This window comes from Oculina patagonica, chromosome 8 (assembly GCF_052425735.1).
Source record: "Oculina patagonica isolate OP01 chromosome 8, crgOcupat, whole genome shotgun sequence".
NCBI lineage: Eukaryota > Metazoa > Cnidaria > Anthozoa > Scleractinia > Oculinidae > Oculina > Oculina patagonica.
The window spans coordinates 29,120,384-29,178,177 of NC_135765.1; the positions used below are offsets into that span (position 1 = coordinate 29,120,384).

At 38.7% G+C, this 57,794-nt stretch overlaps 3 protein-coding genes and 1 long non-coding RNA gene across 4 annotated transcripts; 2 read left to right on the forward strand and 2 right to left on the reverse strand.

Moving 5' to 3' along the window:
• The first annotated feature begins 13,923 nt into the window (after positions 1-13,923).
• Positions 13,924-26,674, forward strand: LOC144664065 (NADH-ubiquinone oxidoreductase 49 kDa subunit-like). The gene is made up of 16 exons (XM_078525193.1): positions 13,924-14,557; positions 15,751-15,881; positions 16,968-17,071; positions 17,515-17,595; positions 17,928-18,048; positions 18,874-18,986; positions 19,350-19,424; positions 19,809-19,886; positions 20,602-20,687; positions 21,129-21,248; positions 21,363-21,414; positions 22,585-22,662; positions 23,253-23,348; positions 23,812-23,895; positions 24,973-25,030; positions 25,968-26,674. The coding sequence occupies exons 1-16, from the start codon at positions 14,472-14,474 to the stop codon at positions 26,003-26,005; spliced, it is 1,401 nt and encodes a 466-aa protein (XP_078381319.1). The 5' UTR covers positions 13,924-14,471; the 3' UTR covers positions 26,006-26,674.
• A 3,357-nt stretch (positions 26,675-30,031) lies between these two features.
• Positions 30,032-44,857, forward strand: LOC144664043 (hormone-sensitive lipase-like). Its single transcript, XM_078525165.1, has 7 exons — positions 30,032-30,960; positions 36,313-36,552; positions 37,511-37,690; positions 39,220-39,339; positions 40,133-40,319; positions 42,342-43,327; positions 44,053-44,857. The coding sequence occupies exons 1-7, from the start codon at positions 30,406-30,408 to the stop codon at positions 44,284-44,286; spliced, it is 2,502 nt and encodes an 833-aa protein (XP_078381291.1). The 5' UTR covers positions 30,032-30,405; the 3' UTR covers positions 44,287-44,857.
• Positions 44,858-48,223: 3,366 nt separating this feature from the next.
• On the reverse strand, positions 48,224-55,371 carry LOC144662381 (ATP-dependent RNA helicase DDX51-like). The gene is given in 7 exon segments (XM_078523175.1): positions 48,224-48,625; positions 49,398-49,648; positions 50,260-50,419; positions 51,221-51,438; positions 52,101-52,322; positions 54,049-54,742; positions 54,745-55,371. Coding segments are annotated over 7 exon segments (2,340 nt in total). The 5' UTR covers positions 55,262-55,371; the 3' UTR covers positions 48,224-48,347.
• A 535-nt stretch (positions 55,372-55,906) lies between these two features.
• On the reverse strand, positions 55,907-57,262 carry LOC144662468 (uncharacterized). Its single transcript, XR_013572452.1, has 2 exons — positions 57,068-57,262; positions 55,907-56,114 (listed from the first exon to the last, which is right to left on the reverse strand). It is a non-coding gene; the product is annotated as an uncharacterized LOC144662468 (long non-coding RNA).
• Positions 57,263-57,794: the final 532 nt, after the last annotated feature.

Below are 57,794 nucleotides of genomic sequence, written 5' to 3' on the forward strand. Positions count from 1 at the left end.
TAATGGCGAGAAAGAATATATATAGGCGAAAAGTATTTGTTGTTAAAAAACATTCACATATAGATCACAAATAGTTAAAACTCTCCATAAAATGCTTCCTGCGTTTATTACAAACACAGTCTGGTGTACATGGCGTTTATTTTATTCATGCAGTCTACTTGAGCCAGTTTTTATTAAGCAAGGGTTTTTATTCATTATTTTATGACAAAGATGTATCAGGCTTCTGTACTTACAGCCTATTTTACCTCAAATAAATACTTGAGGGGCCTATTTTCAACTCCACCTTAGAGACCCGACTCTTATTCTGCATCCGGAGTTTTTAATCGAGAAAATACGGTATCCTTAATCTAATTAACCATGCAATGTATTTTGGGGTTTTTCATTGTCACACAACACCTAGCTAGTCCTTTTGCAATAAGTTCAATAACTCGTAAGCGGCAAGAAGCGGGTGTTCTTCAATTAATGGACTGCCGAAAAATTAAGGTACGTGTTAAAGCTTTTTATAATCATCTGCCCGAAAGTGATGAAGTACCGTATTTAAATTGAAGTCGGGAAAATAGATGAAGACGATGTTTGACACATTTTGCGTGATAAACATGCTTAAGAAAATCGTTCTGCCGAAGGATTCCGTTACTCTATTTTTCTTCATAACTCGACAGAATGAAGTGTTTTTAGCATAAATGATCATTCTTTTTTGACCGATGTGAAAAGAAAGCAGGACGGCTACTGCAGTATCAAATGCCTAAACTAATTCTCAAGTCATTGAAGCGTAAATAAACAAACAGATGATACTTCCTGTTTCATGATTAGTTGTGGCTCTTTTCTATAAATTTCTCCATCATATCACGCTCTCACAAGTAAGGATTTTGTACCATGAACATGTTTTATATAAATTGGGTTAGAATATATTTTATTTCATTCTATCTATGAGAAGCGTGATTTGCCTTTAATTTAATTTATACCACGGCGTTTACATCCAGACGGAATGTCGAAACCGAAACGTACATCTTCCTAATTACTAATCCCTCAACGAAAACTATTCTTTCAATGTAGGATTACTACCAAGACAGATGCACAGAATTTTAAAAACTGTTTTAACGTTCTTTCGTGGCATTAATCGGGATCTTTACGGTACAAAAGCCGCTAGGAAGAATTATATTTCGGGACAAAGTCACAATAGTTACAATGAATAGAGAAAGTCAGAACGAAAAACAGCCTTTATGGTTAATTCTCTCAGCGGAACAGTTTTTACGGGCCACCAGTGATATTTTTCATACACAGAGAAGAAAGGTTTAGCTTCAATGTGGTGTTCTTTTTTTACTCTAAAACAATTAACCAGACCGCTTTTGACAATCTTGAAGTTCGCTAATATTCGCCCTGTCGTTTAAGTTCTAGAAATGGGTCGGTTGTCGAAGATCGTACCCTTTCTTTAACGTGATGTTTTCAAACAAAACATATCTGAAAATAAACTTCAAGAGATAACTAAACAGCTGTGTAAAGGGTATACTGAGTAGTTGTTTGGTATGTATACACGAGTGTCGTGAAAACACCTTAAATTTCATCCAAAATGGCCGCCACGGTGGACGTGTCTTTCGAATTTTCAACTTTTTTTTAATTTTGAAAAAAGTTAAAGGAAACCGAACCGTTTAATGTCATTTTCGAAAATAGTTTACTAAAAGGTTTATTTGGGGCAAATAAAAAAAAGTTTGAAATTCCCTTTCTGTCGGCCGATTGTCGAAAAATTCAGAATCTATCTCTTAAGCTTGTTTTCAGTTGGGAGTATTTCATGTTGTAAACAAGTTGCAGAATTCATGATTTGAACAAAATGCCGTAAATGCAGTCTTCTTGGTTCGAAAAGACATAAATCAGAGTAATTAACATTGACCTCGAGCTAAAACTAGCCCTCATTCAACGCTCTTTGCCGAAATATGGCTGAGAACAATAATGTTGTGTCAAAATTCGGAAGACACCTTTTACCAAATCAAGGTAGATTGCTGAATTATTTAGCTATTTTAATCCCTAATTCCTTGAAAATGAAGCGATCGTCGATGTAAAATGCTTTCTGATAGTTCATTTTAGACCATGCATTAATTTAGAAAGCTTCAGTCCATCTCTCGCTTTGGCGCTTTTAAAGTTTGTTTTCGTTTGATGTTATTTCATGTTGTAAACAAGTTAATTAAATTGGTAGAATTCATGATTTGAACAAAATGCCGTAAATGCAGTCTTTTTGGTTCATAAAGAGACATATTAGAGTAACTCACGTTGAACATGAGCTATAACTAGTCGATTCATTCCAAGCTCCTTGCAAAAATATGTCTTTAGAACTAACTTTACAAGGTCTTGTAAAAGTTTATTATGAGCGTAGTGTTACGTTCAACACAAGTTAGCGTCAGAACTTTTAAAGAAATTTAACTAAAGCTGTGTCAGAATCTTTAGACACCTTTTATAAAATCAAGACAGATATACATGTTAATTTTGACAAATATTAGAATTAACTGACTGCCATACTGTCCAAAATTGAGCCGCAGAAAAAGGAAAGCTGTACTATCGTCGCGATACAACGAAGTGACATGAACTGCTTCAACAGTCCTTTCTTAAAAATGCCCGCATGTAGCAAATAATTTTCGAAAGCACGCACGCACGTCCCTCAGCCAAATTGAAAATTACTTTAAGTCTTCAGGTCATTCGGTATCTCGGTCAAATTGAACTGCCTAGCTAGCTACCTACTTGCCTAAGTTGCTGATCGATGGTTAGTTCTTGGCCTGAAGACTCTCGGTCGCTTTTACAGAGCTTTTCTGCCCGGGCTCACTGCTACAAGCCGGAGGAACAAGTTCATTTCTTCGAACTTGTTCAAAAATTGAGTCCAGTAGCGTAATAATAATAACGGCTTTATTGGAAGAGCTTCCACTGAGTGGCTCTTCGTCTTCCAAATAAACTAAATTTACAAAGAGTTATTAAAATATATAAAAGATTATTATTTACAATATTTACAATAAAAAATAGAAACTATTAAATCTGAAACTTCTCATAAAATTATACGAATACTATAAAAATGGATCACTAAAAAGTCATTCGATTTGTAAAAAGAAAAAAAAAAAGGAAAAAAGTGCCGAAGAAAATTACAAAAATGAAAAAAAAAATGAAATAAAAAATCGTATCACGACAGTGGAAAAAGGAAAAAGGAGAGCCGCAAAACCAGAAATAACTAAAAAAAAAAAAAAGAAAAAAAAATTCAAAACGGAATTCCCGGGGAGGAATTACTCGGCACCCCAAGCCTGATCGAGAGTAATTCCTTGGTCTTAGACGCAAATCTCCACCCGGGGAGGTGACTATACGGCCCCCAAGCCCGCTCTAGTATAGCCCCTATAAAGTGTGATTCGAACCCTCGACCCCTGATGACTTCGTTGTCCTCGCTGCGCGCCGCGATTACCACTTGGCCACCTCTGCAACTCCTTGAGAATATTAGCATATTTGGTCGGTGTAGTAAGTTTTTTCATACGGGGATACTGACTGAGAGTGCGTACTCTGCTGGACTAGTTAAAATGGGCTAAGATCAGCAAACTTAGAATCTTATTAGGTGAGAGTAGTGTTTCGCAACAATCTAGACTTGAAAAGATTTCAAATCGAGCGTTTTTCCGCTACCCAAAACTTAGTTCAAACCTGGTAAACTACATATCCCACAAGTCTTGGACGGCGTCGGAGATCAAAACGTGTTTGACTCAATCGTGTGGTCACCGATCCGATGAGCCGTCGGCGAGGCCTAGTAAAGGTTTTGCTGATTTTCCGAGCTCCCAGGCTCGGATTAAGGCTGAAAAAGTTTCTGGGTCATGTAAGTGACCTGAACCAAGATATGAAATTATCAGCTATCACTACACATCGAAATAAAATTACTTGAATAAAGTAGCTTATACCTTATACATGAAATGTTCGCGTCACTTTAATTTCGCGTTTTTTTTGGAATCGCGAAATTAACGTGTCGCGAAAATTTCATGTTATAAGGTAGTCCTTGAGTTTATATCCAGCCCTGAAATCTGTCTTGATTTACTAAAAGGTGGCTATCTGGCTGTAAAGAAAATGAATGGGGTTGAGAATTTTTTTTAAAGGACATGGGAGATTATTTGGCTTACTTTCAATGAAAGTGAAGTAATTTCAATTTTATACTCATGGCTTTTATCCCTTCTTCGTTCCCCACTCCCCCCTCCTTCCATTTACTTCTGCCGGTTAGTTTACCCAGGCTCCAACTCGCCATATCTACCGAACTTTGAATTCTAATGGCGCGCGCTGACTCGTAGAACAGAGGTGATCTAGTTTTCCATTTTGCTGTCTAAAGGAAGTTTGCCGGAGGACATCATTAAGTCCTATGAAGGTGGAAGTCTAACGATTTGCAAGTTTTGCGTCGGCTGTTATTGTACCTGAGAAGAAAGCTTTAACGGGTTGAACTCTTGACTCGGTACGTTTTGCTAGGTACAGATAGCGTTGTGCTTTCTTTAGACGGCAAAGGTCTTCAGCCACATCAATTAGGACTCGGAACTAGACTTTAGGGCTGATTTGAAGGCGGTCATGGCGATATTGGGCTTGAACTGTTCCTTGGCTGGAGACTTAGAAAAATGGTGTTGTAATGTGCGGAGGTATTGGTTGCCGTTTTAACGATTTTTTGCACATCCGGGGTATTACATTGTGAATAAGTTGAGAAGGTTGCAAAGAGCGCCGCTGATGGTCGAAAGGAAATCACTTCAAACCCTTATGTGAGTAGAATTCTCTTCATTTGATGATTATTTTGCCGTTTGGCTGAGCAAGCAATCAGAGTACGTAGATAGAGTTGATAGTGAGCCGGCAATTCGATATGCGGGGTTTTCGGCCGTGAATTGACATGAACTATGACCGAATGATCTCGCCGAGTCATGAGTTATTTAGTTATTTTAATCCCGAATTCCTTGAAAATGAAGCGAACGTCGATGCAAAACGCCTCTTGATAGTTCATTTTAGACTATGCGTGCATTTAGAAAGCTTCAGTTAAGCTCTCGCTCTAGCACTTTTTAAGCTTGTTTTCAGTTGGTGTATTCATCATGTTGTAAACAAGTTAATTAAATTGCAGAATTCATGATTTGAACAAAATGCCGTAAATGCAGTCTTGTTAGTTCGAAAAGACATAAATCAGAGTAATTAACATTCACCTCGAGCTAAAACTGGCCCTCATTCAACGCTCTTCGTGCCGAAATATGGCTGAGAACAATAATGTTGTGTCAAAATTCGGAAGACACCTTTTATCAAATCAAGGTAGATTGCTGAATTAGTTAGCTATTTTAATCCCGAATTCCTTGAAAATGAAGCGATCGTCGATGTAAAATGCTTTCTGATAGTTCATTTTAGACCATGCATAAATTTAGAAAGCTTCAGTCCATCTCTCGCTTTGGCGCTTTTAAAGTTTGTTTCCGTTTGATGTTATTTCATGTTGTAAACAAGTTAATTAAATTGGTAGAATTCATGATTTGAACAAAATGCCGTAAATGCAGTCTTTTTGGTTCATAAAGAGATATATTAGAGTAATTCACGTTGAACATGAGCTATAACTAGTCGATTCATTCGAAGCTCCTTGCAAAATATGTCTTTAGAACTAACTTTACAAGGTCTTGTAAAAGTTTATTATGAGCGTAGTGTTACGTTCAACACAAGTTAGCGTCAGAACTTTTAAAGAAATTTAACTAGAGCTGTGTCACAATCTTTAGACACCTTTTATAAAATCAAGACAGATATACATGTTAATTTTGACAAATATTAGAATTAACTGACTGCCATATACTGTCCAAATTTGAGCCGCAGAAAAAGGAAAGCTGTACTCGCGTCGCGATACAACGAAGTGACATGAACTGCTTCAACAGTCCTTTCTTAAAAATGCCCGCATGTAGCAAATAATTTTCGAAAGCACGCACGCACGTCCCTCAGCCAAATTGAAAATTACTTCAATAAGTCTTCAGGCCATTTCTTCGAACTTGTTCAAAATTGAGTCCAGTAGCGAGCTCAATGATGCTCTAGGACACTGTAAAAATGCCGAAGAAAATTACAAAAATGAATTAAAAAAAATCGTATCACGACAGTGGGAAAAGGAAAAAGGAAAAAATTACAAAAATGAAATTTAAAATTCCCCCCAAAAAATTACAAAAATGAAATGAAAAAATCGTATCACGACAGTGGAAAAAGGAAAAAGGAGAGCCGCAGAACCAGAAATAACTAAAAAAAAAAGAAGAAAAAAAAAATTCAAAACGGAATTCCCGGGGAGGAATTACTCGGCACCCCAAGCCTGATCGAGAGTAATTCCTTGGTCTTAGACGCAAATCTCCACCCGGGGAGGTGACTATACGGCCCCCAAGCCCGCTCTAGTATAGCCCCTATAAAGTGTGATTCGAACCCTCGACCCCTGATGACTTCGTTGTCCTCGCTGCGCGCCGCGATTACCACTTGGCCACCTCTGCAACTCCTTGAGAATATTAGCATATTTGGTCGGTGTAGTAAGTTTTTTAATACGAAGATACTGACTGAGAGTGCGTATTCTGCTGGACTAGTTAAAATGGGCTAAGATCAGCAAACTTAGAATCTTTTTAGGTGAGAGTAGTGTTTCGCAACAATCTAGACTTGAAAAAATTTCACATCGAGCGTTTTTCAGCTACCCAAAACTCTGTTCAAACCTGGTAAACTACATATCCCACAAGTCTTGGACGACGTCGGAGATCAAAACGTGTTTGACTCAATCGTGTGGTCATCGATCGGATGAGCCGTCGGCGAGGCCTAGAAAAGGTTTTGCTGATTTTTCGAGCTCCCAGGCTCGGATTAAGGCTGAAAAAGTTTCTGGGTCATGTAAGTGACCTGAAATTATCAGCTATCACTACACATCGAAATGAAATTACTTGAATAAAAAAGCTTATACCTTATACATGAAATGTTCGCGTCACTTTAATTTCGCGATTTTTTGGAATCGCGAAATTAACGTGTCGCGAAAATTTCATGTTATAAGGTAGTTCTTGAGTTTATAGCCAGCCCTGAAATCTGTCTTGATTTACTAAAAGGTGGCTATCTGGCTGTAAAGAAAATGAATGGGGTTGAGAATTTGTCTTTTTAAAGGACATGGGAGATTATTTGGCTTACTTTCAATGGAAGTGAAGTGATTTCAATTTTATACTCATGGCTTTTATCGTCTTCCTTCCTTCCTTCTCGTCTTCCTTCTCACCCCCCCCGCCCCCCCCCCCCTCCTTCCATTTACTTCTGGTTAGTTGACCCAGGCTCCAACTCGCCATATCTACCGAACTTTGAATTCTAATGGCGCGCGCTGACTCGTAGAACAGAGGTGATCTAGTTTTTCATTTTGCTGTCTAAAGGAAGTTTGCCGGAGGACATCATTAAGTCCTATGAAGGTGGAAGTCTAACGATTTGCAAGTTTTGCATCGGCTGTTATCGTACCTTAGATAAAGCTTTAACGGGTTGAACTCTTGACTCGGTGCTTTTTGCTAGGTACAGATAATGTTGTGCTTTCTTTAGACGGCAAAGGTCTTCAGCCACATCAACTAGGACTCGGAACTAGACTTTAGGGCTGATTTGAAGGCGTTCATGGCGATATTGGGCTTGAACTGTTCCCTTGCTGGAGACTTAGAAAAATGGTGTTGTAATGTGCGGAGGTATTGGTTGCCGTTTTAACGATTTTTTGCACATCCGGGGTATTACATTGTGACTGAGTTGAGAAGGTTGCAAAGAGCGCCGCTGATGGTCGAAAGGAAATCACTTCAAACCCTTATGTGAGTAGAATTCTCTTCATTTGATGATTATTTTGCCGTTTGGCTGAGCAAGCAATCAGAGTACGTAGATAGAGTTGATAGTGAGCCAGCAATTCGATATGCGGGGTTTTCGGCCGTGAATTGACATGAACTATGACCGAATGGTCTCGCCGAGTCATGAGTTATTTAGTTATTTTAATCCCGAATTCCTTGAAAATGAAGCGAACGTCGATGCAAAACGCCTCTTGATAGTTCATTTTAGACTATGCGTGCATTTAGAAAGCTTCAGTTAAGCTCTCGCTCTAGCACTTTTTAAGCTTGTTTTCAGTTCAGGTGTCAGTTGGGAGTATTTCATGTTGTAAACAAGTAAAAATTGCAGAATTCATGATTTGAACAAAATGCCGTAAATGCAGTCTTCTTGGTTCGAAAAGACATAAATCAGAGTAATTAACATTGACCTCGAGCTAAAACTAGCCCTCATTCAACGCTCTTTGCCGAAATATGGCTGAGAACAATAATGTTGTGTCAAAATTCGGAAGACACCTTTTACCAAATCAAGGTAGATTGCTGAATTATTTAGCTATTTTAATCCCTAATTCCTTGAGAATGAAGTGATCGTCGATGTAAAATGCTTTCTGATAGTTCATTTTAGACCATGCATTAATTTAGAAAGCTTCAGTCCATCTCTCGCTTTGGCGCTTTTAAAGTTTGTTTTCGTTTGATGTTTTTATGTTGTAGTTTTTTGGAAAGGAAAGCTGTACACTCGTCGCGATACAACGAAGTGACATGAACTGCTTCAACAGTCCTTTCTTAAAAATGCCCGCATGTAGCAAATAATTCTCGAAACAAGCACGCACGTCCCTCAGCCAAATTGAAAATTACTTTAAGTCTTCAGGCCATTCGGTATCTCGGTCAAATTGAACTGCCTAGCTAGCTACCTACTTGCCTAAGTTGCTAATCGCGATGGTTAGTTCTTGGCCTGTATACTTTCGGTCGCTTTAACAGAGCTTTTCTGCCCGGGCTCACTGCTACAAGCCTGCCCCGAGGAGGAACAACGGTTCATTTCTTCGAACTTGAGAAAAAAAAATTGAGTCCAGTAGCGAGCTTCATGATGCTCTAGGACACCCTGTAAAAGTGCCGAAGAAAATTACAAAAAAAAAAAAAAAAAATGAAATGAAAAAATCGTATCACGACAGTGGGAAAAGGAAAAGGGAAAGCCGCAAAACCAGAAATAACTAAAAAAAAAAAAAAAGAGAGAAAAAAAAATTCAAAACGGAATTCCCGGGTAGGAATTACTCGGCACCCCAAGCCTGATCGAGAGTAATTCCTTGGTCTTAGACGCAAATCTCCACCCGGGGAGGTGACTATACGGCCCCCAAGCCCGCTCTAGTATAGCCCCTATAAAGTGTGATTCGAACCCTCGACCCCTGATGACTTTGTTGTCCTCGCTGCGCGCCGCGATTACCACTTGGCCACCTCTGCAACTCCTTGAGAATATTAGCATATTTGGTCGGTGTAGTAAGTTTTTTCATACGGGGATACTGACTGAGAGTGCGTACTCTGCTGGACTAGTTAAAATGGGCTAAGATCAGCAAACTTAGAATCTTATTAGGTGAGAGTAGTGTTTCGCAACAATCTAGACTTGAAAAGATTTCAAATCGAGCGTTTTTCCGCTACCTAAAACTTTGTTCAAACCTGGTAAACTACATATCCCACAAGTCTTGGACGACGTCGGAGATCAAAACGTGTTTGACTCAATCGTGTGGTCATCGATCCGATCAGCCGTCGGCGAGGCCTAGTAAAGGTTTTGCTGATTTTCCGAGCTCGATCCCAGGCTCGGATTAAGGCTGAAAAAGTTTCTGGGTCATGTAAGTGACCTGAACCAAGATATGAAATTATCAGCTATCACTACACATCGAAATAAAATTACTTCAATAAAGTAGCTTATACCTTATACATGAAATGTTCGCGTCACTTTAATTTCGCGATTTTTTGGAATCGCGAAATTAACGTGTCGCGAAAATTTCATGCTGTCTTCGCTCGCTGCGACTTGCTAATTGATGGTTAGTTGTTGGCCTGAACTCACTGCTACAAGCCTGCCCCGAGGAGGAACAAGTTTATTTCTTCACTTCACATCGAAATAAAATTACTTTTATAAAGTAGGTTATACCTTATACATGAAATTTTTCGTGACACTTAAATTTCGCGATTTTTCGAAAATTGTTTATTTTGAATCATCTTAATTTCGCGTTTTCAAACCCTTATGTGAGTATCACTTCACATTGAAATAAAATTACTTTAATAAAGTAGGTTATACCTTATACATTTTTTTTTTGAGTAACCCTTGGCAATACTATTTAACGTGCCCCTAATTAAATAAAACGACTTTATCAAAAGAGCAATAACGTCGAAATTAACAAAACGCAAGGGCGGGACTAAACCTCGGCAATAGCAACAACGGAGCAGTTCAATTCTCACAATGTGTACATGTAGGTCATACTTGTACGTGCATGGAATATTGTGGAGGGGGACTGGGGGGCGGGAGCCCGGGAGTGAAAGGTACGGGAGGCGGGAGGCTCAGACGCTTCTGTCCCCCCCCCCCCCCCCCACACACACACACATTTATTATCTCCTCCTCTCCTCTCCCTGAACTATATAACATTGAAAATTTGCCAAAGATATACGGTGCCCTTTTATCTTCAGAACAATCATCGTTTCTTCTTGAAATATTTAGTAAATAAACCGTTTCAGGCGGCTGGTATATTGGAGGATAATGCCCGAAGCTGAAAGATTGACGAAAAATGAACAGTTGGCCGAGAAGCGAAGCTTCGAGGGCAACTTTGAAATTTTGAGGACAATCTTTTAGCCAAGGGCATTATCCTCCAATATACCAGCCGCCTGAAACGGTTTATTTACTAAATATTTCAAGAAGAAACGATGATTGTTCTGAAGATAAAAGGGGTATATTCGCTGATACCCGTCGTCCGATTTTGTACCACGTGATGCGTTTTGTCCAGTGAGCGCGCGCAAAATATAATGAGTGGGTTATAAATCAATATTATATACATTGCCGTGGACCAGCATTTTTTGTTGACTCCTTTCTGTTACTGGATGGCCTTGTATTGACTGACTTTGTCTTTCGTTTCAAGCAGACATCTGGGCCGGGTTGTTCAAAAGACGATTAACGCTAACCCAGGATTAAAAGATGATCAAGATTTTACTTTTTCTTGTTTTAAAGGGTTTCCCAAAGCTAATATTTTGTTAAGTTTGAGATTGGTCCATGTTAAAACTCTGGGACAGAAAATATTAACAGAAAACCTCAACGAAATTATATAAAATTGAAATCAAATTTCACGCTAATCCTGGATTAGCTTAATCGTGCTTTGAACAACCGGAACCACTGAAGTGAAAATCAAAACCTTGTTTTTTGTGTCTTACTATTTCAGAGGTAACCGAACCAACTGGAAGAATCTGAAGCCGGCCAGCGGTCGTCCATTTTGTCCTTCTTTGAGTGTACCTGAAGGAGGACTAGGTCTTGACTGATTAAATGAACATGTAAAGAACGCACTTTAATCAATAGTCTGCAATCAGGGGGTGGGGGGCATGATCGCGGGATATATAGACAAGAAATAAAATTGCTTCTAATTCAGTTCATCTTGGTGCTCTGCTTTTCTTTGTCGTGATCGTGATTTCAACTGGATTCTGCTCTTCCACTCTCTCTTCCACAGAGGCTCCAAAGGGTTTAAAATTAAAGGTAGAAATTGAAAGGCAAAAAGGGGGGATCAACTCGCCCTTTATTGTTCCCTCTTTCCAGTCTCTACGGACTGTATCTTGAAATACTGTTTTAAATGAGCTCTTAACCGATAACAGTGTTTACTGATATCGAATAAAAGTTTATCCTACATAGTTCAGGACTAGAAGTCGGATCCTCCATTTAGAACTTTAGCTTGTCGAAGCTTGGAATCTGCTAGCTCACAGATACTCGGCGGCGAATACGTACGCGAGTCGAGATTTCTTTTAAGCAAGTAATTATAAGCAGAAGGCGAGAAAGGTAATTAGCATATGATTCACACTCTGTAACGATTATTATATAACAGTATTATGTAATCTATTTCACATACTGTTTGTAATTAGAGCAGTTTTCAATTGAGTGTCATAAAACCAAAACCAAAGTAATTACTATGGCCAATTACAAAAGACACAGATCGACAATCCAGTGAACCAAGGCAATCAAAACTCGAAGCAGATACATGTAGCTGGCACAAAGTGTGGGAAAACGTGCGCGGGTGAGACACAATTGGTTTTGGTTTTACTTCTGATTGGCGGAAAAAGTGGCGCGAGTTTTTTAAACCAATCACTAAGCGTAGTAATGCAAAACCAATGCAAACGCGTGTGTAGTGTCAAGTACCAAAAGGGAGTATTTATTCGGGGTGGGGAGATTATAACCAAATGTTAGATGGGCCTAAAAACCGCAGAGGCTTATATGAAGCCTTATCATCGCTCAGGATCTTACGGTATATCATTATTACAACTTTTAGACGTACGAAAACTGATGATGGATACGGTATCTGGAACATTGTTGGTTTTCAAAATTTCCTCCAATAAACTATATGGCTACAATGATCAAAATTTGGCCCTATTAACCATGGTTAAATTGATCAACACTTGCCCCAATTAACCATGGTTAAAATGGTAAAACTATGACCCAATTAACCATGGTTAAAATGGTCAAAATTTGCCCCAATTAACCATGGTTAAAATGGTCAAAATTTGCCCCAATTAACCATGGTTAAAATGGTCAAAATTTGCCCCAATTAACCATGGTTAAAATGGTCAAAATTTGCCCCAATTAACCATGGTTAAAATGGTCAAAATTTGCCCCAATTAACCATGGTTAAAATGGTCAAAATTTGCCCCAATTAACCATGGTTAAAATGGTCAAAATTTGCCCCAATTAACCATGGTTAAAATGGTCAAAATTTGCCCCAATTAACCATGGTTAAAATGGTCAAAATTTGCCCCAATTAACCATGGTTAAAATGGTCAAAATTTGCCCCAATTAACCATGGTTAAAATGGTCAAAATTTGCCCCAATTAACCATGGTTAAAATGGTCAAAATTTGCCCCAATTAACCATGGTTAAAATGGTCAAAATTTGCCCCAATTAACCATGGTTAAAATGGTCAAAATTTGCCCCAATTAACCATGGTTAAAATGGTCAAAATTTGCCCCAATTAGCCATGGTTGAAATGGTCAAAATTTGCCCCAATTAGCCATGGTTGAAATGGTCAAAATTTGCCCCAATTAACCATGGTTAAAATGGTCAAAATTTGCCCCAATTAACCATGGTAAAATGGTCAAAATTTGCCCCAATTAACCATGGTTAAGATGGTCAAAATTTGCTCCAATTAACCATGGTTAAAATGGTCAAAATTTGCCCCAATTAACCATGGTTAAAATGGTCAAAATTTGCCCCAATTAACCATGGTAAAATGGTCAAAATTTGCCCCAATTAACCATGGTTAAGATGGTCAAAATTTGCCCCAATTAACCATGGTTAAAATGGTCAAAATTTGCCCCAATTAACCATGGTTAAATGGTCAAAATTTGCTCCAATTAACCATGGTTAAAATGGTCAAAATTTGTCCCAATTAACCATGGTTAAAATGGTCAAAATTTGCCCCAATTAACCATGGTTAAAAATGGTCAAAATTTGCCCAAATTAACCATGGTTAAAATGGTCAAAATTTGCCCCAATTAACCATGGTTAAAATGGTCAAAATTTGCCCCAATTAACCATGGTTAAAATGGTCAAAATTTGCCCCAATTAACCATGGTTAAAATGGTCAAAATTTGCCCCAATTAACCATGGTTAAGATGGTCAAAATTTGCCCCAATTAACCATGGTTAAAATGGTCAAAATTTGCCCCAATTAACCATGGTTAAAATGGTCAAAATTTGCCCCAATTAACCATGGTTAAAATGGTCAAAATTTGCCCCAATTAACCATGGTTAAAAATGGTCAAAATTTGCCCAAATTAACCATGGTTAAAATGGTCAAAATTTGCCCCAATTAACCATGGTTAAAATGGTCAAAATTTGCCCCAATTAACCATGGTTAAAATGGTCAAAATTTTCCCCAATTAACCATGGTTAAAATGGTCAAAATTTGCCCCAATTAACCATGGTTAAAATGGTCAAAATTTGCCCCAATTAACCATGGTTAAAATGGTCAAAATTTGCCCCAATTAACCATGGTTAAAGTGGTCAAAATTTGCTCCAATTAACCATGGTTAAAATGGTCAAAATTTGCCCCAATTAACCATGGTTAAAGTGGTCAAAATTTGCCCCAATTAACCATGGTTAAAGTGGTCAAAATTTGCCCCAATTAACCATGGTTAAAATGGTCAAAATTTGCCCCAATTAACCATGGTTAAAATGGTCAAAATTTGCCCCAATTAACCATGGTTAAAATGGTCAAAATTTGCCCTAATTAACCATGGTTAAACTGTTTTTTTTTCCTGTTCCCCACTACCCCCCGCTCAGGCTAGATTCGTCCAGGTTAGCGCGGAACTGGGACTAGGCGCGAAAAGGTCATGTTCCGCTCGTGCAAGTCTTCACGTTTTCCACAAAAATATTTATTTTCATTTCCGCTTGTGTGAGTTTTCATGTTTTCCTTTCAAATTGTGACGTTAAAGACATTTCAAAATGGCAGCGAGTGTTGTTCGTCAGTTCAGTCGACTTTTTCAAGGCAAAGCGTTTGTTCGTCGAGTGCCTGTTGTTTCGGCTGTACGGTATGTTAGATTCTGTCATTTTAAAAATTTCATTTTTGCAGCTCAATGCAGCTTGCTGGTTTTCATTCACTAGCGACGTATGACACATAAGCTTAAGGCTTTAGCAAAGGCACAATCATTAGTGCGTATAAAGGAGGAACACACTCATTCTTCTTTTGTTTATATCGTCCCACATAAAGAGAGAGCGGCGATGAGATTCAATGCCTGACAAAATGCAGACTGCAGACTTCACTCCGGCTTTGCGGGCTAGCCTCATAACGCTCTAGTTGAAACTCCAGTTAGCCTGTTTGCGGTTCAATAGCTCTCAATATATATAATGGTAATGGTAACACGATACTTTTATATTACCGTAGTCTGTTTCTGTATTTAATACATACTCTGGTGTGATAATGCGCACAAAATAATTTGAGCCCATTGGCTTGTACTGGAAGGGCTGTGAGCAAAAATATTTTCCTTGGTCTGCACAAAATGACTTAGAGCCAAATATTTACCTGTGGGCCCTGACCCTTATTACTCATTTAATAAGTGTTTTGTTATATCACCTGAATATCTTGCCCGATTTTGTAATGTTTAATAAATTATGAGCAGCAGTGTTTTATCAAGTTTAAAACACGAGGCGCAGCCGAGTGTTTTAGACTTGATAAAACACAAACTGCGAATTTATTGAACGGCTTAAAAATCTTCTGTTGTAGATCAACTGGCAGTCTTGATCTGCATCTGGCGCAGCTCCTAGGAGCGTGCTCCTATGGCTGTCCGATCCTAACCGAGCCATGAGCCCCCATATGAAATAATAGGGAAAATGCTCTTGTTCCATTAAGTGTTTGATTTATTTATAGCTTTCCTTACTGTAAGGGGTTAAGTCTGCATTTGAGCCTAGTGGCCCATCAGGCCGGAGCTTATCCCGGTTTCAGTAGCATGAAGTGACTAGGAGTATTTTCACTCCCCCCTGGATGGGATGCTAGTCCATCACAGGGTTACCCCTAGAATTAAATTCGCCAGTACCCATTTATACACCTGGGTGAAGAGAGGCACAATGAGAGTAAAGTGTCTTGCCCAAGAACACAACACAATGACCTCGGCCAAGGCTAGATACCGGGACTGCTCAATCCGGAGTCCAGGGCACCGACCATTAGGCCATGGTGCCTGCCACAGCTTTTCTTATGCCTTTCCTTTTTTCCTCCATCTCTGAGTAGGCACCTGCGGCGACTTCCAGTGAGTGAAGTTCAAGAAGAAATGAAGCCATTGAAGTTACAGCCTGAGTTAGCTTCCTATGCAGGAACTGTGATGTATCCTGATGAGGAGTCTGCTAAATGGGATGTGGACGGTATGTCCTATTGATAGAGTTGAACCCCATGCATAATAAATCTCATATCCAACAAGCGCGAGTGGAATGAAACAATTATTGTTTTATTAAACACCCAAAGCTTTTTAAGCTCCCTGGCTGTTCTCGTAAAAGACATGTATTATTTGTGGTCCATGGTATATGAGCTCATATACCATTGCTTGTTAACCAATCAAGACTCAGGAATTGCAATATAACATTGCTGTTTTTTTTTAGAAATTTACAATCATTGACATAAAGTATATGAAATAATTCATACTATAATTAAAAGATTGAGACTGAACGGACAGTTACTTAAAGTTTCACGCACGAGGCGATCATCAGACTGTGCCGTTAATAGCAGTTGAAAGAAAATTTAAACTACATTCATGGAGGGCGGTTTGAGTGATCCTGCTTTTGATTGGCTGCATAAAACTTGTTTTCGTGCCTGCAATTGGTGATTAATTCAGATCTCTTATTGAGGAGAGTAGACCTGTCAGCGGATAGAATACAGAGCTTCTCTGTCAGACACAAATTGCAGCGAGACGGGTTTCCCCTGTAAGAGCTTGCTCGCATGACAATTGACCACTTGATTGAGAAATCGTTGTTTTTGTCTCTTTGGTCCCAGATGTACTTTGATAGGACAGTGTCGTGGGAATGTTTGCGATTCATATATGTTAACGGAGGATGAGATTTAAAGTGAAGAAATGATCCTTGCAGTGAATTGCAATTAAAAAAATTGCAAAGAAAGAAACTAGAAAAAAATTCTGGCCCATTATTCTACAGTATTCCTTTCACGGGAAAATATGAACTCACAATTGACCTCGCTCCCATGCAAAGCTTCAATAGCTCAGCTGGTAGAGCATCGCACCAGTATCCTGGAGGTCACAGGTTCAAATCCTGTTGAAGTAAGAATTTTTTCTGGTTTCTTTCTTTGCAAATAATTTTCTTTAATTGCAATTCACTGTGAGGATCATTTCTTTGCTGTCCAAATTGGAAATCTCCTTACTAAGCCTATACATTTTTTTTAGTGCTGGGTGGGAGAATATTATGTTGTGTTATATAAACACAATATTTCTTTTGTTGTAGTTCCTATTCAGGAAAAACTGGTAACAAACATGACCATCAACCTTGGTCCACAACATCCCGCAGCTCATGGTGTGTTGCGACTTGTTCTGGAGCTTGACGGAGAGGCAAAGTTCTCTTTGTTTTATTTTCGTTGTAATTTCCTAAACTGAAAAGTTCAAATGTAAATATTTCTAAAAAGTAACATTTAAATGTTAAATGGTACTTATAATAAGAAGTTGTCTATTAAAAACCAATTTGAATGCCAGCTCCCAGTTGGCTTGTCAGCTCAATTGGTTAGAGCACTGTTCACACCGGTATCGCAGAGGTGAGATTTGCTTGTTAGCTCAATTTTTTTACCAGTTGGCTTGTTAGCTCAGTTGGTTAGAGCGCTGCACTGGTATCGCAGAGGTCAGGGTTCGACTCCCGGCAAGCCTGATTTTTTCAGGCTTAATCTTTTCGCAACTGCTTAAGTTGTGTTCATAACTGTGAGGATCTTCTCTTCATTCATTTTAAAAAGTAAAGTTAATTTTGACACTTGTATTGATCATGTTTTGTATAATATTTCCAGGTTGTAAGACGTGCAGATCCTCATATCGGCCTGTTGCATCGTGCTACTGAGAAACTGATAGAGTACAAAACTTACCTACAGGTGAGTAAAGAAATAACTAAATGTTGTGACTCTGGTAGTTAGGAAATATAATTATTCATGAGTGGGTTATAACTATGGTATTTCTTTTCTAATAATATCAGTTTTCTTAAATTTATTGGGAATACAACTAGTGTGTAACAATTGAAATGCAGTCAATGACATTGTCATTTCAGACAACAACACTAAAGAAGGGCTCAGCCTGAAACGTCATTAAATTTTGAATTTTTTGACACTTAGAATATTTTTGTTTGAATTTTGTTAGTGTGTCACAACTCTGCTATACAATTGAAAGTATCTACTAGATTAAATAATTATTCTGACTTGTCTTTCAGGCCTTACCATACTTTGATCGTCTGGATTATGTGTCAATGATGACAAATGAGCAGTGTTTCTCCCTGGCTGTGGAAAGACTTCTAAACATTGACATTCCAAAAAGAGCTAAATGGATCAGAGGTAGGGCTTGCTCTTATACATGCCCATGTAAAAATTAATTAGAAGAAGCAATATTTTACTTTCCTTTTTTACTTTAGGCTACCTGTATTCCTTGTCTAAACCAATGAAAATGATACTGATAAAAAAAAAAATTGTTGGCAAAAATAGAAAACAGGAATTAATAATTTGGGGAGAGGATGGTTCTGAATCTCTAAGCTCCTAATGTTTAGTTTGACCATAATCATATTTTCAAAAGATTGGCTGTCCAGAAAGATTGGGGCTTAGAGATGCCTTTGTCATTGTTTTTTTTTTTTGTTTCCAAAAAAATTTAGAAAACTTTATGCTGGTGGATATAAGTGATCTTAGACTACTAGTTTTTTTTTTCCTGTCTCAGAAGACATTGAAATGATTAATAGCAATTTTCACAGTGCAGGTTATGCAGTTAAGGGCATGTCACAATATTTAAGTCTTTCTTTTTACTTTCAAAGTGAAGGGAAACTTCAAAATAATAGTTTTCTAACATACATGTAGCAAAACAACAATGGAGTAATAAAAACATGAAAATACACAAGGATGGTTTCGACTGATGAAGATAAAGACCGATTACCTAGTATGACAAACTTTAAAATACTTGCCAGTCTTTTCAAAATGCATTGTTCATGACGTAGCTCTTTTAATAAGATACATCAATTAAGAACTCAACAATAAGATTTAGAGGAGGATTGAAGAAGAAAACTTTAAGGTAGATAATTGGCAACCATGTCAACCCACTCTTTTTAAGAAGATTGTTAAGCATTTGGCCTGTGATCACTGCAAACTCATTATTGTCTCCGTCTTGCATTTTAGTGATGTTTGGAGAAATTACCAGAATACTGAACCACCTGATGGCTCTGGGCAGCCATGCACTTGATGTGGGTGCCATGACACCCATGTTTTGGTTTCTTGAAGAGAGAGAGAAGGTGATAATCTTAAAAGTGTTTAATGTGTGATTCTAAGTGAATTATTTAATATTTGTCTTTGCTTAAATATAAGTAAAAGTATTTGTGCTGTTTCACTATGCCAGTAGAGTGTTAAGGTGTAGTTTTTATTTTCTTTAATATGTAGCTCTCCAGGAGGGGGGGGGTTACTTTGAAATTCATTAATAAGCCTATGTGTGTATATTATACACCTAAAGAAAGAGGGCAGATATTGCCCAGAATAATTTGACCTTTTAATGCATTACCTTATAAGTCAACACACTATAAACTATCCCCTGTCATTTTCCTTTTCTCCTAGGTTGAGTTGAGCAAGCTTTTGATATTCGAACTTTTGTCTTTTTGTAGTTGATGGAGTTTTATGAACGTGTATCTGGTGCACGCCTGCACGCTGCTTATGTCAGACCTGGAGGAGTGGCTATAGTAAGATCACATTGAACTGACAATCTAAACTTTACAAATTGTAAGCTTTGTGTATTGGCTGACATTTGCTAACCAATCTTCACCTCGAGTGAAATTTGTGTTGTTCCGTCTGTTTTTTGTTGTCAGTGTTATTGCCGAGTTTGCAACTGAAGATAATTGCTTCTGTAAGAGATATGTGGTTTACTGATTTGAATGTCAATTGACCAGCTGTACTGTGCGAATTTCTATACATTGTACAGTAGCTCTTTGATTAATAACCTTGTAATTCCATTTTGATCCAGCGGATTGTTTTAACTCATGGTACCATGATTTAAATGTTCTGTTGTTGTGAAAAGTAAAAACTAAAGTAACTGTTATTTGTAACGTTTTTGCTTTCTTTATCAGGATTTACCCCTTGGGTTAATGGATGATATTTATGATTGGAGCACCAGGTTTTCTCAAAGGATAGATGATCTTGAAGAGGTATTTCAAATTACAAATTAAAGTTAAAAAGGGATCTGTTCTGCAGTTGAGTTTATCTTTGATGCCAATGGGAAAATTAAAGGAACCCAATAACACAAGTAAAACACATTCATGAAAATTCTGGGAGAAGGGGGGAGGCAACTCAAAACATTTCATATGGACTTTTCCAGCTTCTGAGTTGGATAGATTCAATGCTCTGTGTAGAACTGTTGCATTAACTTAAGACTCATCAGATTTTAAATTTTTTTTTATAGTTACGATTACCAGCTATGTTACATAACAATAAATTATACATTGTAGTCACTATCTCTCTTCTCATTGCCTAAGGGCCTACATTTAACTCTGGGAATCAGTGCAACCAACAGACTATTCACTAATCTGCTACAGTAGGTTGCATGCACAATACATGACTTTCAAGAGCAATGTTAGAGGCAATTGCAAAGGAATTGTTCCAGAAATATTACAAGCCAAAAAGAGTTCAGAGCCAGAAGACAAGATTGAAGAAGGACACAAATGCCAATATCATTTGTTGTTATTTTGTTTACCTGTAAAACAAAATTTAATAAAACAATTTTTAGATTCGGCTTTTGTGATATCCAGAATAATCAAGGCCGAGGTAAGTGGTAAGTGGAAGTGGAAGCCGAAGGCTGAGGCTGATACCACTTTATTCAGGATGTCACAAAAACCTCATCCAATACCTGTTTATAATCTTCAGATGTTGACAAACAACAGAATCTGGAAACAGCGTACAGTCAATATTGCAGTAGTGTCAGCAGAAGATGCTTTGAACTGGGGTTTTAGGTTTGTGATCTTGTGTTTTTTGTTTATAATAATTTATATGTTTTTTTTTTTCATGCATGAATATTGTAGACATTTAAATTGTCATGTTTGTTTTCCCACAAACTGTAAAAATCCCCTCCCATGTGTTGGTTGGTCAAATTGTGTTAGTGGAGTGGAGTTGTGTTGGTGAATATAAGTGTCACTGTATTTTCAGCAAATGGAGATATACATGTAGAACAAGTCATGGAAACAAAAAACTGCACCAAAACTTTACATCCAATTTGGGGACACATTTGGCTGTAACATGTCATGTTTATGGTGGAATAAAAAGTAATTTTTAAATTCTCAGCTAGCTGAACTGGACCAGGTCTCCATACATTTTGTATTTTGACTGTTCCTTTTCATAAGCTAAAGCAACCATGATAATAATATTTATTTTATGGATGTTTTTGTTTTCACCAGTGGGCCCTTGTTACGTGGTTCTGGAATTAAGTGGGATCTTCGTAAAACGCAGCCATATGATGCTTATGATCAGGTGGATTTTGATATCCCTATCGGCAAAAATGGAGATTGTTACGACAGGTGTGTGTGTGTGTACAGCAATACTTATAAGGACGTTTGTGCAAAAATTTTCTGCATAATTCCTTACTATTAGTTTACATGATTTCTTTATTTTATTTCTTTTAAACCTTTCAGATATTTAGTTAGAGTTGAGGAAATGAGGCAGAGTTTGAGAATTATTCATCAGGTTTGCAATGTTGTATTTTTTCTTATCAAATATTTGAGTGGAGCCATGATATAATCGAATCTCTTCTAAAGACATTGACAACACCTATAAAATTTTGATTTGTTTAACTAACTGTATATTAAATACCTTGATGAGGCGGAAATAATTTTATTTAAAATTGTCACTTGAAATAAAAAACGAACAAGTAATATTATAAGTGTTTCATTACCAGTCACAGTATTCAAGGTGTCAGAGTTTCAAAACCCAGGTCAATTTCAGTGCTGGCAGACTTCATGTAAAAGGGTGGGGGTGCTCTTAAAAGAGACTAATCTGGGCATGGCTCAAGCTTAGTTGAACCCTAAAGGATACCACTGTTTCATGCCTGATTGGTGCAGACTAACAACACATTGTGACAGTGTTTTTTAAATTACTTTACATAAAATCCTAAACCAGACCTTGAGGGTATAGAATTTTGGTATTCTGTTCTCAACACCTGAAGTGAGACTAAAATCTGTTCACCCCTAAGTAAGATGACAAGCATGCCTATCACTTTAATATGGGAGTCTCCACTTTCTTTCCCCGACCCCCCTCCCCCATCTACCTCTGCGATTCAATTTACTTGGCATTGCAAGGATTGTGTCACCCCTGCAGTGTGGGGGGACAGGGGGGTCTGAACCTCCCGCCTCCCGTACCTTTTACTCCCGCTTCCTGTACCCTTTACTCCCCCCTCCCGCCCCTTTCCGTAGCTTTTCTCTCCTGTTTGTTCCATGTCTATTGCGAAATATAATGAAATGTTACAAAATTTCACTTGTTTTCTCCCAGTTCCTGCACCTTAAGAATCCCGCTTCCCGGCCTCTCTCCTCCCGCTTCCCGCCCCTTTTCTCCCGGGCTCCCACCCCCCTGTCCCCCTCCACCCTGCAGGATACAGTGACAAGTACCCTTGTACCCGTCCCTGTTTGTAGAATGTTTCTAACATTCTACAATGAGGCGGTAATTTGGCCCTGTAATTAATTTGATTTCCATCGTTACATGTGAAATTATGTACTGTAGTGCACCTTGTTATGCTTGGTCCGGATGTCTTCTCTCTTTACCGTCCAGCTGTCCTGATCAGTTAATAAGCACCTATTATTAACCTCAGGATATTTAGTTTAAACTGTTATTATCTTATTTATGTACTGGTTCTCTCTTCAGTGTCTAAACAGAATGCCTGCTGGTGAAATAAAAGTGGATGATGCGAAGATCTCACCACCAAAGAGATCTGAAATGAAGGTAATGTTTTGCAGACTGCATGTTTAAACAAGAGTTAAGCTAATCCAAGCGTCAACTTCTACTCAGCAGCGCAGCTGAGAATAATGAGTTTCTTAAATTTTTTGGTATGGGAAACGTTATGGTTAGTGTACTGGACTTTGTGTCAAGTAGTGCTTTAGAGCCTTTGTCCATCTACCTGACAGAACAGTGGAGTTACCGTGATATTAGACATTGGAACTGATACTTGATACTTTATCCTGCCCCACCCTACCTAACCTATTTTATTTGTATTTTAGTACTCTACCCTTCCCTACCCTACCCCATCCTACCCCACCTTTGTCTACCCTACCTACCCTACCCTACCCCACCCCACCTTTATACCCTGCCCCACCCTAACCACCCTAACCTTACTACAGTACCCTGACCTTACCCATCCTACCCCCCCCTTCACCACCCAACTCCACCCCACCCTCCGTCTATCCTACCCTACCCTACCTACATTACCCTAATGGTACATACTCTTCTGTATGCTACCTTTTCTTGCATTATTGACTCTGATTTCACCCACAACCTGCTCCATAGCTTACCATTGCTATTATTGACCTCTGCAGGAGTCTATGGAAGCGCTTATCCACCATTTTAAGCTCTTCACGGAAGGCTATCAAGTTCCTCCGGGCGCAACATACACAGCAATTGAAGCTCCTAAGGTATAAACATCGTTTTAAAACATTCATTAATACATCTACATACACTTATTTTTTGCCATTGCACAGCTGTCCCTCAAATACTGTCAGCTATGTATGTTGAAAGGGCATAACAGGGTTGCAACAGGTCAGGAAATGGTCAGGGAAAAGTAAAATTCCTCAAGGTCAGGGAAAAGTCAAAGAATTTTATTTTGACTCAGGGAAAATGACCTCATGAAGAAAAAGTCATGGAAAATTGAAATTATATCACCACTGATGTAATTCCATTAAAGGCTGGAAGAAGTATTTCAGGTCAATGTGATCTCAGCAATGTTTTTCCTTTTGGAAATGGAGGCAAGAGGCTGAAGTTATATCTGACATTTTGCATTCTTTGGTCAGGGAAATTTGTTTTTTTTTATCAGGGAAAAGTCAGGGAATTTTGATAACTGACAAAAATTAATTCTTGTTTTTTTGTTAATGTTTTCAGGGAGAGTTTGGTGTTTATCTTGTGTCAGATGGTACCAACAAACCTTACCGCTGTAAAATTAAAGCTCCCGGATTTGCTCACATGGTAAGGGCTTTTCTTTACGGGAGTTCAAATTTGATCTTAAAGTTTTTGAAGGCATTTGGCTAGAAAAACTGCTTGACTAAGCAATAGTTTTAACTTGGCAACAAGCAAGTTTTTGTAAGGTTAGCGAAGTGAACAACCACATGATTGTGGCTTGTTCACTACATAAGAAGTAAAAGATTTCACAAATTTGAGATAAAACTCCGTATTGACTCTTGAACGAAACTGAACTGAACTGAACTGAAACTTTATTTACCCTTGATATTATGAGGCGTGTTAGGCTCTAGCAAGTAATGCTAATGAAACCGAGCATTCAACAGCGGCGCAAAGACCAGGCCACAACCCCCGGGGGGGGGGGGTACTCCCAAAAATTTCGGATAGGGATGTGCCGCCAAGGTTCTTAAACCCTGACCCTATTTAAGGATAAAGAAAGCGAAAATTGATACCCTTTTTAAGGCCCAAAACCGAAAAATGCCACCCTATTCAAGGGGAGGAGAAGCGTTCCATGACGACCCAAATAACGGCTAACCGCGCGCGGCAAGACACAAATCTCTATAAAATCGCTTTACTAATACCTGAACAGAAAATTCAGTTTTAAGATACCTTTTTTGGTTTAGCTGGGCGTTTATTTTAGCTTGTAGAATTTAGGTACCCTATCTAAGGATCACACCGGGAACTCATTGCCAAAAGGAGCAAAAATGATACCCTATTTAAGGACCGAGAACCTCAAAAACCACACCCTATCGGGCGGCATATACCTATATAGGCCACATATGGGAGTACCTCCCCGGGGCCACAACACCGGGAACTCCCTGCCCTACTCATAACGATGTGTGTGGATTTTTTTAACGTCCCCTGCTGGCCATACACACTGAAGATGCAGGAGACGGGACCTACGGTTTATCGTCCTTATCCGAGAAGACTAGAATGTCTAACCATTTGCAGATGTTATTGCAAAGGTAGCATATTCTCCTCAGTTATTTTAAGACCCTGAGTGTTGGTCCACTGTTTGGTTCTGAACGTAATGTGTATAACGTCAGGTCGAACCTTAATGATAACGTAACTCTGTTTTCTCACCAGGCTGGCATGAATTTGTTGGCTACTGGTCACATGTTGGCTGATGTTGTAGCAATCATGGGTATGTTTTCTGGTTACCAACATTTTTTTCGCTGTTTTGGTAGGAGCATAACTACGAAAAGTCATAAGCGAAGACATTTACATCACCGTCTCGGCTTGAAACCTTAACATAACGGTCTTATTTTGTTAAAAAGTACGAATGCCTTATTATAGGAAATTAACGCTTCATGAAATTAACGCGAATTTCAAAAATTCGCGTTATTTTAAGTCGCGCTAATTTTTGTTAACGTTAATTTCCGTGCCGTTTATTTAGTGGAACGTTAATTTCCACCACCTTAATTTCCATTATTTTGGCCCCAATTTTTTGATACAGTCCAGACGTTCTTATTTCCTAGGAAAAGGCATTATTTCTTCATCGCTCGGAGTGGTCAGATTCCTTCGCTTAACCGATACGTTTGTGTTTAGTATCACGAACATTGTTTCCGTCTCGGATTATACGCCTAGTGTTGAAATGAACTTGTTTCTGTTGTCTCAACAAGTGTTTTTCTTTGTGTACGTCGCGTTTATTTCCTTCATTTTGAAATGTTACCCTCTCTTTCGCGTTAATTTCCTTTATTGGGAAGTAATATTTCCTTCGATTCGTGTTAATTTAAGTCGCGTTAATTTCAAATACCTTAATTTACACAAGCGTTAATTTCCTATAATAAGGTATTAATGCACTGAAGGGAGTTCTCAAAGGTTCGTATCATAAGTTTTTGTTGAAAAAAAGTGGGGCAGACTTTTCAAATTCTTGCCTTGTGTCGCAAAAACTAATTACACTTTGCTCTCCCTTCCTCTCGGTAAATTCTAGGCGTGTAAGTGAAGGTACTCGTAATTTTAGCAACTTGAAGCAGCAAAATCTTTGCGATAAGCCACTTTTTGCATTTAGTTTAACGATTGATCATGTCTAGGAGCGCATGCCCTTATATATCTCTGTATTTTTGTTTCTTTCTCTTCAGGTACCCTCGATGTTGTGTTTGGAGAAATCGATCGCTAAGTTTTGAACCGTTCAAGAGAATAAGAATTAATATGTAATGGAAGGTTTAGTTTTAGGAATTTATCATTCTGTACATACAAGATAAAGCAAACAAAAAAGCGATCGATATTTGAGAGAGAAGTTATATTCATACGTAGCTCTCTTCAGACTGATTTGAAACCCGTTTTAAGATTTTTTATATTATTTTAATTTTGTGGCATACTTGCTGGTGCGTGCACGGGACGTTATTCCCGTGGGGGGGGGGGGGGGCACCCTGTATATTTTTGGGTGGGGTGTGCCGCTGGGAATTTGAAGGCCTTACCCTATACTAGACCATTTTCAGCTGATTTTTGCAACCCTATACTAGACTAGACACCGAAAATCCCTACCCTATCCCAGACTTGCATTTTTTTAGAACTGTATCACTATCAGTGTTTTAATGGAAAACCATCTGTCAACAACGATGCTGCGATGTTTTTATTAACGTTTAGGAAATCCTCTCTCTCTTCTGAGTTTCTATTCCTATTCTGGACTTATTTTGTCATACCACCGATCAGTTTCCCGGAAAATGCTACCCTTTTCCAGACCAAAACTCTCTGATTTCTATACCCTATCCCAGACTAAACTGCTTGAAAACCATACCCTTCACAGCGGCACATACCTATATAGCTCATGTATGGGAGTGCCCCCCCCCCCGGACTTTATTCGAGAAGTTTGTTGGACAAAACGTTATCGCAGCTAAGTGTACGGACCACAGTAACGTATACGTATCCTTATAATATTGTTTAGTGGTTGTTAGGGACGGACCATTATTTTCTTGGAGGGGGGGGGGATGAAAAATTTTCCTCTGCAAACTTTTTTTTTTAGTTTATGCACCTCTGCAAACATTTTTTTCGAAATTCTAACTATTTTTTGTTATACATATCGTGTTTGCAAACAATTTATTTTGTCTTTCTAGGCCCTGAAAACAATTTTTTTCAATATTTTTCATTCCCCCCCCCCCTCCTCCAAAAAAATAATGGTCCGTCCCTTATGTATTATGCAGATTATTCAGCCAGATCCGTGCTGATTAAAAGTATTCCGTGCTGAAATATAACTTCTGGCATGGTCCTTCGTGGCGGGTCGTCGCGCAACGTTATTCTCAGTAGAATTGTTGCGTGACCATCAAAACGCACGCTAAACGTGACGTGAACGATGAAGATTACTCTTGTGAAGGTATCATTTTGTAATGTAGGCTAAATTTGAAATTGACAAGATTTTAAATATATACTAGATTGAAATTGATTTAAATTTAAAATGTACTGTATATAATAGACTATATTAAATAAACAATCTGTAGCGTTTGTTTCTCGTGTACAGAATTAATTTTAGTAGAATTCCTCTCGTCGTTGTCACGAGTCAAATGCTTCTTGTCTCAAGAGAAATCTTGAGGAACAAACCCTGACGGGTTACCTTAGCCGCGCTAGGCATCGGTTATTACATGTTTTCCCGCGCCAGGCACCGGTGTTTGTTTTCCCCGCGCTAAGCATCGGTTAAATTCTTTCCCAGCTTCACCGGTTTACGGTTACGAAATATAAAACATGAATGGGAATTTGCAGTGGCACTTCCACAGGGTGGCTCTTCGTCCACTGTTACCGATCGAATTGGAATTAAGTAGTGTTGATTTTTGCGGGAGGAAAAACCGGAGAACCCGGAGAAAAACCCTCGGAGCAAGGACGAGAACCAACATTAAACTCAACCCACAAATGACGCCAGGTCCGGGAATCGAACCCGGGCCACATTGGTGGGAGGCGAGCGCCCTCGCCACTGCAGCGCCATCCCTTCTCCCCAAATCGGTCGCATGTTTTCCCTTGCTGTGCACCAGTTGCATTCGTGCGCCTAACAGCGGTTGCATGTTTCTGCTTTGGATTATGACTGGCTCATTGCGTGCGCGCACTTGGGTAAAAACTAGCAATGGTATATTGCAATTCCTGCGTTTTGATTGGTTAACAGGCAATGGATATGAGCTCGTATACCATTGACCACAAATATGGTAGCCGAAACGCGTCAACGAAAACTTCTGGGGAGCTCAAATATTGCAATTCTTTGTTCGTTTTTAATAAAACAATTATTCCACTGGCGCTTGTTGGATATGAGATCGTTATAGCCATGACATCACAGAAAATAATTTTAAACTTCGTCCAACAGTTGTCGCACAGACCAGAAATACGCTAGGCTTGGAAAAAAACTGGCTAGTTGATAGTCTATTAAACGTACTTGATAGTAGGTTACAGCATCCAAACCTCGTCGGCTACTGTATGGATAAAAGGAAAATGGAAAGTTACGAGGAGAAAAAAGAAGAATTTCAGTTGCAAGTTTTATGGTCAGGAGTTTGATGTGCAACATTCACTTTAACTTGAATAATTTAGAATCCATCGAAGAGCTCATTGGAACTTACCGTATGAAAACACGTGATTTTTACACGTTGCGCGAGAATGTTTGCAAGAAGCTGTTGCGACTTGTCCTGTAACCGCCTAAACGTTGAAGCACGAAGACGTCAAAGAGTGTTCAAGTCCGTGCCAGTCGTGCCCAGTAGGTGTATCCACTACTGAACATGCTCACCTGCATGCTAAGGGACGGACCATTATTTTTTTTTGGAGGGGAGGGGGGATGAAAAATATTGAAAAAAATTGTTTGCAGGGCTTGGAAAGGCAAAATAAATTGTTTGCAAACACGATATGTATAACAAAAAATAGTAAGAATTTCGAAAAAAAATGTTTGCAGAGGTGCATAAACTAAAAAAAAGGTTTGCAGAGGAAAATTTTTCATCCCCCCCCCCTCCAAGAAAATAATGGTCCGTCCCTAAGCGAAACGTGTACACTGTACCTATTCACTGAGAGGGTCCGCGGGTAAACTAACTGTTCCGCTCCCCCGCACCAATTTTCTTAAAAACAGTTTTAGCTATAGAGGTGCGGTGCCGTGGAACAGTTTACCTGTCGACCTACGGCAAGCACAAACTCTCACTAGCTTTAAATCCGGCTGCAGTAGTTTCGTTTTTGGCTAGAATCAATGTAAATATTAACATCACACGGCATTCATGGAAAGCAGGCATTTCTTTTTATTATAATTAATTATCGCATCCTTTCTTAATATCATTGTAGACGACTAATGCAATTTAAATTTATTATGTAATAGGTATTAAGTAATTTTAAATAAGGTATGTATTTTAAGTCCTGATGATTTTACCGTGTTGAAATAAAGATTAAAGAAATTAAAGAAGGACCTGTCTGACCTGTGTGATGGATTTCTAGCAACTGGCGCTGTTGATTGACCTTGATTAAGTAAGAAAGGGTCAGGTAAAAGATATAAGTTTCTACTCCTCCCTGGATGGGCTGCTAGTCTATCGCAGGGTTACCCCCTACACCCGTGAGAACAACACAACACAATGACTCTAACCAGGGCTCGGACCCGTAACGCTCGATCCAAAGTCCAGCGCGCTGACTATTAGGCCACCGCGCCTCCCACATTGAAAAGAGTTAAATTGACTTTTTACCTGACTTATCAGCAAGGTCAATTCATCTCAGGATTTGTCTCGGTATCAGCCTATTGAAGATGCCAGTTTCTTGTTGGCAGTTACATTTTTTGTTGCTGGTCTTAGGGTTTCAGCACTCAATTTAGGCAACAAAAAGTATAACAGACATACTTTGTCACATACGTTCGAAATACCATACCCCGTTCTAGAAATTATCCCAAAAATGGATACCCCGTCCTAGATCTGGAGCCCAAAATCACGACCCCTTTGGGCGGCACTTACCCGTATAGGCATTTTGGGAGAGCACCCCGCTCCCCTCCGCCGTTTGCTATGAAAACTATTAACGTTAGTTTGTTAGCATTTTCAGATGATAGTGCGAGAAAATGAAAACCAAGCGCCCCGTCCCCAGTAAACCCCACCGCTTCCCCGGTCCCCGCTCCCTCTGGTACTACTTGTTGCGTGTTGTTCTGTTTTCCCTTTCTAGCGTCCAGTCCAAAGTCCATGTGTTACATCATGGAAACGAGGTTCGGAAAAAAGCGAAAATTTATTTGAGTCTTTTGGGTGGTAAAATTTGTACAGGTCGTACAGCGTAAATATTATTTTATCGGTGAAAAACATTGACGGTATTGTGTATTAGCGTTGGAGGAGGACCATCCAGCAATGAATTGATGATTCTGTATTGGATTGATTGCATCGTTTAGGCACGTCTACTTAAAATATGCCTCCCGTTGCGGTTAGATATTTCAGCTGCCTGGTGCTTTGCAAATGAGAAATACACTTGACTCCTTAGTGGCTGGAAATCGGGTTTCACCTGCATGGAGGACTTTGACGAAAATCTGAGACTTAGTAAGATTATCAAACGTCGTTTTAATTGAATTTCGTAAATTAATAGCTGAACGGGATTTTCAAGATGGCGGACACGAACCCGGCTTCCGACAACCTCAACTTAGGAGACGATGATTCTCTACCGCTTATCTTTCGGCACTTGAAACGAATCCTTGCCGATAATACAGAGTATTTTGAAGAACACACGTCCAAGGCAGTTTACAAGAAGTTTTACGATGGCTTTAATTTGATGCTTTCAACTATAGATTCTTTGGAGGAAGGAGCGATTTTGCTCGCAAAGACAGCACCATTGTACGACTACAGCAGCGATGCTAAGGGAAACGGTTACAGGAGCTTGCTAAGACTCGTCGAGCAGTGTATTCGCTCTGTTACGGAATTGTCCGCTTATTGCCAAACACATCGAGACAGATTTTATTTCCGATCGCATCACTATAGTTTAGAAGTGGAGGCATTCGCCAATGTTTTTGAACGAACGAATCAGTTGTTGCAATATGCGAAACTTGTTATAGAGGACAGCGTACCGGATAATTTATTTCCGGAGAGTTTTGATTCTAAAGTCATGTTGGAAGTCGAGCAGTTGGATAGAGAATGCTTTTATGGGAGAACGTTGGGATTCCAGGTAAGTAGATAGTGGTCGATAGTCATTAACTTCAACATAATACTTATCTTGAAATCAACAATGATGTATTACAATATGATATGATATGATATGTTTTCATTTGTATTTTTTTTAATCAGGTGTTATTGTATTGCAGCTTTCAGTGAAATGCGAACTCTGATATTCAAAATCCAACTGAAGATTGCATTTTTCGCTGCTGTCAATCACAATTATGGTGACAGCCAACGATCCATGAAAAAGGGAAACAAACAAAATGGATTGAAATCTACCAATCACAACTAACAGACATGACCTTATGGCCTGGTTGAAGCAAGCTCCTGTTTCCTGAGAGGTCTGCTAAGATGATTGACGGCAGCAAAAAGCGTAAATTGTTGATTGAGGATTGAATTTCAGAGTTTGCATTTCACTGAAAATGCAATAATTTGTACCAAATAGTTGCTTGACAAATGTATGGATCATGACTTCTTATTGCTAAAATATCTACATGCATGAATATTTTTTTTTTTTTTTTTTTTTTTTTTTTTTTTTTTTATTGCTCTTACTGATTCATGCACACTACAATACAATACAATTACTGGCAATTACTTACAAAGACGATTCTAACATTGCATACACTACAAACACGAAAAAAAAAAAAACAATACTATTGTCGCTAACGTACAGCGCTACTCCTATTTAACAAAAGTTTTGATTGATTGCTAAGCTACTTCTATTTGACACTAATTATGCCCTATTTACAACAATGAAGATTAAGTAAAAGGACTTATTTAAAGATACAATAATTTCTCAAGAAAACTTAAGTATTTCCCATTTCTGTAGGTGAAATTTAAGCCTGTCCCTTTTCTTAGCGATACAATATTCAATGTGTTCAATATATTTAAGTTTAGCTATTAACTGAGGTAGGAGTGGTTTTGTTTTCCTGAGCCGATTAGCGTGGATTACTTGCTTACCAGCAATGAGAATATGATTGAGAAGAGTCCAATGAGGACTTTCTTTTGTAATACCTAGCAGAATTTCGCTGTCATTTAGCCTAGAAATGGTAATATTTAATTTATTTAACCAGTTAGTAGTATGCGTCCAGAAATCTATGGTAAATTTGCAGTGTAAAAACAAATGCTCGAGAGATTCTTCGTACTCTCCACAAAACGTACATAACGAGGTATCTATTAGCCTCATTTTATTCAACAATTTGTTAGTATATATTATACGATTAAGAATTTTAAATTGAAACATTCTTGTTTTAATGTCTAAAGTCACTTTTTGTGGCGTTAAATAAATTTGATTCCAGTCAAGATTTTGATCATCAAATAAAGAGTTGTATTTTAATCTTGCAGTAGGATGGACGTGTATGTTCCCTATCAGAATCCAGTACAGTCTTTTGCTCGTGAGTTCACTGAGCTTAATTTCTTCATTATTACAATTGAGCACAAACTGAGTTAAATCCAAAATTTTGGTGGTGCTCTGCTCTTGCGCATCAGGGGGTTGTGGATTTTTCGAGTTTATCAAGACATGCATGAATATACCCCTAGTACATATCTTTTGTTTAGGCTTCTGTCAGGGGTAACCTAAAACACTGACCCTGGTCCGTGGACCCCCACTACAGACCACACCAAAAATAAAATATTATAAACAAAAACAGTAAATGCGTATGATAGTTTGATGAACGGTACATGTAATTACATACATTTATTTATAGTAAACGGCACAAAAGATATGAATTATACCTAAAATCTAAAAATATTCACAAGTCTAACATCTGCAGAAAAATAAGAATTGTCAGCCTGGACCGAAACAAATAACAAACAAAAAACAATATTTTTATAAAAATAAAAGAGTGTATGGTAGTAGTCATATCATCAACATCTGTCAGCCATGTGTTACCTAATTATAGGAAATTAACGCTTGTGTTAATTAAGGTATTTGAAATTAACGCGACTTAAATTAAGGCGAATTGAAGGAAAAATTACTTCTCAATAAGGGACTGGTCAAAAAGTACAGGGGGGGGGGGGGTGGGCCAGAGCAGAAAGGGGGTGGGTCATCAGTTTTTGAGCCCTCGAAAAGGGGTGGGTTATGTAATTTTGATCTACACGTAGGGGGTGGGTCATCTTATTTATACACTAACTTTAAACTGTTATAGTTCCAAGAAAAACTGTATTCATCAGTATAAAAAATTGATAAATTTTTCCGTGTGAGCATTTTTTAATAAATTTTAAGGGGTTTCAGAAGGCCCAAATATAAAAATTTCCCGGGGGAGCATGCCCCCTGACCCCCCTAGACGGTTTGTGATCATAACATCAGGTTTGCCTGTCTCTCTTCAACCTGCATAGATTCACGCTGGGCTTTAAGCCTTTTAATACCAGTAAACTCAAACACTTTGCAAATATGAATGATGGACAGTGGTTGTAGTTTCTGTTATCAATTTCTGTGTAAAAATATGAACTCTTCAATAGTTGTTTATGAAATAATATAACATACTGTTTCAGGTTTTGCATGTTTGTGTCTATATTTTCCCATGGACTTTACACATAAATATGTGGAAAACTTACAACAGACTAGTATAAGAAGTGATAAATTCATTCTTCTTTGCTGTGTTAAGAAACGGGTAAAGATGTACATGGAACAGCAGTGTCCATCAGGGAAAATCAGGGTGTTATATGTAGGGAATTGCACTTTAAAAACTTACATGTATGCCAAATCAAAAACCTCCAACCCTTAGAGCGGTTTTCACTTAACTGTCGAACGTAATTTGCGTTTGCTTTGGTTTTGCACTACTACGCTCTGCGATTGGTTTAAAAATCTCGCGCCACTTTCTCGACCAATCAGAACTTAAACCAAAACCAATCGTGACTAGCTCGCGTATGTTTTCCTGCGCTTCGCGTTAGCTACATGTATTTGCCTCGAGTTTTGATTGGTTCACTGGATTGTCTGCGTGTTTTGTGATTGGCCAGAGTAATTACTTTGGTTTTGGTTTTACGACAGTCAATTGAAAACTGCTCTAACGGATAATAAAGAAAAGATTGGTTCCTTAGCAAAGGGGGTGGGTCATGTAATTTTTTACCCCCTACCAGGGGTGGGTCAATCAGTTTTGAGCCAGGAGGAAGGGGCCCGTGGGTCACAAATTTTCGAACCATCACTTTTCCAATTGCTCCGGCCCATCCCCCCTGGTACTTATTGACCAGTCCCTAAAGGAAATTAACGTGAAAGAGGGGGTAACATTTCAAAATGAAGGAAATTAATGCGACATACACAACAGGAACATTTATTTCAACACTTGTAGGCGTATAATCTTAAACGAAAACAATGTTCGTGGTACTTTCCCCACTTTAAGCTTTCCTCACAGTATCAATGATAGTGGCAGATAAAATTATGCTTTTTCCTTGGAGTCAAGAACATCTGGACTGTAACGAAAAATTGGGGCCAAAATAATGGAAATTAACGTCATGGAAATTAACGCTACACTTACCGGTAATTAACGGCGCGGAAATTAACGTTAACAAAAATTAACGCGAAAGTTTGAAATTCGCGTTAATTTCCTATAATAAGGTAATAAGCTATAAACTTTGACTTTGATGATGATGTCATTTCCTATCAAATGAAACAATGTTATTATCATCATTGTCAAGGCAAGTGGGCCAGTACATAGAGGAGAGTAAAAAGACTGGAACAAGATTTCGACCAATGATATCAGAAACATTGTGCAAAGCTCTTCATGTTTTTCACCTCTCTAAATTGATAGAAGCCAATAGTGTCAAAGTATGGGTCATGCTTCATATACCAAGTCTCGAGTGATGACACAGGGTCAGTTGTTATATGATTACTTCTTAACGTTACACACACCAAATAATAGTTGTCATTCAGAGTAATGAGGACAGTTGGATCAGTTAGGACTGTTAGAACAACTGGGACAGTCTGGGACAATTGGGACAATCTGGGACAAATGGAACATTCTGGGACAATTGGGACAATCTGGGACAAATGGAACATTCTGGGACAAATGGGACAATCTGGGACAATTGGAACATTCTGGGACAATTGGGACAATCTGGAACAAATGGAACATTCTGGGACAAATGGGACAATCTTGGACAACTAGGACAATCTGGGACAATCTTGGACAAATGGGACATTTTGGGGCAATCTGGGACAATCTGGGACAAATGGGACAATCTGGGACAAGTGGGACAATCTGGGACAAATGGGACAATCTGGGGCAACTGGGACATCCGGGATAATCTGGGACGATCTGGGACAATCTTGGACAAATGGGACATTTTGGGGCAATCTGGGACAACTGGGAAAATCTGGGACAAATGGGGCAATCTGGGACAAATGGGACAGTCTGAGACAACTGGGACAATCTGGGACAAATGGGACAATCTGGGACAAATGGGACAATCTGGGGCAACTGGGACATCCGGGATAATCTGGGACAATCTGGGACAAATGGGACAATCTGGGACAAATGGGACAGTTTGGGACAACTGGAACAATCTGGGACAAATGGGACAATCTGAGACAACTGGGACAATCTGGGACAACTGAGACATTCTGAGACAATCTGGGACTAATGGGACAATCTGGGACAACTGGAACAATCTGGGACAAATGGGACAACCAGGGCAATCCGGGACAGCTCGTACAACTGGGACAACAGAGACAGCTGGGATAACTGGGACAGCTAGGACAACCAGGACAGCTGGAACAACTGAGACGATTGGGATAGCTGGGACAACTGGGACAATCGGGACAACCGGTACAACTAGAACAATTGGGACAACTAGGACAATTGGGACAGCTAGGACAACTGGGACAATTGGGACATCTGGGGCAATTGGGACAATTAGACATCTGGGACAATTGGACATCTAGGACAATTGGGACAACCGGGACAATTGGGATAACCGGGACAATTGGGACAACTGGGACAATTGGGACAACCGGGACAATTGGGACAGCTAGGACAACTGGGACAATTGGGACATCTGGGGCAATTGGGACAATTAGACATCTGGGACAATTGGACATCTGGGACAATTAGGACAATTGGGACAACTGGGACATCTAAGACAATTGGGACAACTGCGACAACCGGGGCAATTAGGACGGCTGAGACAACTGGGACAACCATGGAAAACCAGGACAGCTGGGACAACTGTCCTTGCGATCCTGAATGACAACTGTTATTCAGTGTGTGTGACGTTAAGAAGTTATTATATAAGAACTGTACTTAGTGATGTCACTTGGACTTGGTATATGGGGCATGACTCGTATAATTTAAAAAAGGTATGTTTCTTGCAAGATAATTTGCTTCTTCTAATTCCAAAATTGCAGTGATATATTTTTTTTTTTCAGTTCTCTACTGGTTTGCGACATTTCTTACAAGTTGTTTGTGTTGCTATGGCCTCGTTTGCTGAGGGATATCATAGACACAAAATGAGCAGTGTGGCGCTAGCGACGGTGTCTTTCCTGAACAGTGGAAAGTATACAGTGAATCCTGAGATGAGAGCCAAGATGATTGTAGACGTTACTCAGAAGACTAACATGGATTTTTGTAAAGCTTTCTGGAGTTTGACAGAAGGTTATGGGATCCAGGTATAACAACATATTTGTAAAAACCCACCAATTAATTTTTCACGTGCTCTCATTGGACAAACATGGTACAAAATCAGTCAATGGGTATCAGACCACCTACTTCATCCAATTTGAAATTCTTCATTATAGATGATTGTCAATGAAATGAAATCAAAAATGGCACCTTTTTAGATTAAACAAATCAGAGTGTTTAAAAACTATGTTAGTCAATCAACTTGCATTTTTTTCACTTGCAATTTAATGCCTTCATTATTTGCGTTATTTTTTTTTTTTTACTGTGACAAAGCGCATTCATAGAAATTATTTGGAGGGTGATAAAATGAGTCCCTTTCTAGACTGTCCACAGCCCTCTATTTTTTCGTGTTTTTTTGATCGATGAGCGTGAGAACGGCGAGAGAGGGCTAGAGGACAGTCTAGTCCCTTACTAGCTTGCTCGCATATTAGACGCAGAATTCGTACGGGTCATGGAAAACCTGAAAAGTCACGGAAGTTTTCCAGGCCTGGAAAGTCATGGAATTTAAGTGTGAGTCATGGAAAGCCATGGGAAATGGCATTGGTTGTTCCAAATAAATTAGACAGGTTATTTATTTATTTTGTGAAGAAAAGGGTAAAAATGTACCCCCAAATTAAAATTATTTTTGAAAATTTCCAAAAAAAATGGTCAAATTTAGGTCATGGAAAAATTTGAAAAGTCATGAAAAAGGCCATGGAAAGTCGTGGAATTTCAAAAACTCAAAAGAGTACGAACCCTCGGAGCAAGGACATGAACCAACAAAAAAGTCAACCCAGTTATGGTAATGGCCCGGACTCAAACCCAGGCGAGCACTCTCACCACTGCGTAGATGTAACCTTTAGAACAATTTAGAGTAAACTTCTGTTCTAAGGAAGTCCAAATTATCATAAGATTAATTTCTTTCAGTTTATCTCAAATAATGAAAGCTTTTTTGTTGTATTTTAGCACATACCATTGTTGGTTGGTTCAGCGATGAAGGTGAACAGAGTATTCCATATCCCTCCAGAGCCATTTGAACTCTTAATGTTGAATGGCGAGACTGTGAGTATCGCTCCCCCCTGCTCCTGGTCAGGTCTTGCTCCAGTTCAAGTGCGACTTCTGTCATATGAGTGGAGGGAAGGACAGGTAATGTTATTTAAGTCTAGTTTTTGTAGCGTGAAGCAACTAGAGTATCAGAAATAGTACAGTCAAACATATCAAATTCCTGGAAAAGGTTCCTTGTATTTACTGTAAATTGGAACTCTGTTAAAGTGCATATGAAGTAAAAAATAATTGCTGTTTATTTTGAAGGCTTTTCAAAATAAAGAAGAATGGCGTTTTCTGTTTTAAAATATCTTTTTTTATTTTTAGAGATATTAACGTTTTTGTATTATGCAAATGAGGAAAGCGATGACGTCACAAGTCGTTCCCAAAAAAGATAAACCACTGGATCAAGAGTTTCTCTAGAAATATTAAAGCGATGTTCTTCAAACTTGGCACCAGAAATGTACATCACACAATACACATGACGGCTTATATTACGATGTTACCATGGCAACACTCTTGGTACCAGGCTCTTTCTGCTATAAACCAAATATCTTCATTTGCACCCCTTAAAGGTGTTACAGAGGGTCCCACTAAGAACACACATGGTGCTTATATCACCTTAACCCTTCTCATTGCTTCTTGGGAGTGGAAGGTCTTTGGTTAAGCAAAAACTGGAGAATGTAAGTTTAAATTAAAATAGGTCTTGTTTCAAAACCGTTGACATGGCAACGGCCCAACGGGTGACATCGTGTGTCTTGTCTACCTTACATTTATGGTGCCAAGTTTGAAGAAAATCGCTCTTATATTTCTTGAGAAACTCTTGATTAATTATTTTAGCTGTTTGTGGAACGATTTGTGACGTCATCACTTTCCTCATTTGCATAACACAAAAACGTAAACATCTCTAAAACTAAAAAAGATATTTCAAAACGGAAAACGCCATACTTCTTTATTTTGAAAAGCCTTCAAAATAAGCAGCAATTATTTTTTACTTCATATGCACTTTAAAGTGGCTGAACACAGTTTTCCAATCTTTAGAGTACCTATCCTTTAATTTGCACTCACAACCAAACGGTTGCAGCTGATGAGCTAAAAAATGGGAAGTTACAAGATTAGTTACTGTATTTGTATTTTTTGTGTGTCGCAAGACCATGATGCATTAATTACCATGGCAACACAGTCAATTATAAATCAACCAAAAAGATTGAATTTTTTCGATATCAGAAAATTCAGTCGGTAGAATTTTCTCATCGTTTGTGTGCAACAAAGATGGAGAAATTATTTTAACATTGAAGTACAAAAATTTCACAGAGGGAATTTTATTTTTTCGTTTTCGTTTTTTTTGTGCTGGAGTATTTCAAAATCGCTTTGCTAAATTCCAGAATTTTTGTAATCAGCAGTTTTCTTGCTTTCTAAAGTACAACCTTGCAAAATATTTTGAAAATCTAAAACTGGCTCGCTTGAAATCACGTCTTTTTGGTAGGACAAAAAAGTGCACAATCGCAACTTCAGGCTTGCCGCTTGCTTGTGCGCACTTTAAACCCCAACAAAACCGTTAGCTGTGCAGGCTAGAGACCTACTTTGATGTAAAGCATTTTTTCTCATATTGTCTTGTTATTTCACCTCAGAGCAAAGATGGCAAAGAGAGCTCCACCCACCATGGTCGATCACCAAAGCCCAAAAGTGGTGGCTTGTTACTTCATGTACATGGCGGAGGATTTGTTGCTCAATCGTCAAAATCACATGAGGTATAATGTGTTTAAGTCACGAAGATTACCCATGCTACTCAGGTTAATTTTTTTTTTCTACAAAAGTATTTCATAAAACATATTCCCTTCATGTCCCTTATGCTGGATTTCCACTGATGCGTTATTTTTTTACGTGCGTGAAAAAATTTAGAAACAATGTATGAACGACTTGCGTACACGTTTACGCAAATCGATCATACATTGTCTCTATATTTTTTTCACGCATGTAAACGCACATAAAAAATTATGCGTCAGTGGAAATCCGCCATTAAACTTAACGAGAAAGTGGGACAGAATGGCAGGCCAAGTAATTCTAAGTTATGTGTTAAGTGATGCCTTTTACCAACCGCAATTGTGACCTGCTACTGATTCTTTTGTGATTTATGCTTACGATACATGTACTTTTGGACAGATAGCAAAAATTTCTATTTGTGTGGCAGGAAACCTAAAAATAATGGTCCATTTTCATTAAAAATTGCTATATTAGAGCACTGAAACTGTTAACAAGCCTCTTTGGCTGTGGGTGGCTCAGATGGAAACGGATTGCAACTTGTAAAAGTAAGGCAATTTGTTTCCGCGCGTCTTAAAAAAAAAATCGATATTTATAGCCGTAGCTTGATTTCTCAGTAACCGCAAAAAGTTTATATCTTCCTCTTGATGTTCAAAGATAATTTTTCATAGGTTAAGTTGCCTACCACTAATTTCAGAACAGTTTTGACCAAAAACCTGCGAAATCCCCGTAACATAGATCCTTTAAGCAGCCTTTTGAAATGCAATTCACTTCTCATTTCAGATGTACCTTCGTACATGGGCGTATGAGCTTGGTGTACCCATCTTATCTATAGACTACTCACTGGCACCAGAAGCACCCTTCCCAAGGGCCTTAGAGGAGTGCTTCTTTGTGTACGCCTGGTGTTTAAATAACTTTCATCAACTTGGAACTACTGGAAAGTGTTTCTGTTTGGCTGGAGACTCTGCAGGTTAGAAGTCTTATCAGTATCGTCTTTGCATCCAATGTCCTTACGTTTTACATATTTAGGAAAAGTAGTGGTTTCTGTTTTATGAAGCGACCAGGATTTCAGCTGCTTTCCCTGTATACCGTAAAAAATCTAATTTTTGGGCTACTAGGAAAGGCGTTAAATAGATATGAGGGGTTTATTAGAGAGAGGCGTTTATTAAGCAATTATTGGATGAGGTTGAACATGATATCGTGAATTATCAAAACCGAGGTCTGTGTTATCTGCCGAAGCCGAAGGCTGAAGCAGATAACACAGAGACAAGGTTTTTTTCAAACAATTTGCCATCACTTTTTCTAGCGCCAACATTGGCCAAAGCGGTTTTATCTTGTGGTTCCTCCAGGTTTTCTCCCCTCAAATAATCATTCAGAATTTTTACACTTGTTTTTGTTGTTCCCTTGGTGTTTTTAGAACATTTATTCTCGATCAAAACTTTCAATTCCTCTTAGGAAACGGAGGCGAATCGCTCAGCCATATTTTCAAAAGTTTGACAGCACTACACGGACGAGGGGCTTGGAAACTAGGCGGGCTTTGAACTCGACATGATAACCCAATATCTGCTGCAGATATTGGGTTATCATGTCAAGTTCACATGCTACTGTATATTGTCTGACTGCTCTCGACCAATCACATGTTTCAAAGTAATTCTAATGTATAATAATTCAATTTAACAGTAACAACGTCAACAAAACAAATAGGATGCGTAGTTTGCTAGTGGAGTAAGATACAAAACAGAGTTTTTGGGTAACCTATTCTGCGCTAATACAAAACCTAGAGTTGTCGTTCAAACTTCGATATCGACGTTTTCATCGTCATCGGGGTCAACCACGTTGGCGTAGTTGATCTCTTCGATGTCGGAGTCAAGCAAGAAACTAACTATATTGCGTGATTTTATTCTATGGAGCATTTCCTTGGTTTTGAGGTGATTCTTCGAGGGGGGCGTCTATTAGACACGGGTCATTTATAAGGAGGGGGGGGGGGGGGGTCATACAAACTTAACACTTCAGGAGAGGCGTTTATAAGATACGAAGCGTTTATTTGAGAGTAGGCGTTTATTAGATCATTTGCGGTATTACCCACCAGAAATTTTGCCTGGATTAGCCATCAATTTTCCAGTATCCAGGGTATTATCTTGCCCTAGAACATAACAAAATGAACTCGGAAAGAGCTAGAACTCAGAACGTAATCTAGAGTCCCTTGCAATAACCGTTAGGCCACGTCTCAAGGAGTGTAGATTTGTTGCCAAGTACTGCAGCTGTAGTTTGTGCGATTTGTTTAGGGAAAGTGAAACATTCATTTTGTTCATTATCAGTTTGAAGTTGGTGAAGTTAACTGTTGTTTTTTTTTTTTAATTTACTAATCAATAAACTAGCTATCTCGTTGAGATATGAAGCTAAGTGCATGACCACTATAAACACATATTTATTTATTTATTTATTTATTTATTTATTTATTTATTTATTTATTTATTTATTTATTTAAAGTATTTCTGTGCGAAAAGTGACATTTTTGTCACACACTATTTTTCACGTAGTGTAGATTTGTTGCCAAGTACTGCAGATCATAGCTTGTGCGATTTGTTTCTAAAGGAACTGTTGTTCAGGGAAAGTGAAACACTCTGTCCATTATCATCTTGAAGTTGGCGAAGTTGACTGTTTTTCTAATTCACTAATCAATGAAGTATTTCTTTTCATTTACAACCGCTATCAAAGACTGTCGTTCGTTTTAAATTTTCGATAGGAGTCGTCTCTAAATGATCAAAATGCATGATTCATTAGAGCAAGGCACGTGGGTATTATTCAGAACGAAGGTTGTTTCGGTCTGCGCGATGCGCGTGTCAAAATGGCTTGGAAACGTTCACCAGTTGTCGCGCGCACCAACTTCGCGTTTTTATTTTGCCTTACGCGTCTAACACGCAAATCCCGTGCGCCCAGAGTCTGATTTATCTAATTCTGCAAATCTAATTCTGTGTGTACTTTTTTGTAGGTGGGAACTTGGTTGTTTCACTGAGCATGCGTGCTGCAGAGTATGGCATCCGAGTACCGGACTCCATCCTAGCTGCGTATGCACCGTTCAATGTACAGTGGGTACCCTCCCCATCCCGTCTTCTGAGCCTCATGGACCCGCTCCTGCCCACCGGAGTTCTAGGCGCATGCCTGGCGGCGTACTCAGGCATGGGCAAGTCACCATTTGATGACTGCACCAAGAATTCGATTAAATCTCTGACTGGCAAAACTAGTCAACCGGTGAATGTTGTTGCGAAAAGAACAAAGACGAACTCTTTGTTGCGTCTTTTAAGAGTTGGATCTAAGGAGTCTAAGAATGCAAGAAGCAATAGCAATTTGGAAGCCCATTTGCAATCGGGTCCCGAGAGTTTTCACAGTTGTGTTAGCTCGCCGCAAAGTGTGGAATCTGTGAATGTTAATAACACGACAACCTCGAACAGTGAGGCAGTTGTGGGTTATCATTGCACTAAGAATTTACCAGATTGCAATGGAGTTGTACACCATTCCTCAGAAGCACACATCGAACATACTTCTTCAAATCATGATTGTGAAAGTAACAGTACTTCTTCGAGCCATCCGCAATCAAGAAAACACTCACAAGATACCATACCAAGTAGGCCCACGAGCCCTCAGAGAAGTAAACATGGCGGAGGAGACGAGACGGACCATATAGCAGTGCACTACCATAAGGACGTTGAGGAGTGCCACGTGGTGAACGTGGTGGAGTCACCAGACAGCCCCTCTGGGGAGCTCCTTTTGTTCCCTCTTGATGCACCTCAAGATGCGCCGTATTTGGAGGCAGGTACACCACCAGAGGAGGACGAGGAAGGGGAATATGAAGATGACCCGCATTCTAGGACCACATCTATGTCCCAAGTTTGCCTTCCTATTGCCAAGAACCCGTACATGTCGCCACTGCTGGCCCCTGATGAAATGCTCAAGAGCTTGCCTCCAATTGATTTAGTGGTAAGTTGGGTTGACGTGTTTAATGATAACCTAAACTTGTGACAAACCTTGAAATGCAGAGAATCAACTGATGCATACTGTACCGCACTCAAAAGCCGATTTAAAAACAATTTTGAATGCAAGGTCAGAACTGCGGCAATAAAATAGCCAAAAAGGCGACTAGTAAAACCAAGATTCTCCAAGTCTAAGTTCTATTTAAACGAAATATTGGTCATTATCTGCTCTTTTTTTTTCTCTAGTACAAGCCTTGCATTTAACAATGATTGTTATAAAATGTGGTCTTCATCCCTTCCCCCTGCCCCCGGGGGTACTCCCTGTAGTGGACTATACGGCAAGGCTCCATCTGAAAGGGCTTCCTTTTCCACTCTGAAGGTTTATAAAAGGGTTGTGACTTCACAAGTTGGAGAATAGAAAAGGGTAGAGAAAACTCGGATTTAGGTATTCAAAATGGCCCTAATTACATTTGTCCCCCCCCCCCCCCCCCGCCCCCCACTCCTCTTAAAAAGGTCGGCGATGCTGGAACACGATTAATGACGTCAACACACAAACGTCTCCATCCCAGATTTTTTGTGGGGCGAGCTCGAGAAGGGGAAGTGGGGGGGGGGGGGGGGGACAAATGTAATCCATGACTAGAGAGAGAAAGACTAGGTTAGCATTTTCCGATGCGCGAATATCAACTTTATAACAATGCTCGCTTATGCCTCATCAATCTTGTTTGTCTTCAGGCCTGCACACTGGATCCCATACTTGACGACTCAGTCGAGTTTGCCCGACGACTACGTTCCCTGGGGCAGGACGTAGAACTGTACATCTTAGAAGATTTACCCCACGGATTTTTAAGCTTCCATCTTGTCAGTCAAGAAGCCAGAGAGGGGAATGAATTGTGTGTTGTCTGCTTAAAAAGAACATTGTCCGGAAAGCGAAAAGTGGGAAATACAGAAAAGGCCCCGGTGTACTAAACTAATCGTATCATCTGTCACGCGACACTTGCGGTAGAATGGCGTGACACCACTTATCGTCACGGTCTATCACGAGACGATTTGCGTGACGTCAAAATGAAGAAAGAAGAATTTTTGTGTTTAATTGTCGTATATTGGCACCTCTCGCAGGCGAGGGTGAATTTAACCCGAGTTTTAATTAAAAAAAATGTTGCTTTATGCCCGCGATTTATCTGCTATGTGCTCTATTTGAAGGGAATTATTTTTTCACTCACTAATAATATCGCAGGGGAATAACTATTGGAATTTTTGTGAGTGGATAAATTTTCTTGTAAATTTTTCAGGGAACAAAATACTGCCATTTCATATAGGAATGCTTATTTAATGTAAATGCTAATTAATGGTATTAAATTGGTGTACATTTGTCTTTAATATTTTGCATAATCGCAGCATCATTTTGAATGTATGAAAAATACAAAATTTAATTCTAAATAATCAAAATAATAATGCAATGAACAGAAGTTACTCGAATAAGCTAAAGAGTAAATGAAATAACGAAATTAAGAGAATGCAAATAAAAAATGGATGGTTTTCCAGAGATGTTATCCACTGTTTCTTTTATAAAATAGTGGTATTATAACATAAGCTGCGATTGGATATCTAGGAGTATTGCCAGGGGATTTTTAAATGCGCAGGCGTAGTTGAAGTCTTTTCCCAAGATGGCCAACAAGTCTTTTACACAGAGAGAAAATCCCCTCTGAATATTCAAATAGAAATCCGTTAATATACGAAATGCTCACCTTTCAAATTTGTCAGTTGAAGCAGTTATTAACTCAATAACAAATTTCTATTGTTTCAATATTCATGCGTGAATATCTCCGTCGAAAAGGAGATTTCCCGACCAATTGTTTGCGCGTTGAAAAGGATGTGACTCCATGTCTATTGTGTGAAAGTGTTGAAGTGACAAGTCTTTTACACGCAGCGAAAATCCCCTCTGAATATTCAAACAATAGAAAATTGCTAATGAGCGAAATGGATCCACTTTCAAGATGTTCAGTTAAGGCAGTTTTTAACTCATTAACAAATTCCTATGGTTTCAATATTCATGCATGAATATCTCCGTCAAAAGGAAGATTTCTCTGGCAATTGTGTACGCGTTGGAAAGGGTGTGACTCTACGTCTATTGTGTGCAAGTGTCAAAGTCACAAGTCTTTTACACGCAGAGAAAATCTCAAATGAATATTAAGACAATCGAAATCCGTTAATGAGCGAAACGGTCCACTTGCAAAATGGTCGGTAAAGGCAGTTTGTAACTCATTAACAAATTTCTATTGTTTCAATATTCATGTGTTAACATCTCCGCCAAAAGAGGAATTTCCCAGGCAATTGTGTGCGCGTTGGAAAGGGTGTGACTCCATGTCTATTGTGTGAAAGTGTCAAAGTCACAAGTCTTTTACACGCAGAGAAAATCCCCTCTGAATATTCAGACAATAGAAATCCGTTAATGAGCAAAATGGTCCTCTATAAAAATGGCCAGTTTAGGCAGTTTTAAACTCATTAACAAATACCTATTGTGTCAATATTCATGCGTGAATATTTCCGTCAAAAGGGGGATTTTCTTGGCAATTGTGTGAGCGTTAGAAAGGGTGTGACTCCACGTCTATTGTGTGCAAGTGTCGAAGTCACAAGTCTTTTACACGCAGAGAAAATCCCCTCTGAAGGTCTCTGAATATTCAAACAATAGAAATCCGTTAATGAGCAAAATGGTCCTCTATAAAAATTGCCAGTTTAGGCAGTTTTAAACTCATTAACAAATTCCTATTGTTTCAATATTCATGCGTGAATATTTCCGTCAAAAGAGGGATTTTCCTGGCAATTGTGTAAGCGTTGGAAAGGGTGTGACTCCACGTCTATTGTTTATAAATGTCAAAGTCACAAGTCTTTTACACAGAGAAAATCCCCTCTGAATATTCAAACAATAGAAATCCGTTAATGAGCAAAATGGTCCTCTATAAAAATTGCCAGTTTAGGCAGTTTTTAACTCATTAACAAATTCCTATTGTTTCAATATTCATGCGTGAATATTTCCGCCAAAAGGGGGATTTTCCTGGCAATTGTGTGAGCGTTGGAAAGGGTGTGACTCCGTGTCTATTGTGTACAATTGTCAAAGTCAAAACTCGTTTACACACAGAGAAACTTCCCTCTGAATATTGGAACAGAAGAAATCCGTTAATGAGCAAAATTGTCCTCTATGAAAATGGCCAGTTTAGGCAGTTTTAAACTCATTAACAAATTCCTATTGTGTCAATATTCATGCGTGAATATTTCCGTCAAAAGGGGGATTTTCTTGGCAATTATGTGAGCGTTGGAAAGGGTGTGACTCCATGTCTATTGCGTGCAAGTGTCGAAGTCACAAGTCTTTTACACACAGAGAAAATCCCCTGTGAATATTCAAACAATAGAAATCCGTTAATGAGCAAAATGGTCCTCAATGAAAATGGCCAGTTTAGGCAGGTTTCAACTCATTAACAAATTTCTATTGTTTCAATATTCATGCGTAAATATCTCTGTCAAAAGGGGGAATCTCTATTAAATTTTGTGCACGTTGGAAAGGGTGTGACTCCACGTCTATTGTGTGCAAGTGTCGAAATCACAAGTCTTTTACACACAGAGAAAATCCCCTGTGAATATTCAAACAATAGAAATCCGTTAATGAGCAAAATGGTCCTCAATGAAAATGGCCAGTTTAGGCAGGTTTCAACTCATTAACAAATTTCTATTGTTTCAATATTCATGCGTAAATATCTCTGTCAAAAGGGGGAATCTCTATTAAATTTTGTGCACGTTGGAAAGGGTGTGACTCCACGTCTATTGTGTGCAAGTGTCGAAATCACAAGTCTTTTACACACAGAGAAAATCCCCTCTGAATATTCAAACAATAGAAATCCGTTAATGAGCAAAATGGTCCTCTATAAAAATGGCCAGTTTAGGCAGTTTTTAACTCATTAACAAATTCCTATTGTTTCAATATTCATGTGTTAACATCTCCGTCAAAAGGGGGATTTCCCAGGCAATTGTGTGCGCGTTGGAAAGGGCGTGACTCTATGTCTATTGTGTACAAGTGTCAAAGTCACAAGTCTTTTACACGCAGATAAAATCCCCTCTGAATATTCAGACAATAGAAATCCGTCAGTGAGCAAAATGGTCCTCTATGAAAATGGCCAGTTTAGACAGTTTTTAACTCATTAACAAATTCCTATTGTTTCAATATTCATGCGTGAATATTTCCGTCAAAGTGGGGATTTTCTTGGCAATTGTGTGAGCGTTGGAAAGGGTGTGACTCCATGTCTATTGTGTGCAAGTTTCGAGGTCACGAGTCTTTTACACCGGCAGAAAATCTCCTCTGAATATTTAAACAAAAGAAAACCATTAATGAGCAAAATGGTCCATTTTCAAAATAGTAAGTTAAGGCAGTTTTTAACTCATTAACAAATTCCTATTGTGTCAATATTTATGCGTAAATATCTCGGCCGAAAATGAGATTTCTTTGCCAATTGTGTTTGCGTTTGAAAGGGTGTGACTCCATGTCTATTGTGTGCAAGTGTCAAAGTCACAAGTTTTTTACACACAGAGAAAATCCCCTCTGAATATTCAAACAATAGAAATCCGTTAATGAGCAAAATGGTCCTCTATAAAAAATGGCCAGTTTAGGCAGTTTTTAACTCATTAACAAACTCCTATTGTGTCAATATTCATGCGTGAATATCTCCGTAAAAAGGGTAATTTCCCGGGCGATTGTGTGCTCGTTAGAAATGGTGTAACTCCATGTTTCTTGTGTGCAAGCGTCGAGCTCGCAACTCTCATACAGTCAGAGAAAATCCCCTCTCAATATTCAAACAATAGAAATTCCTTATGAGCAAAATGGTCCACTTTGAACAGTAAGAAACAAATCCGACACTGCAAACAAAATGATCATTTTATTCAGACATTGCAAGCCAGAGAAATCTATTCACAGTGTTACAAGACCGGTCCACAAAACAAACAAAACGATGGCGTTAATTTTTAGCAGCCGTTTTTCGCCACTAATCATTTTCTTCAGAGTTTCTTTGTAGCAAATTGCTCATTAACTGTTCTTGTAACAACTTAATAACATCGTATTTTCCTCTTTGTTGACTTTTCTTTTGACTCTCCAACTTCACAGCATCTTGAAGTCGCTCCAGTGTATCTTGATAACTTTCCACCATCGACTGTAGTTTATCCTCTTTGATGTTGTACTTAGGGATCTTTTCGCGGCCTGTCTTTTGAATTAGTTCTTTAAAATGGTGTACTTCGTCGCTATGAAGAAGAGTAATGGCGGTTCCTAACAACAAAATAATCAGTATTTTAAGGGTATGAGTTTTTGTTTTTTTTTTTTTGATTTTTTTAAAAAAAAAAAATACTGAAAGTTACTTTCAAGGCGATTTAACGGTAATATTCAGGGTCCGTACCACTCAAAACATGATAAGTGGACTTCTAGGAGTTTTCCAGGGTAAAAAAAAGGTTTCATTACCCAGAACTTAGAAATCTCAATCATGGTGTAAATGTTTATAAAATTATACACTTTTCGTGCAACTGCCTTACTAAGAGTTTGCGGACGGAAAAGGTTGTGGCAGTATTTCATTCGCTTTTTCTAAATATAACTTTAAAACTCCAGGATTCAGTGCAAGAAAGAGAATTTTAAATTTTTTAACGAGTTATTTCCAGCGCACTGGAAGAAAATTTTAAAATTCCAGAAGCTCTCCAAGAAAAGGCCCTTTGCCCAATTGCACGACCCAGTCACACGGTACAAAATCAGATTAATTCCATGTTTGCATAGAGAATTGGCACAAGTTATTTCCTATTATGTATATTCGGTTCTTTGTTGCATTTCTGAATTTTATTTCGTGTACTTTTGTCGCACGCGAGGATGCGTCGGACTTTTTCCCGCCAAATAACTGACACGTACAGCCCTCATCCGGGTACTTTTCGTAAATGTTTTTGCAAGAAAAGCGCGCGGGGTCTTCCGGGTCACGCGATAGTGACACTTATTGATCAAATTCTTAATTCTCACACCTCACAAGGAAAAACTACTGTAACCTAGCAACCCATGTTACCTTTATTTCCTGCTCTAGCTGTCCTTCCCACTCGGTGAATATAGCTTCTGACGTAGTTAGGTACGTCATAGCTGATGACGTAAGACACATCCTGTATGTCCATTCCTCGCGCCATGGCATCTGAGCAGATCAGAAGCTGTAGTTTGCCAAGTTTAAAGTCACGTAAGATTCCTTTTCTCTGCTGAGGATTCAAGCTTGAGGAATATTCTGCAACTTGTACTCCACCATACAACTTGACGAGTAGATAGAGCCTGCAGAAAATGAAATAATGTATTTAATTAAGTCCAGTTTGAGCCAACTAGGTTTGAAAAGTTGTACTTATAATCAATGTCCTCAATCTCGTATTCGTATTTTATGACATCATTTCTCCGGTTTATAGAATTTTCTGCAATTATGGCCGATCTGTTTTTTACAACTGTGAACAACGTTGAAATGTTACTGGCGTATGTAGATATAAAAATGCAAAAAATGCAAATGGTCATGCACTTAGCTTCGAAAGGGACAGCGCAAATAATCCCTTTTTCTGCTTGAAGCCGACGAATTTTGTCAGAAATTTCAACCCAAATATCACAATTGACAATTCACATCTCTCTGTTCCATTTACTGAAAAAGTCGCAACAATTTACGTCATTTTTATGGTCTACACTCTCGTCGACCATAGCTCTCGACCAATGAGCGCACGAGAATTCTAACCGTTATTGGAAAAACAAAGTTGACCTTGAAACAAGGTGTTTAATTTGTCCTTTTACAAAACACTTGATCATCGCCATCATTTCTTTTTCTCTAACAGGAAAATAGGGGCATGAAAATGAACTTGCCCAAAAGTTGGAATGAGTTTGAAACTTGTAACTACACACATTACCTGTGAGTGGCTTCCAGTGAAGATGCAAAACACAAAACACGTTGAAACTTCAATTGTGTTAAAAAGTACAAGACCATTAGAGGCTTCTCTCCACTGTTACAAACTGTCATGTATTCTGATAATCCTTCTGGAATACTGTACCGGGCAGCTGTAGTGGCATCTATGGAAATCAAGCAACCACACAGATTTTATTCAACATCAGTTTAAGGGAACCTCCACTCTTACAACAAATTGGCGTTGAACTGGTTGAAATAATGCCTCAATTTCAAATTTTACAGTCCTGACATGGGAGAAATAACATTTAATTAATAGCAGCAAAAAGTAGAAAAGATTATTGCTTTTAAATTTCCCACACGCTGCATTTTGGATTTTATGATGTGTAATGGTTGAGGAAATTTAAAAGCCATAAACTTTACCATTTATGTTACCACTAACCAGTAAATGTTATTTCTCCCTTGTCCTGTAAAATTTGGAATTTAGTCATTATTTCAAACAACTCAACATCAACTTGTGTTAAGAGTAGGATTCCCTTTAATCTGAGAGTGATTGACGAGAAATTTCTCCTTTTGAACAACTATATTATGTCAAGCATTTAGTTAATGAGATTTAAAAAAATCATCAACTTGGGGTAGATTGTCTTGATGTTCCCACCAAAATTTCAGAACTAACATAAAAAGAAATGTAAACGTTGGAATCGATTAGGAGAACTTAATGAATTTTAGTATTTTATAATGAACTTCAGTACTTTTTATGAATTTTAGTATTTTTAATTAACTTTAGATTTTAAGAATTTAGTATTTTATCCCATTGTAATTTTAATAAATATTTTTACTTGTAAGGGCATTGAGATTTTTAATGTAAAACTAATGCACTAGAAATAAATTATTATTATTATTATTATTATTATTATTATTATAATTATTATTATTATTATTAACTAGATCTTCAAAACAAGTCATACCTGTTGTAGATTCTCCAGCGTCAGTTGTTTGATTAACACTTCCTCTCACAGTAAACAGGATTGGTTGGTACAGTTGCAAAGGAGCAAGTTTCTCAGGGCTGTGCGTCATCGTTGCCGAGAACAACAGCTTTTGTAAGGGAAGCTGGATTTTGGCAAAACTAGCAGCAGTCTGAACTCCAGGGGGGCTCCTGATTGTTTGAAGACTGCAAGAAACTGGTCTGAAATTGAAGAGGACACAGTATAGAACTAACTTTAATTAAACAGTGAAAAAAATTGCCTCAGAACATTCAATGTTGGTGACCAATAACCTGAATGCACATTCTGCGTTTGCTTGCATTTTATATTTTTTTCAAAATAAACAGTAAATGGTATTTGGTTCCTGACCAATCCTTCAGCTGATTGGAGGAGCAATGTGTCTTGTGACTTTGTTTTGTGGTTTAGATCGACTATCAGTCACAAAATATTGAATTTCTTCATAAACGAAAGCATTCCATGACAACGTTTTTATGGCCATCCTTTAAAATCACTATCTCTCTTTTGTGCCTGTCTTAGAATGGTATCTTTTAAAGGTAAAGTAAAGCTTAAGTCACTGCCAAATTAGGTGGGTCTTAAACAACTACTTTTGGGGTTTAATTCACCATTTTTCTGACCAGAATACCAACCCTTTCATAAGGGAGCCCCTCCACCCGCCCCTGCCCCACCTCTGGGGGAAATCGGTTTGACAGAACAAGGAAACCAGCGAAGCTCAATTTATTTCAATTTGTCTATTTTTTTGCGAATAGAGTTGTTTAGGAAATGACAATTTTAACCAAAAATCGCTAAGTCTGCCCTTTTCTCACCGAACCCTTCAATTATTTACTAGCTTGTAATGTGCATGTACCTGTCACTCTGGATAAAACCACTTGTAGATTGTTTGTTATAGGCAGCCTTGAGTACTTTGCCAAGCCAGCCATGATAAGACTGATCCAACAGACGATCAGCTTCATCGATCACAAGGAACCTCACATGATGGAGAGTAAAGTTTGGAGTTGATGAGATGTGATCAACTAACCTCCCAGGAGTACAAATGAGAATATCGACACGACTGCTGCTGCCGCAAGAGCTGAAATCATACAAAATTGCCTAGTTATTATTAGTTTCTGTACCATTACAGCTACACCCACTTTCAACATTACGCCCATAGCAGCTATCTTTCAACATCTGTCTTTTGACATTATAAACAAACAAGACGTACTGAAATCCACCAATCACAGCCCACTAGCATGACCTTTTGATCTTGTGGGCTCATTTGCATAAAACAAATACGGGGTGATGGTATTCATCTATTTTGATTGGCTCATTCAAACAGCATGTCGAAAGATGGATGTCCAAAGATAGCCCCTGTGCATGTAACACAGAAAGGGGGTACATGTATTAGCATTCAGGAGTATTTCCACCATCCTTGGATAGAAGCTAGCCCATCACAGACTGAGATATCTCAACATTATATTTGCTGTGGGGAGGCATTAATCAAAAAAAATTTATACAAAAAATCCAAACCCTTACCCTTCTATATACCATTTTTGACAGGAAAGGTTAATACCTTTGATAGAAAATTGGACCCACTTTTACATACCTACAGTGTTCGATTGCTGTCTGTATTAAAGATGATTTCCAGTCCGTACTGCGCAATCTCCGCCTGCAATGTTTGTGAGTCTCACAAACAGAAGAATGTTTACTAGCAAAATAAAAATTCCGGGACAAAACTTACCTTTTTCTTCATTATTAACGCCAGATATCCTTGCAAAACAATAATAACAAGTAAAAGAAGCTCGACGGTATTTCAAACGGACGTTTTAGCTCATCGTGAATTCTTGAACGAAACGATCCGTAATGGCGAACTTAAAAACTTCATGTACGCTATCACCGAAGTGTAACGTTTCAACGAATTCAAAACAAAAATGAAAACAAACTCTGAGTCTGCGCAGTACGGACTGGAAATCATCTTTAAAGAGGTGCGACTGTAGTTTAAAAGGCCCTATTTAGTGAGCAACCACGACGAGGCGATAAGGAAAACAACTTTGTGTAAGAAGACATCAGAGTTGCTCTGCTGGTCATTGTCGCTGATTGGCCAGAAAAACTGTTTTCTTTGGCCGATCAGAAGGAAGGAGTTCAAACGTTTCTGGAACTGGTTCAGTAAAAGAGAGTGCCCAGGGGCTCTCCCGAGCTTGTTGTAAACTTTCGCCTGAAAATCCCGTCGTCTCAATGGGCTGCCCATCGCCCCCGACTAACTGTCCCTAGGTCTCCAAGGATGGGCTTGAACCAGAGTCTGGCACACAAATCATTAGGCCACCATGCCTCCCCAAGAAGAGAGAGGGTACCTCAGGGCACAAAATTAACTTTCTTTTCCAGTAGCCACTTGGCTCCTAAATGTTTCAGAGTGGTAGCCAATTCCGAAAAGTGGGTTGCAAGTCTTTTTTAAAAACAAACAAAATTTTATTTTTTACGCAATCATTTTACTAGAAAGACACTTTGGGGCTCTAAATATAATTCTGTCAGTATACTTTAATCTTAAGTGCTCTCAAAAATTTTTATTTTAGGTGTTAACCAGGTTTCAGGTCCATAATCAGAAATCATACCATATTGTAATAATAGAAGCCATGTTGTAGTTGCCATGTTGACGACTCACTATCAGGATTTAGTAGCCAAACTGAAAAATTTAGAAGCAATGGCTCCTGTTTTAGGAGCAATTTTGTGCCCTGTACCTCTATTTGTGTGCCCAAGAACCTATTTTTCAAGTATTTTAGCGTTAACTAATAAGAGCTAAGAAGAAAGCTGGCAAAACTTACCTTTGACTAACAAGCTGCTCCTGATCTTTAGAAAAAGACTTTGATCCAGATGCCAATCCCACCCTTAAGTTTGTTCCCTGGGTAAACATCTCAAAAACTTGTTTGACCTGATTTGCTAGATCTTTAGTGGGAAGGATGATCAAGGCCCGTAAGTGACATACCACCCTTCTTAGCAGGCTTTGTACAATGGGTAACACATACGCAAGAGTCTTGCCACTTCCTGTGGGAGCCGACACACAGATATCACTGGGATCATAACCGCCAGTGCCGTAACAACTGTTAGTTTCCATCTGAGACAGTATGGCAGGGATTACAACACTCTGCACAGGAAATAAGTGATTTATATCATGCTGTTGCAGTTTTCTGATTATATGTGTGTCCAAGTAAGGCATTTTTTCAACTGGGATCACATTACTGCTGAAGTCAGAGTTAATAATAGTGGGTTTTGCAAGCCAGTCAGGTAACACTCTCTGTACTTTTTTTACTTCCTTGTCTTTTCTCTGACCACCAATAACAGTAAATCCTGTCTCTTTATTCTTATCCTCTGTTGTTTCTTCTGGCATTTCTTCTGGGGTATCTTGTTTTTCTTGAGAAGTGTCACCTTGTTCACACTCACTGTACTTTTCACTATCAACATTTGAAACATTTTTCTCATTTGAAACACTCTTGCCTTTTTCCTTTTTCGCTTCCTTTTTTTCGTAACTTTACTCGCGTTACTCTCCTCTAAATTATCCCTCGCGAGGTCAGAATCAACAGAAAGCTCCATAACATCGTCTGTAGGCATGCCTTCCTTTGAAGATCGTTTCTTCTTTTTCTTCTCTGATTTTTCCTCCTCGCTTTTTACTTTCTTTTCCCTCGAGAGGTCAGAATCAACAGAAAGCTCCATAACATCGTCTGGCATGCCTTCCTTTGAAGATCTTTTCTTCTTTTTCTTCTCTGATTTTTCCTCATCGCGTTTTGTTTTTTTCTTCTTCGCTTTCTTAGATAAGCTTACCACTTCTTGAACATCGGATCTCACCTTTTTAGAGTCCAAAGCCTCTGTGTTGCTCTCACACATGGGGATATTTTTATCTTGGGCTAATAATTCTCTTTTTCTTTTTCGCTCCGCAATGTCACGTTGTAGTTGTGCAAGTCTTGAGGTTTCATCCAGCTTGAGCTTATTCGGTTTGTCTTCATCATCTCCCATGTACCGATCTACTATAAAGAGATCCATTTTAAAGGAACTTTCCTACAGAATTTTAAGCAATCCGAATAATTTTCAGATGAAATGAAGCCACGCTACAAGCGATGTTCGTCCGCCATCTTCTCTCCGATAAAAGAGAGAAGACTGGGTTCCAAAAGCAAATCCGCTGAGCAATATTTCTGCTGGCGCGTAAAAATTTTTATACCCAGCTCCCTCTCTTTTGGTCTATTGCAGAGGATTGCACCATTTGGTGGCATGGGAGTATAAGGGGTTGGCAAAATTATGAAGGGATGAAAAAACCTTAAAAAGAAAAGGGTGCACTTCAAGCTTAAATGAACTATGAAAGGAGGGTTAGAGCCGTTTTCAATTGAGTGTCGTAAAACCACAACCAAAGTAATTACTCTGGCCAATCACAAAGGACATAGACAATCAAGTGAACCAATCAAATCTCAAAGCAAATACATGTATCTGGCACGAAGCGCAGTAAAACGTGTGTGAGCGAGACACGATTGGTTTTGGTTTTAGTTCTGATTGGCTGAGAAAGTGGCGCGAGGTATCTTAAAAACCAATTACTAACCGTAGTAATGCAAAACTAAAGCAAATGTGAATTACTTTCGACACTCAATTGAAAACCGCTCTAATAAAATAATTAATTAAAATGATAGGAAAGCACAGTTGCAGAGGTGGCTTGTGTGTCAGGATTGAAAAGGAGGCCGGAGGGGAAAAATGCAAAAGGGTGAAGGGACAGAACCCCCTCTTCCTTTTTTTCACTCTTCCTTTTCCTTCCTCCCCCTTCCCTTTCGATGCCTGCCATGCAATTTAATCATTGTTTAATAATTATTATTGTGTTTGCGGTTTCATGCTTAACAAAATATTGCCAACTCTTAAGGTCGCGGGGGATACCTACAGCATGAATAAATTCATGAAGGGAAATTTTGCTTGACCTGCTTCTTTTAAAACGCTTATTTCTCAGCTGTTATGAATGCGATTAAGCTCAAATTTTACAGAGACATAAAGAAATGATGAAAGAGTGTGAATGTTTTCTTTTATTTGGTAGATTGCATTTAACGGCGATGTTATAGCCTCGTTAGTGCCAAATTGAGAAAAACAGGATTTTGTGGCAGAGTTTGCGGAACGAGTAGGAGACAGCACACTGTGATCTTGTCAAAAACTAATCACTTAATACCTCTAGAGTGTCATAACAGAAGCGGATTTTTTAATTCAAAGTTTGCCGGAAAGTTATGGCGGTTTAAGTGCGCAAATCTGAATTTAATGTCTTCTACCTCTTTCTAAAAGCGCTCTTTTAAAATTCCGCTTCTGTTATGACACACTACAGTATTTATAGTTTACCTATATGCAGTGGCAAGTCATGAAGTTCTGTATCCGTGCTGTATTCTCTGCCACAAAATCGTCGGAAAAGTCCAAACTTTGAGATTTCCGAAGGTGTTCCGACCTAACTACGATCGTTTTGCCAAGGAAAGATGTAATTATGGTAATTATATTCCACGCTTTTATGGTGAGAACAATGCGTTTTTAAAAAGGACACGATTGTTTCTGCCGAATATTTTTGTGATTACTCTGAGTTGCAGAAATATTCAAATTTAACTGAAAATAAGCTCAAAGAATTCCTACAATCTATATGAACGTATATAGCTAAGTGTTGTTTTAAATTGTTTACAATATCAAAGAAACAGGGATTTTGTACAAATCATGCGCACGTGCTCATATTTTTGTCCGGTCATAAATATCTCGTAAAGTTGTCGATGTCAGTCGTTGTACTTCGTGCATATGCTTTAAATAAATGCATAATGATGAGCCTAAGGTGTCCCCCGCGACCTTAACAATTGATTTGTCCTTAGTCTTGCAAGGCACTGCTTAACCAGTTTTTCCAGCTGTAAAATGCACTTCATTGACAATTTGTTGAATAATAAATTAATCTTGCAGAATATCGTCTGATCTCAGCCAACTCAGCCTACAGCCTTGAGGGCTAAGTCGGTCGAGTAAGTGCCAGTTTAGGCAAATCTTCTTGAAGAATTTCTGAATTATTTTATCCAATCAAAAACGAGCACGAGCTCTCACTTGTTCTCTGAAAGCCGTCACAGGTATAAATACAGTGTACATCATGTTGCTTAGCAACTTTTGAGATGAAAACTGCAGGCTCAGTCACTTCTCAGAGAAGTGATTAGGCCATCAACTGGCACTTGTTCTCCCGACTAAAGTATCAAGTGACATTTTGGGTCATTTCATAGCCGGATAATAAATTATTGTTTACTATTTACCTATCAGCCAATATTTTTTCTTTTGTTTTGGGTCAAAGTTAACTTGCAAATGAGTACATTAAACATTAACATTTTGATCAATGTTCTTCAGCTTCCCATTGCTGGTGATGTCAACTTGAGGTTAACTGTGACACTGAGGTTGACAGAAAATAGCAGACTGCTGGATGAGATTTGTACTGTTCTGTCAATCAATCAAACAATCAATCAATCAATCAATCAAATCTGCCAATCAATAACAACTTCATTATCAACAACCAATGAACTGACCACCCAATCAATGCCCG

Bases quoted from the DNA above. Each gene is read 5' to 3' on its own strand.
- LOC144664043 (XM_078525165.1), top strand. From the start codon at position 30,406: ATGGCGGACACGAACCCGGCTTCCGACAACCTCAACTTAGGAGACGAT. The intron at 40,320-42,341 runs GTTAGAAGTCTT...ACTTTTTTGTAG, and splicing joins TTTGGCTGGAGACTCTGCAG to GTGGGAACTTGGTTGTTTCA. The intron at 43,328-44,052 runs GTAAGTTGGGTT...GTTTGTCTTCAG, and splicing joins TGCCTCCAATTGATTTAGTG to GCCTGCACACTGGATCCCAT.
- LOC144664065 (XM_078525193.1), top strand. From the start codon at position 14,472: ATGGCAGCGAGTGTTGTTCGTCAGTTCAGTCGACTTTTTCAAGGCAAA. The intron at 14,558-15,750 runs GTATGTTAGATT...ATCTCTGAGTAG, and splicing joins CCTGTTGTTTCGGCTGTACG to GCACCTGCGGCGACTTCCAG. The intron at 18,049-18,873 runs GTAGGGCTTGCT...CTTGCATTTTAG, and splicing joins AAGAGCTAAATGGATCAGAG to TGATGTTTGGAGAAATTACC.